The following is a 72089-nucleotide window of genomic DNA, read 5'->3' on the forward strand; positions in this document are numbered from 1 at the left end:
CTAATGCTCAGCACAGGGTCAGTGGTTGGGTCCTAAGGAGTTTATAGCTTAGCCATTTATCATGCTTCCTCCAATAATGCCTAGCTCCTTATGTCTATATCAGGCCACCCATTCCTAATATGTTTAAACTAGGTCTTCCAACTCCTAACGATAATTTTATTTTAGGTCCTCGTTACTCTTCTCTGATAATGGGCATGGGCCAGGTTACCCTGATAAACCTCAAAATGAGGAGATAGAGTATTTGTTTCTTCCTTTCCAGGTGGTCAGAGCTCCATACTCAAATTGTCCAGCTACTTCATTAGGGATTAACTTTGTTTACCTTGGGTTTCAGAGGATGGTATGATACCAAAAGGATGGGTAAACTGTATACTTGACATTTCCATAACAAAGGGGGCAACTGGAGTGACTCTTGGCAGGCTAAAAATAAAATCATCTTTTTTCAACTAAAAACAAAAAATCCATGACCAAATAGTAATACAGGATGTGGTCATTGTAGAATATGTCAAGGGGCTAGCCAGTTAGCTCAGTTGGTTAGAGAGCAGCCTTGTAACACTAAAGTCAAAGGTTCGGATCCCTATACCGGCTAGATGCCACCCAAAACAAAAAACAACAACAAAAAAATATGTTGAATGTTCAGAATATTACAAAGAAGAATTTTGAAGTCACCCATAATCCAATCCATAGATAATCTCTGTTAATGTTGGATATAGTTCATCTTAATTTACCTTCCCAACTCCCTCTTGTACTACTCTCCCATACCCATTCTTGACATAGCAATTTGGACAAGTTGCTTCTCGCTGACGACTCCATACTTTACTTCTCTGCTCATTGTATTTCCTTGTCCTGGAATGCTTTCCTCGCTATTTCTGCCTGTTGAAATCTACTTCTTTCAAGGCCCAGATAGAATGTCACCTCCCTGTTTAAGGTGCTCTGATCTCATCCACTGGTGGAAGCTCCACCTACCCTGACCTGTCACATCTGTACTTCTCTTGAGCCATTTTTATTATGCCTTTGAATTATACTAATTTTTGCAGTAGTCTCAACTCCCTGACTAAATTGCAAGTTTGAGAGTAATTCCTACTTGAGAGTAAGAATTTTGTTTTACTCAACTTTTCATCCCCCATGTCAACCAGTGAAATGCCTTCCTTACAAATAGTACATACTCAGCAAATATTTATTGAAATATAGAGGTATGCATCAGCAATAGAAAGATCAATTGAGTTAGCCTAGTCAAATTCTTTAACTTTACTAAAATCAAAATGATAAGTATCAAGTGCCGATTACAAGTAAGACTCCAGGTATTTACTATTTCAAACTTTTCTTAAATTTCTTTTGTAAAAGTTCAGTTGCACAAAAATCATAAAGAATGATATAATAAATACTCATGTGTGCACCATTTATATTAAGACATCAAACATTACCAATATAATTAAAACCCTCTGAACACAACTTGAACACATCTTTTCCCCTCTCTACTACAGTCAGTCAAATTCTGAATGTGGGGATTACTATTTCGAAGCATTTATTTTTATTTTAACCATATTATACATGTATTTATAATGTGTGTTTGCTGAATTATTTAAGAATATTCAATTCTACTAAAGAAAATAAGAGAAATAAATACATATGGAGAAAAATGAAACTAAGAGTCAAAGCAAATAGCTTATGAGACAGGCAAAATTTGTAAAACATGTTAAATTAAGTTAGTAACCTGTAAGACATGGTAGATACATATAAAGCAGAGCATTTGTGTAATGAACATAATTAGAAAGGGATGGAAAGAGCAAGAAACACCTAATAGTCATGAGCACTAAATATGCATGAGGTTTGAATCATCAAATTTTCATGATGCACTGAAGATAGCTAAGGGATATGAAGCATTCGCTATTTGCATTGTCTTAATTTGGTCAACCATTGGCTCCTCACATCCTCTGCACAAAGAATGTAAATAAAATTCATAGCTGCTCACTAGGCTAATTGGTGAGTTACAGCTATCAGCCAGATGTACTTGCTCCCAAGACTGTAGAGCAAGTGTGTGTTCCAACCCCAGGCATCTATTGTGTGTTGAGCTGTTTTGCTCACATCTAAACTCTAATCCTTGCAAGTATACCCTCAGTGAGGAAGGCTGATGACATGAGGAAGAGATAAGACTGAGGATCCAGGCAATGTCATCTTTCCACTCTGCTTACATCATACCTTAAATGTGTTAACATACTCCATTTGTTTCACCTTGCTTCTTGTGTGTTTTAATTTGATTTAATGAGTCACGTGATTTGAGTATCTTGTTTTGGGCTGTGAGCCTTTCTTTTCTGTGATCTCTTGGATACTTGTCTGTCAGTGTACTTAACAGGCTACCATTGCATAAGGTAATTTCCCACAGAACAATAGTATTTACAAGTTTTTAACCTGGGTATAAATATATTCTACACATTCACCTTCAACTTGATTTTCTATTTAACATGATATTTGTGAGATTCTTCCATAAGACATATGTAGATCTATTTCACTCATTTTCACAACTATATCCATTGTATGAATACTTAAAGTTTATTCATGAATGCTTCTGTTGCTCTATTCCTATAATGTAAGTTGTTTCCAATTTTTTACTATTGAAATCAATGCTGCTATGAATATTCTTATACATATCTCCTTGGGCACATTCTGAGAATATATCTAAGAGTGCAATTTCTGGGTCAAAGAGTATGCATACCTTTAATGACTAAATATTGCCAAATTACTCTTCAAAGTGATTGTACCAATTTATGCTCTTACTATAAGTGCATGAGTTCCTATGTTCTGCATCCTAGTCAATACTCTGTGTTGTCAGACTTTAACATTTTTAGTGATTTGATGAATGGATGCACTCTGCTCACAAAGAAGTAATGATCATACCAATTGAAAAATCTTATAGCATTTCCTTAGTACTTTAATTATGAGCAAAAAGTCTGTGCAAATTTTTTATGTCAGATTTTTGGACTTTCTCATTCTCTAAGGCCAAGTAAGGTTTCACCCTTTCTATTTTCAACACTGTCAGCACTGAAGGAAAAATAACTTTGCAACAAAATTTGGCATATTTTTTCCACAGGGATTAGGGCTTGGAAAAATACCATGTTGGATGTTTTATGTCACAAAAATATCCCTCTGATTATACAGGAGCACCAGAGGGAGAACTTAGCTGTATCCATGCAAATCAGTCATTAGTAAGCACATGTCGTAATGATGGGGGTGTCAGTAGCAGAAAGACCACTGCTCACGGGCTGAGAATGAGCTCACTGAAAAAATTTTGGAAAACTGGTCCCTGCCCTGGAAGTCTACCCCTAGGGCTTATTCCATGCCTTAAATTTGACTTATATGTACTGGGGTCAAAACTTTTCATATTTAAGAAATCTCCAAAACAAACAAACAAACAAAACCAAACCCACATCTCAAAAAATATATTTAATACTTATAAAGTTATTAGCACTTTGTCACATCTCTTTCAAAGGCACAAAAGGAATGAGAGACGGAATCCACAGTGCACACAGGGCATAAGAGGGAGGCCATCCTCCACTTCTTCCTGGCCCTTATCTAGCACATTCAGACAGGCAAATCTTTCTTCTAACATCTTGCGTAAATCTCTTGGGTGGCTCCCCAACAGCCTTAGCAGTGTTCTCAAAGTGTGGTTTAGGAGTCCCTTCTGGCTTCAGGTCCCCTACGGTAATTGTTCTAAAAATGCAGATTCCTAAGTCCCAGCCTAGACCTACTCATCAGTATGTCTGAGGGTGAGGTCCAGGAATCTGTGTTTTTAACAAGTAACTCAACTTGATTTTTTTTTACAATTGAGAAGTGTAGCACGCAGTAAGAAAAGTATGGAAAATATAAATGTGCAGTTCAAAACATTATTACAAAGTGAACATCCATATAACCATGACCCAGAACAAGAGAGTCTTGCCAGCACTTCAGAAGCCCTCCTTGTGCCCCTCCCAATTACTTCCCTCTTCCCTTAACTGCATCTACTATTCCAATGTCTGAGATTTCCAGCTTGATTCTAGCACTCACCGATGATGACTACAGCTAACGATAAAGTCCACACTGCTTAGCGTGTCAGATGAGCCCCTGCTTAATTCGGTCTCTGCAACCTCATCTTCTGCCTCTGCCCTCTTCACATCTCATTCTCAAGTCATTTGGAACCAGTTATGTTTCATTTTATAATAATTCCCCTAATTCCCCGCTCAGACACATGCTGCTCAGACACATACTGCCTGCTTCTGTACTTGTTGAGGAGTGCCCATACTTCCTGAGTTTATTTAATTCATCCTTCAAGACCTGTCCTCATGACTTTCACCCTTCTGCTCCACCCAAGACAGAACTGTCACTCTTTGTGTGACTAAAAACATCTTATAATGTGTGCAACTGCTCGTTTACATGTCTAATCCCCTTCCTAGACCAGGAAATAGGGCAGAGATTAAAAAAAAAAATCTCATGTGCATATAGGCTTAGTGGGTGTCCATCAGTTGGTGCTTAATTGTTGAACAAGTCAATAATCTCCAAGTATGAACGTCTTAGGAAAAACAGCTCACTGCAACCTTAACACCTCCAGGTATACTTGGATCATGTTCTTCTTTATCAAGAAACAAACTCAGACATCAGGAGCACATGGGGTGCCTGAGAGAGGGGCGAAGGCAAGTGAAGGAAGAGGGATGAAACACTGCAGAAGAGGGAGGTGGGGAGCTAGTGTTGTTGCCTCAAGCTCTGCCAGAGCCCTGCAGAGTAAGGAGCAATCTGAATGCTCCAGGAAGCACTGAGCCCTCCCTTCTTTCTCAGAGAGGTCTCTGGGTTGCCAGCCCACTGTGCCACGTGAGATGCCTGGACTGTTGACTTCTTTACAGCATCTTTTCCTGTCTCTAATTGTCCTCACACTGCCCACCTGCTTCTCTGAGTTTCCATTCTTGCTTGCAAAATGCCACCTTACAAATAAGTAACCTGTCTATTTCTTGACCTTAGCACCGAAACTCCTACCCATCCATAGTATGTGTGAGTAGGAGTGGAGGGGGATAATGAGCCACACAGAGGGGCCTTGTGTAACTGCTGGGTGCTCAGGGGATCTGGATCCTAAGCATCTGGGCAGCCTGCCACGGGAAACTTCACAGCAATGGCTGTAGTCTTGATGCGAATAAACCTCAACTGTTGGGCAAACTGAGGGATCAGAAGGACAGCAATGATGAAAATGGCTCAAAATCTATAGAAGCCAGAAAAGATACTATAAAGCAAAATTAAAATCTATTAAAAAGTCGTCAATAAATTCAGATCCCTTCTATTGTATAAGTCTGAAAGAGAGAGATTGATGGTGGTTTGATCGCTGGGATGGGGTGTGGGTGCAGCTTTGGGTCTGGAGGTGATCAAGGATGGTCTACAGCCAGCACTCTTGATAGATGGCTGTATTTGAAGAGAAGGAAAAGCTGAGCCTACAAGCTGCAGTCTTAGAGAGAGTAGGCTCCACTGTTCTCCTGTAAAGAACCCCAACTGCTGTAGGATGGGTCTTGAGCACTACTGGACCAGTACTGCACCTGCTGGACCCAGTTTTCTGTAGCTAAACAAGGGCAGCGAGAAACACTGATTGTCTGCCCACATGCCAATTGTCATTGTTTGGGTGTGGAAGTCCAGCAAACGTCACTTTTTGAACTGCAAAAGCCTTGGCACTGCATAGGTCCCCAGGACAGGAGGATCCTCAACAAGATACAAATGGATACATGCTTGAATGATTAATCAGACAAAAAGAGACTGATTAGATTAAAGAAATTCAAGCAAATAATATACAGTTGGCCCTCCATATCTGCAGGTTTCGCATCTGCGGATTCAAACCAGTGCAGATTGAAAATATTTGGAAATAAAACCCAGTAAAAAAATAACAATATAATAAAAAATAAAAAAACAATAGAGCATAACAACTTTTTACATAGCATTTACACTGTAAAAGACATAAGTAATCTAGAGATGATTTAAAGTATACTGGAGGATGTGCCTAGGTTATATGCAACATGCGACTTTATACTAGGTACTTGAGCATCAGAGGATTTTGATAACCACAGGAGGTCCTGGAACCGATTCCCAGTGGATATCAAGTGATGACTGTATATATATATATATATATATATATCTGACACATGGTAGACTCTAAAGACATAGTTATACTGCAGGGCTGATTACATACTAAGTGCTTAATACATAATTGTTGGATAAGCTCCTGATTTTTGTTATCCTCTTCAAACAAGTGGATGAATATAGTACAATTTTGTTTTCATTTTCATTTTATTGTAAACTGCTTTTGAAGCAGGATCTTTCTTTCTTTTTTTTTAAAAGATGACTGGTACGGGGATCTTAACCCTTAGCTTGGTGTTGTCAGCACCACGCTCAGCCAGTGAGATAACCGGCCATCCCTGTATAGGATCCAAACCCGCGGCCTTGGCGTTATCAGCACTGCACTCTCCCAAGTGAGCCACAGGCCGGCCCTTGAAGCAGGATCTTTCTTAAAAATAACATTAAATCCCCCCCCCCCCAACTTTCAAAGTAATTCATGTTTATTGTTGAAATTTTCAAAAATTGAAAAAAAGAATGTCATGGTTTGAATGTCCCCCCAAGCTCATGTTGGATCTTAACCATCAATATGGTGGTGGAAGGTGGGGCTTTTTAAAAGGTGGTTGGATCATGAGGACTGTGCCCTTGTTAATGGATTGATCTATTCATGGAGTAATGGGGTTGATGGTTTAATGGGTTGTCATAGGCATGGTTCTGATGGCTTTATAAGAACAAGTGAGAAATTTAGTTTCACTTGCTTGTGCCATTTCTTGCCAAGTGATACCACGGGACCCTATAGAGAGTTCCCACCCAGAAGAAGGCCCTCACCAGGTATGTTCCCTGGATCCAGGCCCTCACAGGTATGTTCCCTGGATCCTGGACTTTGCAGGCTCCAAAACTGTAAGAAAAAAACATGTTTATGAATCACCCATTTTTGGGTATTCAATTATAAGCAACAGAAACAGACTAATATAAAGCATAAAGAAGAAAATAGAAATTATCTATAATATCATCACCAAGAGATAGCTACTGCTAAAATTTAGTAATTTTCTTTCCATGTTTATTTAGGTAGAAAGAGCATAGATTCTTTTCTTTTCTATTTTTCCCTGTAATTGTATATTATGAGCATTTCCTAATATTACTAAATACTAATTGAATATATCCTATCATGTAGTTGTGATATAACTTATTTAACCAATTCATTATTTTGGATGTTTTTGTTTTTCAAGTTTATAAATAATGTTGTGATAAATATCCTCTTCTTAAATATTTATAAACTTAGGATAATAGCCTAGAAGTGAATCTGTTGCTTCAAATAGTACAAACGAACACTTTAAAATTTTTTATTCAATTTGCCAAACTACACTTGTAAAAGTTGTTTGCCTTTTACCAGCAATTAAGAGCCTCTAACCTCAACAACACTGGATGATTTGGAACATTTTACTTAAGGAATATACTTTACAGTTGGAAAAACCCCTCACTCTGCCACCATTCTAGAGATTGTTGTTGCAGTAGGAAATGAAAAAAATACAGCAACAGATAGAAAATGAAGAAATCAAAGTCCTTAGAACTTTTGATTACCACATATTAGTGCCAATCCCTGTGAAGTCGATGAGTCAGGATGTGTAAGTCTTGGAAAACACAACAATACGATTCAAACTGTAAAGATGTAACTTTGCAATTATATGTGAACAGAACCATGTTTAATTTACCTTTATTTCAGTTGTTAAAAATCTCTTATTGTAGAATAAATGCATTGTGCATTGTCCTTTCAAAGTGTCTGCTTCTAGAAGGCAGTCAGTGCTGAGTAATCTGTTGTGACAATTAGCCCGACTCATCAGTATTATCACGTTCAGTTTCTCTGTAGTTGGTTGGGTGATAAGGCAGCTCAGGATGGTATCTGAACCAGCATGGTGAAAGCATGGAGGAATAGTTTTTTAACCCATTCTGCTTTTCTTTTCCTGACATATACCTATACCTGATACACATACCACCTCTCCCAATCCAACTAAAAGATAAGAGAAGTGAAGACAGCAGATTGATTGTTGTTTCTCTGTCCGCTTCCCTGTAGATCTGTGTCAACTATTCCATCCCATCACTCCCATCTGTCCTGGTTTAAGAGCATGATTTTGTGGCTAGCTTTGTGAGGGAGATCTCTTCTCTGCCGCTTCTCTTTCTTCAGGGGAGTCATGTACTTCGTCCTTTTTCTTTGGTTTTTTTACTTCTCCCAGAATACATATATCCACTTTAGACACCTCACAAGTACACAAATATCTTCCACTTCTATCCACTCTCCTCACTTTCTTCCAATTCTTACCCATTTTCTTCAAGAAAGGCTCTCTTCCTTTACAGGCTCTTCCTATTTCCTTGCTTCTTTCATGAGCTAGAAAAAGCTTCACATCTTGGCTAACAAGTCACACACCTTTGTTAAGCAAACAAAATCTTCCATTCACCCTTCTGTGGAGTCCTTAAAAGAGGTACTGCAGCTGGTGGTTTCTTTCCTGCAGAACATAGACCTAGAGAAAGAGACAAGCTGAGAGACAGCTGTGAGAGTGAGCACATACTTGATGTCAATCTTAGCAAATCCAGGGCAAAAGCCCTTTCTTGTTCGTGAGAAACAGGAAAGCCAAGAATCAAGTGCACAAATAAAAGATGGTCTGAATAAATTCCAGAGATGGTGAGCAGAACCTTTTTTACCCACTCTCCACCCTGGCTTGTGCAGTTAGACAAGAATTATTAATGGTCAGGAATGAGTCAACCGTAAACAGTGTCACTGAGACCTGAAGCAACATTATTACCAAACGGTAAACTGTACAAGTCCTGCACAGTGGACTCTGGGAGAAAAGGGAAGGGGGTGAGAAGAGAAGAGAAAGAGAAGCTGAGTTGCAACCACTGTTGCCAAAGAGAGGGGACAGAGGAGAAACAAAAACAAGGCACTAGTTCATAAAAAATGTCCAGAAATTCTCTTTAGAAAAGTCTTTCTAAAAGTTTCCATTTACATTCTTTTCTGGCTTAAACATAAACTTTAAAAATAAAACTATAATTACTCTTTGTTCAATTAAATGATTGGTTGTACTTACTGCCTGCTATTATAATTTTCTGCTCTTTATATTAGCAATGTATAGTATAGATTTCCTTATCTTTAGAACTCAACTGGATTAGATGACTTCTAACTAGTTCTCCAAAGTCTATTAAGTAATATTTTCACTTGCATTTTATAAGCTTTTGTAGCCCATTCTGGGACTCTAACCATCTCATTTTTTTTCTTCTAACAGGGATTACATTATAAGTTCAAAATAACCAACTTATAAATAAACTATTGGAAACTAAACTAGTTATATGTTGAATTTCTAAAAAGTATTTGAAAATACTTTGAATATACAAAGGTGAAACAAGGTGAACTTTACAGTCCTTTACCTCTTAAAAGTCTATAGTATCTTGTAATAAAATGCAATGCATGAAGATTTGCTTATTTTTTTAGAAGAGCAGCTATTTTTAAAGTCGTGGCTCTTGAAATTATCAATTATTATATATTCCTATTAACTTACCTTTAAGAAACTTGTTTATAACCTCCATATATTTAGAAGTATTCAAATTTCCATACATTTAAAATCTATTTAATCTACAATACACTTCCAAAGTTTTAAATTTCATGTTGCAAAGTAAGGGAAATTTTAATTATATTTCTGGTAATATGAATATTGTACATGACTCAGTTAATTGTAGGGCCACCACCACACAGAGTGGAAAATTCGTTAAGTACAGAATTGTTCTGAGGCAATAATAGAAGAACACAAGGATAGAATTATATGGTATCTTAGACCTTGTAGGTCATAAGCCATAATATTATTCCTTCTCGCCTCTAAGAACATTTTAAATCTATTATGCTTTCTTTTGTTTTGAATCACTGAAGCATTTTAAGTTAAGAAATCTTTCTGAGAGTAATAAAGTAATGCTCTTTTAGTGAAATTTTCACTCAAATGTCAGAACCACTACTAAATTTCTACATTTTTAAATAAAAACTATTTTAGTTTTGCAATGTGGAATTTTTTTTTTCACAAGTTCCTGGCTTCTTGCCAAGATGGCGGAATAGATGGTCCCCAGTGTCGCTCTCTCCCATAAATCAACCAATTTACAACTATTAAAAAAGCAATGACAGTCAAGCTGGGGCCACTAGAGCTCAGGAGAAAACGAGGAGAGACCTATGGAGACATGAAGGCGGGAGATGCCATAATGAGAGAAAGAAAGGGTCCCTCCCACCATTTTGAACCCTGGCTGCTTCAAGGCTGGCCTTGGTGAGTGCATGTGCTCTTCATATGAAGTTGCCTGGAGGTGGAAGGGGAGAAGAGGGTCTTGGTGGCTCCCATGCCAGCAAGACCACTAACAGGGTTCCCGTGGACCCACATAGGAGTGAGGAGCCACAGACAACTGAAAAAAGGAGCCACTCAAAGGCTGGTGAGTCATCGCAAGGGACCTGCGCACAGCCTGTCCCATGGGAGATATTTGGAATGTGGGTGGTGGGGGAGACGGGCTTGCCAGGGTAACACTGGTGCACGGCATAGACAGCTGATCTGCCCTCCAGTCAGCACAGGACCACTCAATGGAGTCTGGTAAGGAAATTAGAACAGCAGAGGGTGCAGTTTCCTGAAAAGACTCAGGCCCAGACCAGAGTTTCCATGCAACAGAGTTTCCATGGGTATACCAGACTTCACAATACCCAGAAGTACATACAAGGTCAACCATTAAAACCTGAGCTGCACAAAAAGCTTTCCCCAGGGAATCAGCAGCAATGAAGCAATTTAGCTCAAACACAGGGCTCAAGTGCTGGTCCCCACAGGAAGTTCCCCCATTTTAGAAGTAAGCAAATGACAACAAATTAGTTCCAGTGCAGAGTTTAAGTGGTGGGAATAGCAAATAATCCAACACAGAACTGAAAGAAAAAACAAAATACTCACAGATCAGAGACAAAGTTTGAAATTAACCAGTAAAGGTCCAACACCACCAAAGAACACCTATAAAAAACCTAGAAGGACCGGAAGACCCCTGGGCTCCCAAGCCAGGGAGGGGGTAGGGTTGAGAGCCTCAGCCACACCCCTCTGACATCTGCAACCAGCCCAATATCGAGCACCAAGCGGCTGCAGGAATTGCCCCAGGCTTCTGAGCCAGGGTGGCAGGGGATCGAGGGCCTCAGCCATGCACCCCCCAACATCTGCAACCAACCCAATGGTGACCACTGAGCTGCTGTAGGAAGCACCCTAGGCTCCTGAGCTGGGATGGTGGGGGGCTGATGGCCTCAGCCACACCCCCTGACCCAACATCTGCAACCAGCCCAGCTGTGGCCACCAAGCTGCTGCAGGAAGAGCCCCAGGCTCCCAAGCTGGGGCAGTGGGGGACTGAGGGCCTCAGCCACACACCCCTGACTTTGGCCTCCAGCACAGCCACAACCCAGCTGCTGCTGGAAGCCCTCTGGTCTCCCCTGCTGGAATAAGGAGGTGCCATGGGCCTCAATCATGCCCCCTCCTTCTTCCTCTTCCCACCCTATTTCCTTCCTCCTCCTCCTCTCTTTCTCCTCCCCAACCACTCTGCAACAACATCTCAGAATGAGGTGTGGAGCCAGGGAAAGCCGAACCCAGCCACAACTAGGCAAGCTGCTGCCACTGTCCCAGGGCCCCATCAGGGGCCTGAGGTGTGGAGCCGGGGGAAGCCAAACCTAGCTGCAACCAGGTAAAGAACACACCAAAAACACCATTTTTACATGGGTAGCCCTCCAAAGCCACCACAATTGCCATGGCTGCTACAAAAGTGACTAGTCTCTATAGCAGCAGTCACAGCCACCATGCAGATGGCACACCAGACTCTCAACTTCATTGACACAAGGAGAGGCACCAATGGAGACCAAAAAAATAAAAATAAAAAGGAAGAGGTCCTTTCTCTCCACAGAGCACACTCCAGAGTGATAGAAGAAGCATCTGATTTACGATAATAGGGGAGGACTTGATCACACCTGTCTCAGTACTGGACAGATCATCTAGGCAACAAACCAACAGAGGAACAGTCAATCTATCAGATGGAAAGAACAAATCTATGGTTACTAGAGGGGGGACAGGGAAGTATTTACTTAGTATTTTTCTTTTAAACATTCAAGTTTTCTTTACTCAAATCTATTTAAAAGAAATTTTGAGATCATTATTCTAAATGGATAATGAATCTCACTTGCTTCAATAGAAGATAATCCTAAAAACAAATACAAGGAAAACAATGCTATTCAATTCTAGCTATATACTGAGGCCTGTCAAAAGCTCTGACCTGAAGCCTGTTCTCTCACTGTAAAAAACTAAATTCAGTGGGTTTTAGAGGGATTAGAGACATACTGGCACCAACTTAGATTTCCTCCTTCGGAATGACTGAAAGAGAAGAGAAAAGGGAATAACTTGCTCAGTATGTGATTTACTGCAATTTAATGCCACCATCTATTTCCATCAGAAATCATCTCAGCATGCTTCCCATGCTTTGTGAAGGCCATTAGAAGATGAAGTGAAGGAGCACTGTTCATTTACTATTGATCATTCTTGTATTCAAAGGTGTGTTATATGCACTGATTATAATTTTTCAATGGCACACATTATATTCTATTTTCTATCGATTTCAACTCCCATTCAGAAACATAAAAAATTATTCTTTATCTCTAATATTTAAACTCAAGAGAGAAAATCTGGTTTTCCAAGATGGGAAATTCATACCAGATTTGGCTGTACACCATGGCACACTCCACAGCATTGGTTAAAATCAGGAACAGACCTGTAAAATAAGCTTCTCCCAAATCTACCCCTATCAAGTAAAAACAAAAACTAAATAATCTGGAACAAGGCTTTCAACTTTTTAAAAAAGTGTTTTCAAAATTTAACACTGTACAAGTGGTATTTATTTAAGCCATTAGAGGTAGCTGTATATTTTTTTTGCTTTTATAGATAAGGAATTGAGCCTGGGATGATATTTGCAAGAGATGTTCCTAAGACTAAGCACAAATGAATAACAGATGAAAAACAGAATTTGATATATTCCTCAGGCCACTTTCCAAATGGTGTTAAAATTCAGAATTTATTAACCCTTCATAATTTATTAAAAAGAAATTTGTGCCTGAAAATCTAATATGAATTACTTCAGCAACATTGTAAAATTACTTTGCAATTTACACATTCCTTTTAAACATATCCTTACTCTCAGTATTTTTTATTGGAAATATTATATATTTAATCAGAAGAGATCATACATTTTAGATACTTCTATTAGGAAATTTAATTCACACTAAGAACATTTACAAAATATAAAAACTTCTTCTTACTAGTCAGTTCATATTTTCCATTTCATTCAGTTATTCAGCAAATATTTATTAACTGACTAGTATGAGTCAGCCACTGTTCTAGGCAATGGATATACAGCAGTGAAAAAAAGACCACAACAGACAAAAACTTTCACCCTTTTGGAAATTACATTTCAGTATCCTTTAGGCTCTTATTGAAATATTGCATATTTCCATTTTTAAGAAAATTTTTATTTTATTGTGATTTGGGTTGGAAGAGGTGTTATGAAAAGAATGCCATTCTCTCATTCCTTAGTAATTAGAAGTTTGTATAGTCATCTTTGAGAGTGTATGAAAACACAATAAAAACAGTAAAAAGAAACGCAAAACATTTTCCTTTGCTTGTGAGACTTTGTTCTCATTTTCACTATTTTATAGAAAAGCCCTGGGGGCAGGGAACCATGACTTACTTGTCTTTGTGTCCTCAGTATGCAATCCCCCCAAACTAGCACATAAATGGTGCTAACAAGCAGTACTGGGTAAATGAATAACTTAAGTATACAGGTACTTGCTCACAGTAAAATCAGACCAGAAGAAACCAAAACTCTTGCATGGATTTTTAACAAAAGATATATATATATATACAACGTGGTCTGAAAGGGAACTACTTGTGCTACCACCTTCTTGTACACCTGTCTGGGATTGCCTCCAAGAAAACTCTAAAATCTCTACCAGAGGGCCATCAAAGAATAATCACACACCATAATTGTTACCCAGGACGGAACGTACATCTCATCTCTTCACTTTCCGTTAACAAATCACCAGAGTCTAGGAGTGGGGGAAGACTGTGCGTGCTGGGGAGGGAGGGTGTGTGTGTGGAGTGTGGGGGGTGGTGTTTAGGGATGGTATGGGTGACAAAAAGTGGTAAGGTGAAAAATAAGAATCAATGCTTCTTTATCTCAGTTGTCTCAGATAAAGGTGAATGCCTCAATTACTTTTGAGCCAACCATATTGACTACAGGGCTGTCCCACAGATATACAGAATTGGATGACTAAAATCTTAAAATCTTATCTTTCCTTAATTTTCCTTCCTCCTACCACCTCCCCCAGCACCATAGGGCGTTTAAGGCAAAGCAAAATGGGCCAAAAATGCCATTCTTAATGTGGGAAGAATATGCTATCTAAATGTGCCCGGAAAACAAACAAGGAGAGATTTCAGTGTTTAACTATAGAAACAACCAGTTAGAAGTCAGAAGAAAAAGCGTCTGCACTGACACATTTCCTTTTCAGCATCATGTTCAGCCAGACAAATACAAGCTTAGGAAGACGATTTTATGTCATTTCTTCCAACTCTGGAAACAATTCTGCCGCAAGGCTCAATAGTCCAGGTAAAGCTATTCATTTCGTGACTCGTGGATCACTGATTGTACATCTTTATGGAAGAAAGTTCTTTTTCTCTCGGCTGTTCAGAACCAACAATGTTCGCAAAACATTAGGATTCCAGAGAGGAATTAGAAAAGAAGAATTTTGCAGATTTCGTTGTCCGAACATTCATTAACCTCCACCGTTCCCAACCAAGAAGCTGCCTGAACAGTCTTTATTTTACTATAACAACCTAAGTTAGTTTTCTCTTTAGCAGAACGGGATCCACAGACGCAAAAAACGTGACAATGAGAGGCTAACAGAAACTTATAGCAGTGATTTCTTCAGTTGAGTAATTTGAGGAAGTAAGCATGCTTATTCATTTGAAATATGAACTCAACTACTCCAGACAGAATCTGTCACTAACACTGAAGAAAGAGATTTAACTTTATATATATATATATATATACACATTCCACTGTGGCATCACTCACTCCTATAACGTTTTTGCAAAAAAAAAAAAAAAAAAAGGCTCAGTACTTTAATAAGGTTTTTTTCTTCCAATATTATCATCATCCCATCCACTGCTGCAACATAAAGATGTGGTTTGAAGAATTTCCCATCTCAAAGAATGCCTTGTATCCCCATCGGCAAAGTAGGCACACTCTGGGAGGTCAGCCAGGATGTGGGACTGGCCTCCTATAAAACTGGATTTTTGTAAGTACGTTAAAGCGGGATTCTACCTGCACTTGCAGTAGTTTTAAATTCACTAAAGCTCTCTACCCTTCAAAAACACAATCCTACAATTCGGAGAATTCTTTCACTTTTCCATTAATGACAAAGAAAGGAAAAATAGATTTTAAAACAGATTTTCAAAAAATTTTGGCAACAGTTTAAGTACATTTTTGGAGGTAGTTTAATATTCTCTTTGGTTAGAAAAGTATACGCAAAGTCAAAAATTCTATATTGGGCCTTGGGAACGCTATTTCGACATACTCCAAGACTGCAGTAGAGCCGTCGTTTTCCTACACCACGGAAATAGAAAACATAAACCAGAAAAACAACAGGTAGGTTGTCAGGAGGTCGAGAAGGATAGAATTAAGTTACCCTGCAAGCAAGACAGTTGTCAGAGCCGCACTTCGGGTTTGTTGGTTCCCGTTCCTCCCCTCCCCCCACCGTCCCTACGCGAGAGCGCTGGTGTCCCCACCAGCAAGATGGGCGAGGCAGAGATTCTCTCTGAGCCGCGGGTTCTTCCAGCGCCGCGCACCTGCCGCCCCTCCTCCTCCGCGCGGTCGCAGCCAACTTCCCGCAAGACGCCTCGGCCCCCTGGGCAGGGGAGCACCTGGCCGACCCGCCTCGTCCCCCTCCGCCCCGAGCCTGGCGTCCAGATTAGTGGGCCAGCCGCGCTATTTTTTTAAGTCGGCCTCCCGGGGGATGTTGGATTTGGCGGGGTGTGCTCTTTGAAATACTATATTGGGAACCTCACACATTAAAAAAAGATTTTTTTAAAATTGCGAACCTTCCCGGTTCACCCCGCCGCCGAAGAGCAGGCCCGAGGCGGCGTCCCCTCCCGCAGCCCCTGTTTCCCCGCTGGCCTCAGAGGACTCGAGGGAGCCGCCCCCTCCCGGGCGCCCACTTGGTTGCTCCCAGCTGCCGTGTGAATGGGCCGCCCTCCGGATTCCGCGGAGGCGGCGGCGGGAAGAGGCCGAGCCCTAGCCCCGGTGGCCGCCCCCGCCTCCGCTCCGCGGCAGCCCACGCCGGGATCTGCGTCACTCGGCCGCGCGTGGGCGGGAGCCGGAGCGGCGAATGTAGCAAGAGCGGAATCTCCCAATGTGACAGCGCGGGGGGGAGGGGGGTGGCGGTGGCGGCGGAGGCGGGCGGGGGAGGGGGGAGGGTGCAGCGCGCTGGGGGAGGGGTGGGGAGAGTCGAGCAGGGGAGGGCGCGGCGGGGGAGGTGCCGCCGCCGCCCGCGCGCCTGAGCTCGGAGGAGCCGCCGCCGCCGCCGCCACCGCGGCCGAGCGAGCGCCGTCGGGGCGGGCGGGCGGGCGGGCGGGAAGAACCGGCGGGCCCGAGCTGGGGGGAGCAGGGAGAGTGCGCCCACCACCGTCCCTTCCCCCCTCGATGGGAGCGGGGGCGTCCCGGCCGCCGCAGCCGCCTGAGGAGGGAGAGCCGGGGGCCGTCACTTCAGAGTTGGGGCTCAGCAGTCCTCCGGGGAGAGCGCGCCAAGACCGCTGCAGCCGTTGGCCGAGTACGTACCAGAGCGGACGTTCGCCGCTCCGGGTCTGCCAAGTGCGGGACGCGTTCGCGGCCGTGCAACCCCGGGCGAACTTGGGGCGGCTGAGTGGCCGGCCCGCGCGGGCACTTGGGGGGCGGGCGTCCTGGGGAAGCGGGCCCTGTGGGCGCCGCCGGAAGGAGAGGGCGGCCTCGGGCTCTTGTGGGCGATTCTCGGAGCAGTTCAGTGTGCAGGGGCCGCGGGAAGGGGGGGCAGCGCGGCAGCGGCCCTGACTTGTGCGTCTTCCCTCCGAGAGCGGACTGCCGAGTCCATGCTCCTCATCCTCGGGTGGTGTGCGTTGTGGGTGCGCGCCCCGGCCCCAGAGTTTTGCACCCACTTTCGCCAGGGGCAGAGTCTTTCTGTTCGTTTACTTTATAAAAGTGCTGCACTTACCATCTTAATTTTCCTCCTGAATGTTCTCCCCTACTGAATGTAGTTTTCTTTTTAAAAGCGGGAAGAGAGTTTTGCTTAGAAGTGGTGTACAGAAACTTGGCACCGAGGTGCAGGGAAGCGAGAGACTCATTGTGCCTCTAAGGCCGAGTGAGGAATTTGCACACACATGTGGGACGCAAGCAGCCTTGGATGCAGAGGTGTGTGACCTTATCATGAAGAAACATTGAAAGTGCAATCAGATATTTGTGGTCTGCAATCTCAGCGTTCACAAAGCTTGAGCTATGAAACGATACTTCTAGTAAGCCTAAAGGTTGCAGGATTTTGGGGAAAAGGATAGTTAGGTTGGAATATGGGTTTATAGATTCTGCAACTTTTGCAGCAGGTGATCAGGAGGCTTCGTAGACATGCATATACTTATCCCTCGCTCCCTGAGATTTGGGCGGCATGGTGAATTTTGGGGTGGCTGTTAATTTAAAATTTCATCCGAAAGAGACGATTTGGTCTAACTGATTACCGATTGGTTTGCCAGTGACGTGTCTGCCAACTAAAGGAGTGCAAAGATCAGAAGCTGAGAGAATAACTCTTAGATCTTGTTTAGAAATATTTTGGCAGTTTTAATAGATAATATTAGATTGCACAGGAGCAGAGGAACCGAATTTAAAATAGATTAGTCACGTAGGAAATGCTTAGCTGTTTTGTTAGAAAAGTGTGCACGCAGTGAATTACTGTCTTAGATTTTCACTTCTTTAATTTTTTTTCCCTGTACAACATAACCAATTATGATATTTCATAATTTATGTGTGGGTTTTAAGAAGAGATATTGGAAGAGAGGATGCATAGGGTCTACTTTCTCTGTTTTGGGTGGAGGCTGATATTCTAAAGACTTGAAGGAGCTGTTTCTGATCTAATCTATGTGTTAGTAAAAGTGGCAGTCAGATTCAAGGGTATCTCTCCTTTTTTCTTCCATATTTATATCATTTGAGACATTTAATACAGTTCTTTTACTAAGTTTAAAAGAGGATTTTGTTTTTATAGGTAGTAACGTGCAAATAAGGGTTCTCTTGAGAATTTGTAATGGCTGGCAGAGCCAGCCCTCCTTATCCATGTTTTGGATAAATTAGATATTGGAAAATTAGGTCTTGAAAGAAAATAATTTCAAGGAATCTTTGGATATTTTCTTGTTTTAATTTTGTTGTTTTTACCATCTTTCATTAAAGTTAATATGCCTTCCCAGTATTAGAAATATTTTGTTTTTCCTGGCTCTGGTGGTCTCTTGTTATATGTGAATGTACCAATAATAATGATAATAATAATAAAAACGTTGAGGCACTGCAGATTTTTATTTCATTTTACCTGCTAATTGTGGATATATTTCAAATGACAGAAATCCTTAGAAATGCTATAGCTGATACAAGGAAATTTAGTGAGCTTGTATATCTAATAAATTGATATATCTTTTTTTTTTTATTGAACATAATTTAAGATTTTTTTAGTGTTTTTATTAGTTTGCCTTTACTTTGGGAGGTATACTATTAAGGATGTACAATCAAATTACTGTGCTTTAAAGCTACTTGAAATAATTCCTTTCTGTATGGTTATGCCACCAACTAGATACATCATTAGGTTCATTTGTTTCATTTTACTTTTGTTTTTAGAGATTGCTTTTGTGTTTAATTCTGGTTTCTCATATGTAAAATATTTACAGGGTTTATTTTTTAATTTTTTAATTTTTTTAATTATTTTATTTTATTTTGTCGATATACATTGTGGCTGATTATTGCTCCCCATCACCAAAACCTCCCTCCCTATAAATTGATATATCTAATAAATACTTTATATCGTCTTATTTCAAAATTACTTAATTTAATAATTCAATGATTTAATAATTCAATTATTAATACAATTGAATAATCTCAGCTAAACAAAATAAATTTTTTCTCTTTTTTTGTGACTAATAGATAACATCCACTGTCATGGGAAAGTTAACAGATTTTCATTCTTGTTATTTAGAGAATGAGTTAAAGCATTAGATATTTTCCTTTAATCACACTTTGAGAACATATTGGCTTATTAGTAAAGATTTTGGGGGCTTACACTGTGGATGCTTTGAAAAGAGAAATTATAAAGTGGGTGAGAACTTTGAAGAATGTGTTACTTGAATTTTAAATATGTAAAGTGAAAGATGGTTGGATGTCAGGTTTTTATGTCTGTTGACCTAGACTCTGTCCTAAGAGTTAGGCCTCATCTTTCCCATTACGATAAGCCTGTAGTTTTTTGTTGGTGCTGTTCATTGCATTTTTGGAAATGAAAGCTCAGTAAAATTTACCTTTAAATGTAAAGCTGTGTTCTGCATATCACAGAACCATGACATATTTTGTGTTACTTTCATGGAAATAACCATTTTATATTTTGAACAGTTTAAGATCATACTAATGTATAATCAACTTGTCTATGCATATTTCATTACAGAATTTATGAAATATATTGCAAGATGAATAATACTCACTTGAGCTTAATATGAGTTTGCTGGCCCCTTTGCATTGGATTTATTTTTATCTTATCTGCTTCTTTCATTCTTATGAGTAGTAGAATGAGACTAGTACAGTTATTATATTAAATGCAAATTTCCTTTCTGATCTGACATGTTCAATAACTTGCACAATAATAGAATATACTCCCTTAAACTTAATAATGGAATAAGTGGGAAATTTGAGAAGTTGATGCTGGGGAAAAGTACTAATCCTCGTGAGAATTCTCACAGGTAAAATATACCATTAAGTTTTCAAATAGTTTGCCATTTCTCAAAACTATGTATTTGGAGGGGCTGCACATTAATTTGCATGATATGTTAATTTAATTTGAGAAACTTCTGAAGAAGGTGATAAAATTTAACTGTATTGCGTATATACTCTGCTCAGGGAACACGGAATGTTTGTTGAATGACTTGACAGCTGAGTGAAGAATTTCTAGTTATATGAAATGCTGGTATTGGTATTATTAAATTAATCATAGTTATTATTGAATAGCAAAATAAATCTGATTTACTTTTTTCTAATTTTGATAAACTTACACATAAAAACATTTTTGTTAAAATGTTAAGGGGTCTCTAAAAATTTTTTTTCCAGCTTCATTCAGAATTCAGAAAAGAATCAATAGGGGAGAACATTTTGAGTTTCCCATATTACCATTAATTCATTAGAGGCTGTATGTTTAATTCATAGCATTGACAGTAGTAAGATCCAAAAGTGTCTTGACTTAAGATGTATTTTTGCATGCCCACTAATAAGTGTGCCTAGGTAAATCATTTGGAATGTGAAACACATAGGAGTTAATACAACCTTGCAATCTTAAGTAATCAATGAAATGTAACAACGAAATGTAACATTTAATCATTTTAGCTTAGTTCTGAGTTCTAGGACTTGGTTAAAAGTGAGAAGAATTCATTTTCTAGAGGCTCATCTTTCCTTAAGCCTAATTCTGGCTTTTATAAACCTATTAAGTTTCAACCTTTAGTCTACCCATTACATCCTTCTCCAGGCCCTTGTACCTTCAAGCTACTCTCTCCTAAACTTTGCAGTACTTCAGAGGCTTTAAGTGTAGTCTGTGTCCTCAAATTTCTTATTTTCTTTGTCCCCATTCCCCATCTCAATCCTTCATTCCCCTAGTGTGCAACAGGTCTCATCTAGATGTTGAGGAAAACAATCTGGTGGAACTAATTCACCTTAATCTGTAAATGACTCATGAGCTCTTAACCCTTCCCAAGGTTTTTCACATTTTTTGTAAGTCTATAAGAGATTGCTATTAACTGAGATAATTTTAATGTGAAAATTTTAGGTTGTGCTTGGGGGAAGAGATTTATAGTCCTCTGTGTAGTCAGGCCTTAGTGAGATTTTGCCCTTGGTTTCTCCCCACTCCTGGAAGAGTCGCTCTTCCTTAGAATGCCATAGATTTCATAAAAGTGTGTACACACTTTATATATGTGTGTATATATGTATATTGCTCTATACGTGTGTGTGTAGTGGTGATTCCTATAGCATGGAGGGGAGAAGATTCAAGAATAGTGGTTAAGAATCCATTTGGATATAATGAACATTATAAGATAGGTACTTGTTATTTGGAGATAACTTATACTGCCTTTAATTTATAGGAACAGAGGGGAAAAAAGACCTAGGATCTCTCATGACTGATCTTGAATTCTTAAAATGCTGGTATTGGAGCTGGACTCACACATAATGTATATTATAACACTTAACACATGTAGTTCCTGTATTTGGGGAGAGCACCCTCTGATCTCATGAAAAAATGGCCATGTCATTGGAGTCCATTATATATAGCCTTTTGAGAAGGAGGAAGCATTGAGGATGAGAGAATGGAGAGGATTGTAGATAAAGTAACAGGATGCAACAGGATGTGCAGTTATTAGATTGGCAATTTACACAGAAGGTATTCCTTTTGTAATACAAAGGCGGCTGCCAATCAGATCCTTAATCAAACTTTGGGTTTCATTCAACAGCAACCTTTATAGAGATGTTATTCTGCATAGAACACTTTGCTAAGAATAAAGGGGGATAAAAGATTAATGAGGCCTAATTCCTACTCTCAGGGTGCTCATAACCTAACAGTAACTTGTTCTACAGAGCCAGGTAAGTTGATGTAATTGTTGTATAGCATTTACCACAGTGTTTAAGTGTCTGCATCTTGTCTGTCTCCTCCCCCTTAACTGATTTTCCATAAAGGACCATCTTTCCTCTTTATTCTCAGAACTGGGTCAGTGCATGGCATATTTGAATAAATGAAAAAAAGAGAGAGAAAGTATTGTGAGGTTCAGAGAAGGGAGGGGATACCTGCAGCCACTGGGTGTGGGAAAGGCTTTATGGAAAAGGCTGTGGGCAGTTGACTGGATAAGAAAAATGTGGTGTGTACACACACACACACACGCACACGCACACACACACACACACACACACAGTGAAATACTACTTAGCCATAAAGAAGATTGCAATTCTGCCATTTGCAGCAATATAGGTGAACTTGGAGAAAATTACATTAAATGAAATAAGCCAGGTACAGAAAGAAATAATGCATGTCCTCATTCATAAGTAGGAGCTAAAAAATAAATTTAAAAGAATGAAAAAGAAAAAAAGAAACAACAATCACAGTAATACACTGAAGTTTCAGGAGAGAACTGAACTGTGGTTATTATAGGTGGGAAAGGGGGAGGAAAAATGGGTTGGTGAGAAATTGGTTAAGGGTCACAAAGAATGATTACTTTTTATAAGATGAGTATACTAATTGTCCTTATTTGATCATCACATATTGTACACAGGTATTGATATTCAATGCTGAACCCCACGAATACGTATAGTCAATTATGTTTCAATTTTAAAAAAAGGCTATGGAGTCGAGAGGGAGGATGCCTGGCATAGGGGCAGTAAGTGGTACATTGAAGAATACCCAGTGTGTCTGTTTAGCTTGAACAAAGGGGCATATTTAGGAATAGAGAGAAGGCTGGAAAGGTAGGTTTGGGTCTGGGGTACCTATATGAGTAGTTTGGATTTCTTTATGCAGTAGAGAAATTTGCACAGGTGTGTAAAGACCCACACCTGAACTTTAGGAAGATAAAGTTGGCATTGCAGTGTGGGATGTACTGCAGGTGAGGAAGCTGTTTTCAAAGTTAAGGCAAGAACCAATGAAAACTAGAATTAGCTATTTTTGAGGTGAGAAAGGAAAAGGGTGGTGGTGTGGCCTAAGGACGTGTAGATTTGGGGAAGGAAGAGAAAAAACAAACATGGTGTCCACACTTTTATTAATCTAGGAGACCTGAAGAGTAGTGGTGCAACTAAAAGAACTCAGAGTGTTGGAAGAGTAGATTTGGGAATCTGGAAGATGGGAGGACAGTGAGGTCATATACTTGCTTCTGAATATGTCAGAGTTGAGGTTTTCACAATCCCTAGAAGAATGATTTGGGCTGATGGTTCTCAAATTTTTCTGTTATGAGGATGACATTTTAAGTAAAAAAAATTGCAAATACTCATGATAATTTAATTTTAGTGTTTGTTTATTAAGGATACATATAATGACAAAAACAACAAATCCAGTTGCATTTTTAAATGAGTTTGTATTTTATTAAATCACAGAAGTGTTTATATACCTTCATTTGCAAAGTAGACATGTGTGAGAGGCATCTTTTTTACGCAGTATTTAGTAGTTACGGTGCATTTGGATTTGAGAACACTTTGCGGTAACTCCAGGGTCTCTTGGCCCATGAACCACTGGTCCAAACTTACAGATATAGATTTGGAGGTCATTTGTCTATGGTGATAATTGAAGCCTGGGAGTGGTTGAGATCATCAAGGGAGAATACGGACAGACGATAGAAAAGACATCTAATATGTAACTCTGGAGAATTCTTGCACTTAGAATATAGTGAGGGAAGTTGGGGAAAAGAAAATAATGCAGCATTCCCAAAGTCAGCTGAAGAGCATTTCAGGGAGTCATATCATGCATCAGAGAGGTTAAATGAGAGAGAGACCTGGGTGATAACTCTAGTTACATGAGAGTTTCGATAGAATAGTGGGACCAGAAAGCAGGCTGGATTGAGGCAAGTTTGAAGGAATGGTTCTTCTTTTCCCTAGTGACCATTAAAGGCCTCCGTCCTACCCTAAATCTTCACGTCCGAGCTTGGAGAATGTCAGGAAATTTTTGTTTCCCATAGTGAAGCAGAAATTGAACAGTAAAGTTTTCTGGACCAGGCTAGCTCCTTATTTCACTTAGTATAGTTTGAATCTGGCAGATGACTAATGCTACCCTGTAAGGAACCAAAGTGAGATTTTTTTTTTTTTTTTTTTTTTTGAGGTTTTGGAACAAATCATTACCATTTAAAATAGATCAGTAAATAGCAAACAGCAGCAAATGGTCTTAAAGTGTAATCCATTGTTTTTTAGTTCTTCCCTAACACTTGGGTTCTTTTTGTTGGACTGACGAAGGTGAGGGACATTTTAAGTTTGTGTAAGTGGAGGTTTGCTCTAGGCCTCAGGTTTGGCTTTTCAATGCAGCAGGAATGAGTAACTGGTTTCTCTTCAATGTGGAATTCATGAAAAGGTCAGACTCAGCATGTTTGTTCTAGAATATCTTGAATAGGCCAGGTAACCAGTTTTCAGCTGAGTAGATTTATTATATTATAAGCTACCTGTATTTAGTGTTGTGTTAGGACCCTTTTTATATTTACTTCAGAGAGATTCATGTAGAAGCTTTTTGACTTATTTGACCTTCATGTTGAAGTATGAAATCTGAAAACTGAAGATCTCATGTTAGTTTTCTTTTAAATCAAATCAAGTTAATGTATGAAGTGGTGGGTATTTAAATGATCACAGCAGGCTTTGGAAAGAAACTGAAACAGTCTCCTAAAGCACAAGCTTAGGGAGAACTCCTTTGCAACAGTAAGTGTGGGCCTTTTGATAGCCTCCTGGGACTCTGAATAGTTTACTTATTTATCTTTCATATGTTACCATGACTTTGGAAATGTACACTTGATCCTTTCAGTCCTTATGCAGATATTATATTCATAACTGCTTCTTTCTTACCAGTACTTAAGAGCTTTCTCTTAGGAACTAGGGAGTTTCCTTTTTTTCTGATGTAAAGATGAGAAAGGATAAAACTTGAAGATTATTATTTTCTAAACTCATTGTCTAGAAAGATTCTCAGACGAATACAACCTGTTTGGGGTTTTTAGTTCTCTGTATCTTAATTTTCTCTTTTATATTTGTCTAATTTTATACACACACACACACACACACACACACATTATTTTTATTATTATTATTGCTCATAAAAAGATTTAAAAACTCTGTTTTTCTAGATTTTCTTTTTTCAATTTTTGGTGGCTGGCTGGCACAGGGATCAAACCCTAGGTCTTGGTGTTATCAGCACCATACTCTAACCAGCTGAACTAACCAGCCAGCCCTAGGTTTTTCTGGTGTACTCTTTCCTTTCATAATCTTGGGAGTACATGTGGTGAGTTAATTGATCACTCCATAAACATTGCAAAGTTACAGTCTTCTTATAAAAAAGATGTATGTGTACATACATATTTATATATGTACATGCATTTTATCTCAGACACTTTCTAGAAGCCCATCTATTTGGTATAGTGTAGTTTAGACTTAAACTTGGGTCTGTAACTTCTGAGAGCTGTGTTTTTGTGGGTAAGTGTCCAACTGGATGATAGACTGCCCCTGGAGTGGAAGGACAAGACGATCCTCCTTTGGATGATTTAGAAGATGCAACAGTGTTTTTTATCCAGAGGACTGAGATGGCATGATCATAAGGTGGACCTAAAGAATCTGGATGATCACAGAATTCATAGGAGTTTGTGGAGCCCAGAGGATATACTAAATATATCCTCGAGGGATATTCTTGTACACGTTGCCAAATTTGCCAAGTCCTGGGACTCTCCTGAGATGTACCTCAGGGACCTGGGAAACTATAATTTTCAAAAGCACCCCAGGTGGCTTCCTGGATGTTAGCAGAAGGTACTGGATCATAATTTAATCTTTTTTTGTGTCTCTTGGGAAGTCATCAGGTCACCTGTCTATGCCCATACTAGCCCCTGTAAATAAAAAGTTATAAAATTTGAGGAGGTCACTAGTTGATCAGAACAGATTGTGGATGACACAGAAGTTCCAGGAGATGGGGCATTCTAGTAGTCAGTCCTTAGAATGGTAGGGAGACCCATTCTTCTTGGATGGGGTGACTGAGACTAGAATTTTGTATAGGATTATGGCTGATGGCATGAAACAGAAGTCCCAAGTTTGGTGACTTTTTGGCTTTCAGGGATGTTCATAACATTCCTCTGTTTCCATTATCGCCCAGTTAACTATTTCTCCATACTATTGAGTCGAGGGTGGGTCTTTCTGTTTTCCTCTGATGTATGTGTTCTTTTAGCTTTCCGTAATTTTCTCCATAGAGGACTGCAGGGGCCTTTTAATCTCAGGGTGCATTGATTACACATTTATTTGTTTCTCTTAAATGGAAGTACTTGGTCATCTCCTCTTTGGATGTGGGAGGTCTCCAGGCAACTATGAACAACTTTTAAAGGCTGCTAAGAGGTCAAGAAGTACTTTGCTGGATTTTGTTGTTTCTTTAAATACAAGCTTCTCTGTCTTGCTTGGGCTCTAAAAGTATGTTTCTTCCTTGTCTCCAACTCTCTGCTGCTTTTGGAAGCCTCACCCACCCTCCTTTCATCCTCCATTTCTATACCTGATACATACTTAGACAACAGTCCGGTTTTTTTTGCATTCAGGGCAATTCTTCGTAAGCATTCTACCCTGAGCCATGTTCAGGTGCCACATGTTTGAAAGGGAATTCTATCATCCTGATTTTTCTGTATTCCCAGTGCCTGTCACAACTCTAGACTCAGATATGTAGCCCCATGGTCACCTATAACTGTTTCTTTTCTTTCTGGAACTGTAGGAAGTGCCAATAAATGCTGTTTCCTCCTCTTCATCGCTTGCACCTAAATGATCAGCAAGTCTTGTCACTTATTTGTTTGAATTTTTGTTTCCTCTTTTATCGTGGTTCCTAAATAATACCACCTTCTATTTTCTCATCTCCAGTTCATACTGAATTCTATCTTCCTTTGTCTGCCAGACTAATCTTGTCAATTCTTTATAAAATGGGAATAAGTACACCCATCTCACAGCGCTATTGTAAGGTTTAGACATAATGTAAAGTTTTTATCATATTGCCTGGCACGAAATAAGTATTCAGCGAATGGTAGCCCACTGTACTTCTTACTTCTTGCTAAATTTTATTCTTCACTTTACCTCTGTGTCCACATCATGGAAGCAACAAGGAGCATAGCCAAAAATATGGGATATAGATCCCTGTTAGCTTTGGTGTTTGAGTCCCTAGACTCCTGCTTATTAGCTATTTTCTTCTTTAAAATGGAAACAATTATACTGACCTTTAGGTTTGTTAGGAGTGCAAAATGAGGTAAAGTACAGAGAGAGAATGCTTCCTTAACAGTCAATTGCTGTGCAAATGCTCGTTTTTGTTCTTCCTGTAGTGCATTCTCCTGTAATGTCTAACCTATTTAGTTTAAGAAGTTTGAAGCAAATATGATGAGTTTTTTCTTTCTTTTTGCAGGTTGAGCCCATCCACAGTAATGGCCGCAGCCTTACCCAGGACCCTGGGGGAGTTGCAGCTGTATAGAATATTACAAAAAGCCAATCTACTTTCTTATTTTGATGCCTTTATCCAACAAGGTGGTGATGATGTCCAGCAACTCTGTGAAGCTGGAGAAGAGGAATTTTTGGAAATCATGGCACTTGTGGGCATGGCTAGCAAGCCCCTTCATGTTAGAAGGCTACAGAAGGCTTTGAGGGACTGGGTTACAAACCCTGGCCTTTTCAATCAGCCACTGACTTCTCTTCCTGTCAGTAGCATACCCATCTATAAATTACCAGAGGGATCACCAACATGGCTGGGAATATCCTGCAGTAGTTATGAAAGGAATAGTAGTGCCCGGGAACCTCATTTGAAAATCCCCAAATGTGTTGCTACCACCTGTGTGCAGAGCTTGGGACAGGGCAAAGCAGATGTGGTGGGAAGCTTAGCTCTGCAGAGTGTTGGTGAATCCAGACTCTGGCAGGGTCACCATGCCACTGAGAGCGAGCACAGTCTCTCCCCAGCCGACCTTGGCTCTCCAGCTTCCCCAAAGGAAAGCAGTGAGGCGTTGGATGCTGCCGCTGCACTCTCTGTGGCTGAGTGTGTGGAGCGAATGGCCCCCACACTGCCGAAGAGTGACTTGAATGAAGTGAAAGAGCTCCTAAAAACCAACAAGAAGTTGGCCAAAATGATTGGTCACATCTTTGAGATGAGTGATGATGATCCACACAAAGAGGAGGAAATTCGAAAATACAGTGCAATATATGGTAGATTTGACTCAAAGAGGAAGGATGGGAAGCATCTCACACTTCATGAGGTAAAAAGCCCATGTTTTTCTCTCCTTGTATGTATGTGGCATGTTGCTATTCCTTAGAGATAAGTTTGGTAATAGTTTAGAGAAGTGGAGATATACCCCCTGAAAGCAGTATTAAAAACATACATGAAAATAATTCTTTCATGAAAACAGACCATATTTATTGTGTTAGTGGTATATTTGTGTTGAATTCAAACATGTTTGAGCTTTGGAATTACAGTATAAGGTGACTTTCAGAAAAACGTCAGAATTTAAGCAGTGAAAGCATAAAGTCTTTGCATTTGTTGAGCAGTTTGTTTTTTAACAGAAATAAAATAGGATTTTAGATATAACCATTCATTTAAAAAACATTTTTATAGACAGTTTTTAGAAAAAAATATTTTGTAAAAATAACCAGAACTTAAATCAATTTTCAGCCAGCATAGAAAACAAAATATTAGATGAATGTTGGAAGAATTATATCTTTGAACATTGTTTTAGTTTGACATTTGGCATTAAAAATTCTCATTTTATCCTTATAGCACTCTATTCAAAAGTAGTCTGCTTAAGAATGTGTGTAAGTGTGTATATATATAAAATTTCATATAAAATATATATTGCATGTACAGACTTTAGTGTGTATATGTATGTATATGTGTGTTATATGTGTGTTTATATATTGCCTGTACATACTTTTGTGTCCATATGTATGTATATGTGTGTTTATATGTTTATATATATATGAGAGCATATATAAACTTTTGCCTTACTCCCTTTCTTCTCTTGTCTATCTGGCCAACACATCATCTTTAAAATTCAGCTCAAGCATAAACTTAAGTCTTTTCTGATATCTTTTCCTCCAGGTAGAATGACCTTTCCTTTCCTTTTCATTTTTATCCCCACATATACTTTTGTAACAGTAACTTCAACACTTCAGGTTTCTTCAAGGCACAGATAATGTCTCATTCAACTTTTTATCCCAGAGTCTAACGCACCCAGTAAGTGCTTGGAAAATAAATGCATTTTCAAAAGTTAAAAAGTCTATTTCATAGCTAAATTTTTTTTATAGCCATATATCCTTTAGAAGAAAGAAATTCTCTGAAAAGTGTTCAGGTTGAATATAACATTTCACATTCAACATCAGCTTTCCCCCCCAGACTTGTAGTTGAACATGGAAAGGAATATATACTCATTGTAAAAGTATTCAGTCATTACAAAATGATGATGTAAAGGAATTCAATCTGTAAACTTTCAAATAGTTTTCTTTATGTATACAAATATGGGATCATATTTTGCACATTGTTCTCCAAATTTTTTTTTTTTTTTAATGTAACAATACACTTAGTACAATACGTTATTAGGTATTTTTTCAAGTCAGTACACATAGAGCCACTTTATTCATTGTGTTGTATTCCATAGTATGTATGTGCCATTATTTATCTTAACCATTTACTTTTTGAGTCATTTAGGTGGTTTTCAATTTTTTGATGCTACATATGGTGGTATGTGAACATTATTATACACACACACCTTTACAGACTTGTGCATGTTTTTCTGTAGAATGGATTACAACATGTAAAATTATGAGACTCAAGGAATACATAGATTTAATATTTCAGTAGATACTGCCAAATTACCTTCTAAAAAAGCTGCAACAATTTATACTTCCACCGTTGTTATGAAAGTGTTCATTTCTTCACACTCTTGTTAATAGTGCATTTTACATTCTTTTTCATCTTTGCCAGTCTAATAGAAGAAAAAATTTCATTACTCAAAAATACTTCCCTTAGAGAGGATAAGTATCTTTTCATATGTTTAACAGACATCCAGTTTTATGTTCATATCTTTTGTTTTAATGTTAGAGTTGTTTGTCTTACTTTTAAAAAAAATGATTGGTAAGAATTTTTTATATTTTAAGGGTATTAACCTTTTATCTTGTGTTTTAACACTTTAGCAGATTATCATTTGTCCTTTGACTTAGAGTATTTTACCATGTGGAAATTTAATTTTATATAATAATTATTGATCTTATCTTTTGTGGTGTCATCAGTCTAATTACCTATTCCTTCAGTATAGAGTTATTTTAATTACTGTAGCTTTATAGTATGTTTTGATATCTAGAAAGGCAAGTACCTTTTCATTAGTCTTGTTTCGCAACATTTTGCTTTTTAAGCTAATCTGCATTTCTCCTTCCAAATTAAAGGTTAAATACATTTGTCAAGTTACCCCAAAATTTCTATTGTTATTTTGATTAGAGATGCCTTAAATGTATAGGTTAATTTGGAAAAAATTAACATATTTATAATAATGAGACCTCCCATACAAGAATATATTGTATATGTTTACTTATTTAGATCTTTTACATTCCTTAGTAACTTCATATTTTTTTATTAACATAGGTTTTGAACATTTCTTGTTAGGTCAAATATATGTTAAATGTCTATATTACATGTTAACTTAAATTCTATTTATATAGGATAGATATGCAAATATATGATATAAAAGAAATATAATTGTAAATGAGTTGGTTTTTTTTCATTTTTTCAAATGGCTGTCACTGGGTGATTTTTGTATATTTGTCTTGTTTTCAGCATTTTCACCATCTGATCCTTTTAAGTAAATGATTTGAGATATGAATGCTGGAGCTTAAGCTTAGAGAATTGGTTATCAGTAAATCTGTGATTTGACCTATTTTGGGTGTATACTTTTGCAAATATTATGTATTCTTATTGCCATACAGTAACTACCTCACAGGAACTTGTAAGTAGATCTAGAAAGCACACTTAGCATTATAATTCAGATATACTTTGATGCTTTTTTATTGCCTATGAACCAATAGACAAATCCAAAAGGCTATATGGCTACCATGAATAGAAAAGGTGAAACATGTTGGCAGTTTTAGTTTCATGCTTTATACCTGGTTTTTATATAATTTTTTAAAAATGTAGCAGATGAAACAAAGTTGAGTTAAAAGATCTGTACTTTATCAAAGTAAAAATATTTTTAAAGACTACTTTATGGAACTCAATTGGCCTCACTTAAAAAAAAAAATCCTACCTTTAAAAAAATTCAAAAAGAATCATTTTACATTTGGCTTTTTTTAAGGGGCTCTTTGCTTCTTTAGATACATAGGTACAGATAGTATTTAACTAATGAGACCGTGTGGGTTTCCCAAAATAAGGGAACATTCAAAATGAGTGTCAGTAGGCTGAGATGTGGGGGTGGGGCTTTGAAAAATGTGGTTTGTGTTTTTGAAATTTCCAGACCATTCATTACTTGTAACTCGTAACTCAAGTATGTGAATCTGGTCTAATAATATAGTTTAGGATAGAAGTTTGTGAGTCAAGAAGCTTTCTTTAAACTAGTAGCCATCCAAGACCTTGGAGGAAATTACAAAATCTGGAGGGAATTGAAGTATTTTTTTAGGTATTATAATTTTGTATTTTTTTCACTTGACTATTTAAAATCGGAGAAGGATTTTTTTAGTTTTTCTAAATTCCTAAGATTAAAGATTGTTACTAGTTTCTCCTCAATTTCCAGATAAAGAAATACACTACTCATTCTTAATTCACTGTTGGCTTAATCTCACTATTCTGAGAGTTTTCTTCATGTGAACCCTGTGGATACTGTTTTTTTACTCTTTCAAGACATTAATCTTTCAAGACATAGAGCTATATGTAGATCACTAGTGGATGAAAATCAGGAAGTTATCTACACTTGAAAAAATTTTTTCCCCAACTCTCACAGTACATAAGATTCTTTTTCTTGTAAGCATTTTTATATTTGTTTCTGAATGTATATTGTACAGTAAAGAATTATGGAGTGAATTGTTGTTAAATACTTTTGTTTAAGGTATAGATTCAGTGGTAGTCTTAGAACCTGGCTAGGTATGGTCTGGTTTTAGGAATCAGACCAGGAAGAAAGTGTGAGGGGCTGAGCTTAGAATCACACAACTTGTTTATGTGGAGAGGTGCTAAGGGACCCAGAAACAGTATTAGAAAGAAGCAAGCAGAATGTTCCTTCTGTCCAAAGGTGTGTTAGCAGACAGTATGTGGTAAATGAGGCAAGCAGTGTGCCTCAGATCTTAAATCAGTGAATAGATGAGGAGAGATTGACTAAAAACTGGGAATAGCAAGGCAGTAGAGAATGTAGGAACTTGTAATATTCAGAAATATAAATAGGTAGACAATTTGGCATTACAAAATATTGATGAACAGATAGCAATTTCCAGCCAAAGAGCTCTAGAACTTAGGAAGGGGAAGAGGGAAATATAGTGAATGGATAAATCGTAGACCTAGTGGAAATTCTAGTGGAACTGGGGTGCTAAGCAGGTTACCAAGATACAGATCCTGGCCCATGGAATAAACAGTGATGCCAAGCTTAGGTCACTTTCCATTGTAGTGTTGAGAAGTCAAGATTGAGTGTTTCAGAGGAGTCCATTAATGTCAGCTTTGACAGAGGAGGAATGCTGAATCTGGGACCCCCATGAATCTGAACACATTATTAATAAGTTATGATGCTTTATTCTGAACTCTCAGCTTAGAATAGATAGATTTCAGCATCTGATACTTGAAATGTTGGACATTTCTTTCTGATGATTTTTAAAAATGGATTATAGGATTATTAAGGTAGTCCTTAAGTTCTTCTTGAGTCACTTTTGGTAAGTTTTATTTTTCTGAGAATATGTCCATTTCATGTAAGTTTTCAAACTTACTTGCACAAAGTTGTTTATAATTTTTAAGACCTAATATTGTTTGTACATTTATCTTTTTTTTTTTTTAAACTACCTGATCAACCTTGCCAGAGGTTTATCAGTTTTATTAATCTTTTTCAGAGGTCTGCAAACCAGGGTCTGTGGGCCCAGTCTGGCCCACCTCCTGTTTTGGTAAATAAACCCTTATTGGAACATAGCCATGCCTATTTGTTTATGTATTGTCTGTGGCTGCTTTTGAGCTACAGTGTCATAGTTGAGTAGTTATGACATAGACTGTTTGGTGTGTGAATCCTAAAATATTTACTCTCTGGCCTCTTATGGAAAAAGCTTGCCAATCCCTCATTTTTTTGAAGAAGGGATTTTTGGCCTAATTGATATTCTTGGTTGTGCTCTGTGTATGTTTACTTCTGCTTTATTATAGTTTATTTTATTGTTCATTTCTAACTTAAGTTGGATGCTTAGTTTGCTAATGTTCAGTCATTCTTTTTCTAATGCAAGTAGATAAAGCTATAAATTCTCACTATGTATTGATTTAGTGTTATTTCCAAAGTTTTGATGTGAAATTATTTTATTTTTCAATTCTGATTACTTTCCTTTTTGTTTATGATTTCTTTTCTGACCCATGAGTTATTTTGAAGTGTTTTCATTTCCAAATGTGAGGGATTCATTCCCCTAAGTTATTTTTCCTAATGATTTCTAATTGAATTTCATTGTGGTCTAGAGAACATGATTTGCATGTTGCCAGTTCTTTAAAATTTGTTGAGATATTAGTTATGGTCTAGTATATAGTCAATATTTTTTATGTGCTTGGAAACAGTATTGGTGGACTGTTCTGTATGTGTCTGTTTTAATAAGTTTATTAACCCTGTTATTCAAACCTTCTATATTCTTACTGTTTTTTTGTGTGTGCATGCTCTATCAATAAATAAGAGTTGTGTGTTTAAATCTTGTACTGTGATTCTGGAGTTATCTGTTTATCTTTGTATTATGCAGTGAACTTAGTAATCTTTATGCATTTTGCCTTAAAAACCTCTATTGTGTTAGATATTAATATAAATACATAAGCTTTATTTTTCTTAGTAATTGGGTTACATCATTTTTTCATCCTTTTACTTTCAGCCTTTATGAATCTATGTTTTATATGTCTCTTGTAAATACCAATAGTTGGATTTTAAAGAATCCAGTCTGACATTTTTTTCTTTTAACTAGAACATTTGGTGCATTTCAATTTATCGTGACTAATATTTTGGATTTATTTCCATTATTTTATTTGTATTCTGCCTGCGGCCCACCCCCCCGCCCTTGTATCTCAGGTTTATCATCTGGGATTAGTGTCTTTCTGCCTGAAGTGCATCATTTAGAATTTTCTTATTGAAGGCCTATTTGGTGACAGTCTCTCTGTCCTTCCTCACTCCACTGGAAAGTATCTTTATTTTGCTCCCATTTTTAATTACTATTTATTTGGAGTATTAAATTCTATATTATTAGTGGTTTTCCCTTAGTAATTAAAGATGTCATTTCAGTGGCTTTTGGCTTTTATTGTTATGTTTAGAAGTGAAATGTTATTCTGTTATTTACTGTCTGTTTTTTAAATCTTGTTTGTTTCCCAATTTCTTTCTCTTCTCCTTCTGATTCTCAATTTTTCTTGGTAATTTTTACTGTATTGCTCTGTAGTCATATTTTCAACTCCCTTTGTTTCTTTAAATGAAGTCTTTGAGGGTCTGATTCTGCTGCCTATTGTTTCTGCTGGTTTTAAATAATGATGCCTTGTTTCTTTGAATGTTTAATGATTTCTGTCTGTGAACTCATATTTCTTGGAACTTTAACCATGGGAATGTTTAGAGGTCTGGGAAGAAAGTGGATTCCCCTAGAGGATATTTGCTGTTTTTCTACCAGGCGTCTGGAGACATAATAACTCTGGGACTGTGTGAAAATAAAACAAATTCTCAGCCCACTTAGTATAGATTAGGGTTGAAGGTCTATGTGAGGGCTGATTTGGGATTATGAAATCACAAGAGTATCTTCTCTTCTCTCCCACTCAGTATCAAGGTATAAGACAGGTAATTTTCCTTGCATACCCATGGGGGTACAGGTGTATTTCCAATTCAGCCTTACATTGGGCGTGTAGTGCTTTGAGGTTTCAGCTTCATGGAGGAGGGGGTCTTAGACTCGTCACTTTTGGTAGACCCTGGGCTTTTCCTCTGTTCTCTTTCCACACTCCCCAGCCTCATGAGGCAATGAGGATTGATTTAGCGACTGTTCTTCCCTTACTCCTTTGTAATACTGCCTTCATTCATTTTGGCCTGAATAGTTCTTACTCTTTTACCAGCTAATTGAGCGTTTAAAATAATGTATCCTGCCCCCCAAAATGTTCAGCATTTTTTGTTGTTTTCTGTGAAGGAAGCCAATGTTGGTACCTAGCCCTCCTGAGTGATGGAAATATAAGTCCTGATTGCCTTTTGAGCCTCCTGTCACAAAGCACCCACCTAGTGTTTTTATGCTAACGATATTTAAAGTTACAATCATTTGTTAAAGGTTATACTTTTGATTACCTGTAAAGAAAGTTTTTCATAGAATCAGTTAACCATTCTTTTTGAGGATAAAGATAACTATAGTGAGTCCAGTTGTCAAGTCCAGTTATAAGTGATAGAAAGTTAACTTTAAGAAATCATTTACATGAAGATATGAATGGAATTTTGTATTTTTGGCCATGAAAAGAGGAAGTGGAGGAAATAAGTAAACCAGAAAGGGAGAATATCTTATTGCTTTATACTTTTAACAAAATTAGAATATTGGGATTTTAATAAAGCTAACATGATGCCGCAGTGAGTTACTACTCTTTTGCATTATTTCTGTCATTTTTCTTTTTTAAGTATACCATAATAGTTATTGATTTGTTAATTGTTAGCAACTGGGGGCATGAATTCTAGATAACACTGACAGAACACATGTTTTTGAGGGAGAGGCTTTGTGAATCAGCTTCTACAACTTGGGAGTGAGCTAGAGTTATTTCTCTTGCTTTAGTTTTCTACCAGAAAGGCTCCCTAAGGGCCTGAGAGTTCAATCTACTTTTTTGGTCGTTGGAGCTTGAATTCAGTGACAAAGAATGTGTTATGCTTTTCCTTGGTTTCTGGTAGAATGATGGAAGTGATACTAGAACATTGTTTTCAGTTTATGTTGAAAGTTATTTTCTGTGGTTTGAGCATAACCTGGTACCTCTGAAATGTTGCCAATTAAAAGATCTGACTGACAGTCAGAGGTTCTCCATAGTAATTTAGATTTATGAGTACAAAAAAGAAATAGCCAAACAAAAAGCAATTTGAGAAGGGTCTTCAAGGTACTTGTAGCTACTGCCATGCTGAAATTAAAGTTTATTTAGGAAATCATTCATTAAAGTATATTTCTCTTTTAGCTCTAATAACATTGTGCCTTTAAAAGCACTTAGGGGAGAAATTGATCTATTATTGAAGATTCTTTAGAAGGAGGGAAAAGGCCGAAAGTGAATTCTTCCTTCAATTATGTTTTCATATTCAGTTATGGGTTTAAAATAGGAGGCCTGGGCTTATTATTATAACCTTGTTGTCAATAGCCAAATTAATTGTCTCAGAGCAAACCAATATAAATTACAGTTGGAAATTTGGGGAACAGGATGTTGAATATCTGTATCACACCATGTACCATAACATGTTCTAGATGGATTAAGTACTTAAAATATAAAAATTAAAACTATTAGACTAAATTATAGCAGAACATTTAGGTATTATTAGGGTGGGAAGGTTGTTTCTGTACATGGCACCCAAGCAAAAACTATAAGGCTAATGACAAGCTGTTAAAAAAAAACCCACTGATGTGATGAAGAGTTAATGCTCTTAATACATAAGGAATTCCTAAAGCCCATAAGAAAATGAAACATTGTAATAGAAGAAACAGGAAAATACCATGAACAAGCAGATTTTAAAGTAAACCAAAAACATAAGAAAAAGGTTCAGTTTCATCATCAAAGAAATGCAAATTATAACCAAATGCATTTAAAATAAATCAAATTGGTAAAGCTTTTAAAAGATAAAAACCAGTGTTTGTCAAGAGTCTAGGAAATGGACCCTTCATATAATTGTTAGTAGCATCATGATTTATACCAACTTTTTTGAAGGGTAATTTGGTGGAATGTATAAACCTCTTAAAGTCTAGTATATTTTGTGCCCTTACAAGTCTATTTGTAGGAATTTATTCCAAAGAAATAATTGGGTATGTGTGCAAAGATGCACATTTAAGAATGTTCTTTGCAGCTTTGTGGTACATGGAAAACTGGAGGTAGTTTAATGTCCAGAATGAAGTTGGTTTAAATAATGTGTTGCTATTTTCTACAATGGGATATTGTATATACAGGTAGTAAAAATGATATTGTAAAGGATATTTAAATTCATTCATCAGTTAGATATTTATTGAGCATGCAACCCGTGACAGATGCTGATGTAAATAAGCCAAATCTCTGTCTTAATATATGGTAAAAATAAAAAATACAGTATACATAAGTGAAAAAAAGGAGATTACAGTCTGTATATGCATATACTTATATTTATATGTACACAGAAATATTGTAATAATGTATATTAAAATGTTAATATTCTGTGGAAGGATAGTATGCTGCATTTATTTTCTTCTTTTGTCTCTGTATTTTTAAAAATTTTAAATAAGAAAAATGATTATAAATAAAGGTGGGATGTCTGGGTAGGAAGAAAGGGTGAATACCTGATTTATGAAAGGAAAACAATAACTAGCACCACCAACAACTTTGTGCCAGGTGTGTCTTCTCATTTATTTTCTTGTCAGAGTCTCTTGAGGTATGATATTATCCCATTTTGCCTCTCAGAAAACTGAGGCTCTGAGAAGTTTTTGCATGTCCAGAATCACACAGATGGTAAGTGATAGAGCAGGACTCCTCTCAGGTCTGCCATCAGATCCCATTTTCTTTTTGCCATTGGTCATGCTTTGATTGAATAGGTTTCTTGCTTTTTAAAGAAGTCTGATATACCTCTTGGCTGTTCTGTAGATCTGTTTAAGTTGACAGAATTATGTGAAAAAACATTTTCCAGTTTATTAAATAATTACAAGTTTTAGGATAATATTTGCTATTTTAAATTTTAGTACGAGGTGTTTGGTCAACTAGCAACTAACTCTGTACTGGCAATATTTAACAATTATTGATAATGAAACTTTAGATAGATCTTAGAGATTAGTCTCCAGACCTTGATTTGCCAGTATAGCCCTAATTTATGATAACTCTATTTTTTCCTAAGTGACTTGATAAATGTTTAGCTAAAATCATTTAATTTTGATTACTTCCTAAGAATTTTCGTGTCAGTTCACACTAAAAAAACCTGTCAGGCCACATATACTCACTTTTAGTTAGGGAAATATTATCACCACATCATATAATCAAATCTTTTCTTTTTTTCATAAGAAAAATGAGATGCAGAATATTTTTTATTTATTTTTTCCTTGTTGTCCATAAACTCTTTTGCCTGACCAAACACAAAGAAAGCATATAAATAAATAAAACCAAGATGACAATTTTGATTAGTTAGGGCTCTTTGAGATGGTAGATGGGTTGATTTTCTTCTGGAATTCGGCATTAGAAATAATTAGTAATAAATACTGCCTGATTTTTATGAATTATGATTTCATTATGTAGTAATATGACATTTTGTATTCTTAAGTGAAACATTTTACATATTGGTGAAATAAAACATTTATAATTTTTAAAACTTTATTTTGGATATCCAGCTCACTGTTAATGAAGCAGCTGCTCAACTCTGTGTGAAGGATAATGCCTTGCTGACAAGAAGAGATGAGCTCTTTGCCCTGGCTAGGCAGGTTTCTCGAGAAGTCACCTATAAATATACTTACAGAACCACCAAGTAAGTGTATAACTCATTAGCACTATTTTTGCATTGCTTGATAAAAAAGTTGGAAACACCATCCACTGATAGAATAGAAACATTTCTGAAAAAGTAGATGTGTGAATAAGATTAAACAATGCAGTAACTTTTCAAAACATTGCTGAAGTGATTTTTGTTGTTTTAATTCCCTTTTGTCTTTCTCTCTTTTGAAAGACATAATGCTGTAGCATTATTCTGGTAATGGTTTTAGACATTCTTCTCTCTCATACACACTTTGGTTTTGAGTGTGATGATGGGATTTAGACAGCATTTACAGACTTATTTGTACACCCACTAACTATATGAACTTGTTGAACTCTGAGGAAACAAAATGGTAGCTTTTCTAAGGTGTTTGCAATTCAACGAGATTAGCTGAATATGTAAAAGACTCAGAATTTAAGGAACATTTGGAATATACTTTTATTACTAGAAAGTAGAATATGGAACATGAGTTTGTTGAAAAGCAGTGGTGGTTTCAAAAACTTAATGTAAACACCATATTGTTATCTTTCATCTTATCTTCACTTGAACCCTAAGCATTATAGCTTCATTTTCTGCCTTACCTTGGTACCTATGTATTTACAAACTGACAATAAGTAAAATTACATGGACTATGTGAACAAGGTAAGAATATACAGCAACATTAGTGTTATTTACAAGATTTTTTTTTTTGGAGTTGGATAATTGAGCTGATGCAGTGTTTTTTGGGGTTTTTTTTTTTTTTTTTTTTTTTTTCATCACTGTATTATACAACATTTTCTTTGTGAGTACTTGACTCCAATAATTTTCTTTAATTAAAGTAATACATGTGTGTGATTTAAGAAGTCATATAGTACATAAAACTTATAATGAAACTCAGCAGTTCCTATGCTCTACCCCCTTCCCACTTCTCAGTTCCATGTCCCAGAGGCAACTGCCTTCAATAGTTTTTAGCTGTTTCTTCTAGAATGTACATTTATGTTTCTTTTTTAAGTTAAATATATTTTAGGAGCCAAAACTATATAAAAAGGTTGTACAAAAAAGTTGTACTCTGATTCCTCCCGTTTCCCCTCCCTGCTGATATAGGTAGTTTTAATAGTTTTTTTTCATCTTTCTGTGTTTTTGTACATACACGCAAGTACAAATATCTACTCTCATTTTCACCTTTTTTTCAAAAAACCAAAGGTAGCATACACATCTAGAGTGTTTTATATTTTGCATAACATATCTTGGAGATTTTTCTATATTAGTACATATTTCAAAAAACTCATGGAAAGATTCATATCATCTTTTAATTCTGTTTTTCCACAAACATTTTGAAGTACCCTTGTATGCATCTTCCTCATTATTTTTTACAGTGGCATGGTATTGAGTTGTGTGGATATAGTATGTTCATTTGGTCTAGTCCCCTATTGATGGATATTTGAGTTGTTTCTAGTCTTTTGTCATTATAAATAATACCACAATAAATAACGTCATGCATATTATATTTTGTTGATTCTGAGATGTACTTTTTTCACATTTTAATATCTTTTATACTGAGGTATAACTTACAGTTGATGACATGGCATAGTTTAATTGGCAGTACTATTTCATAGTGGCACATGAAATAATTGTGTGTCGTAACAGTTGATGGAGTGCCGTTTCATATATGTGTTAGGTACCTCTGGGATAGATTTCCTGCAGAGAGATTTCTGGGTCCAGGTTAGATACATCTGTAGTTTTGGTAGAGAGACAAAAATAGATTTTAATCTCATGTAGCCTTAAGCATTCATTTTATCCTGAATTGTGCCTACTGAACCATAAAGGGATATCTTCCTTGATTTCTTTTTTTTTTCATTATGTGATTGATCATCATTAAATATTTATTGAGTGCTTTCTGTGTGGAGAGTTCTTCAGTTGTGGCCTTTTAAAATGTGTAGCTGTGTCTATAGATTCCCCTAATGTTAATTTGGAAATGATGAAAAAATCTTTTTCATTATTTTAATACTCAATATGAATATGTTGTTTCTGGTGTTGGAGTTTCAGGGTTATATGTTTTGGTGGAAGGTTGCAGATTGAGATGCCTTTGGAATAAAATTTGTTATCTTCTCAAGTTTTTCTCTTTCTCCCCTTCCCCTTAGGTCAAAATGTGGAGAAAGAGATGAATTATCCCCAAAGAGAATTAAAGTGGAGGTATGGTTACATATTTTCCTGTGCTAATAATGTTTGCTTCTGTTTTAAGATCAGTAAAAATATAGTAAAATCTTACTCGTTCAGACAAAAAAGGACAGTCCCCAAAACTATTGAAGAATGAATTGTAGAATTTTAAAAACAATATAGAATTTTGTTACTTTGAAATATCTGTAGTAATTTGAATTAGCTAACCAAGGAAATTCTTAATAGGAAACTATGACTAGATTGATGTCCAGTCAGTTTATCAAAGGTGGATTTGCAAGTTGATGTTTCTTACAGATTTAAAATTCTTTACTGATTAAACTATTTTTTATAATCTTATTTACATCATTAGTGATCTTATCAAATACATTCAGAGGAGCTAACTTTGTTTCTTTATATTAACTATTTGAGGGAAATGGCAATTTAGTAGGTAAAAATTACAGAGATTTTACGGTAACTAAAGCCTCTTTTAGAGGATGATAGTTGAGGTTGTTCTTCTGATTTTAGACTTGCAAGTGGTAAAATAGGAGTTGAGCAAGAAAAAAGTACTTTTCTTAGAGCTCTCAGAACTATAGAGTGTTTTCAGAACTACTGTTCCTTAATTTGGATTGAATACTTTTTCTAAAGTCTAGTCTACAGCAGAGTGGAAATTTGAAGTCAGGTGGCTCCTTCCGTTCTTCCTTTTTCTCTTGGGCAGAGGATCAGGGTTGGTGCTCTCAGCCATCTCATTATTTAATTTCAAGTTAAAGCAAATGAGCTATGCTTGACTACCCTAAATTTGCATCATCAAATTATACTTGCTAAGTATCTATTTGTATGACAGTAATCCTTTATTCATACAAAAACCAGAGTTGTTTTGCAAAAACATAAATCCTTTTCTTGGTTAAATCTTTCAATGGCTTTCTACTGTACCTAAAATAAATCTAAACTTTTAGTAAGGCGTCCAAGAGCCAACATGATCTGACTCCAGCTTGCACCTCTCACCTCATCTGATGCCACACTACCTCATTCTTACTGTGTCCCAGCTGCACTGACCAACTTTCTCTCCTGGAACATGCCAAATTCATTCATGCCTCAGCACTCACTGTGTGTTTCCTCTACTTCGTGTTGCAGTTCTCTAGATGGCTTCAGGTCACAGCTGAGTTTCCCCTGACTTCCCTGTCTCCCTTTCTAAAGGGGCACCCTAACCCCCAAAATCACACTTGGGCCTATTCTCCTGGTTTGTTTTGTTTATTTTTATAGCCCTTACTACTGTCTGAAACCATTATATATTTGTTTTTAATTTATTATTCGTCTTTCCCATTAGATGAGAATAGTGCTCTTATCTGTATATACACTACTTTATACTCAGTCTTTATAACTGTGCCTTGTACTTACTAGGCACTTAATAAAATCCGTTGGGTGAAATAATGAATGGTTGTGGATAAGCATCTTTGGCTTCTAAAAACTTTATCCTAAAGCACTGTTTCTCAAAGAAGAGAAATATTTTGTCCCCCCAAAAAGGACACATTAAAAAAATTGTGCTTATATTTGTAATTCACCTCACTGTTGGCTCTGGAGTAACACTTAAGATAGGTTGGGCTCAGATACCCATAAACAGATAACTCAGATACCAACAAAGAGGAAGTTTGTTGAAATTATCAAAATACACTGAAAGATTGTCTGACTAGTGAAACGGTTTTATCCTATTACATCCCAAGATAACAGGTAAGATAGGATCCCTGTGGATTTAGCTGTTAGTGACTCGCTGCACTGAAAGGAAGGCTGGTGAAGACAGAAACTACAGAGGCATGGGCCATTGTAGGACTTAAAGGAAAGACGGTTCAGAACCTACCCACTGGCCAGGAAAAGTAGTCAGCTGCTAGCTAGAAATTCGTCAATGTCTGTTTTCACCATTAGCCCTCAGTGTGCTCATGATTCAGGCTGCTCTCATATGGAAGCCCCACTTTGCCTCTAGCTTCAGAGATCACTGTTGAACATTGAAATTTGTGATCATGAATCTCTTGGACTTTTGAGCTTCAGTCATTTCCTGTTAGGCTTTATTGATAAGTCCTTGTGACCGTCCCTATGACCCTGATCTGAAATTAAAGCAAATGGTTTCTTATTAGAAGCCGAGAGTATTGCATTAGACATGACCCTTCTATTCCTTTACATATATTCTACTAGAGATAATTGAATTATAGTACTTTTTTTTGCCTTTTTTTTTGTTTTTATTACTACATTTTTTTCTATTATAATTCTATATGGTTTATTGTTTTATTAAAGTTCACAAAGCCACTTGAACAGTTCTAGATTTGGAATTAAGATATTCAGTGTTTCCTTTCCCTGTAACCCTTCCTAAATAACACAAGTGACTAGTCAGCCCCAAGCTTTGTTTAATTGCTTTTATAGACACCAAATTATTGATTTTGTTTCCAAGAAGTAAATAGGGATTTTAGGTTTGAATTTAGGACAGTGGTCATTTTTTTTGTTAGTTTGTTTTTAATTTTGTTTCGTTTTTTGTTTAGTTTTTTAAAAGCATTTGTGTATTGCAGGTCATCAATATATCTTCAAAATGTGTGTGTATACCTGCACATGTATATAGTGTAATCCTTTGCAGAATATATAGTATTGGTATAAATCCTTGTCTAAATTCTGTTGTGGTGTACTCTAAGTCAAATTTGAGATACCAGAACTGTTTGATTGGTTCTGGAAGCTGATGCTGAGGTAGTTAGTATTGGCTACATAAGGTTACCGTACTACTTGTATAAGACTTTTCATCAAGTGTTAGTGCTTTGTTTATGTCTATCTTCTATGTGACTACTGGAAAGAGGGAGAATTTCTAGCATGAGAAGAGATTAAAGGAGGCTTTATTGGGGAGGTATCATTTGGGCTGGGTTTTAAAAGAAGGGTAGGATTTCAGAAGGTAGAGATGCGGGGTGGGGTCAGGCTGGTATTATATAGATAGACTAGCATGGACAAAGACACAGAGATAAGAACATACTGCATGAGTTTAGAGAACAATAAATAGGCCAGTTTGTCTAGAGTATGTGAACGACACAAAGGACCTCATAATAAAACTGTGAAGATTTTAGAATTCTTTGAAAATACTTTTTCTCTTATTTCATGTGAATATTTCTGTTGTGGTTCTCAGCTTAATCTCTATTTAAAGAAAGTAATATTAACTTAAGCTTAGCCCTTTGTAAAACGTAATGGACTCCTAATTACAAGGCCCAAATTAAGGAGACAATTTTTTCTCTTTCATTTCATCTTTATTTTTCCCAAATTCTTTACATCAGCCAATAAGCATACCTGCCAAATTGCTGATTTTTTTTCCATCTTAAAAAGATAATTTTTACAATGAACACAAAAAGAGACGTGATGTGTTTACAAATAACAAAACAATAAAAATAACATCAAAATAATTTGCTTATGCCGTATATATGACAGAACATATTTAAGATGGCTTTGACAACTCATTAAAGTAGATGAGAAACAAAGAGCCAAAGTCCCTGACTCTCTTGTTTTCTCCTAAATTTTTTAAAATGTTAGTTAAAAGTGGATTCAGTTGGTATCCTTGCTTTTTCATTAAGAACACTTCAAGTTCCATGAACAAACTCTGTCATTGCCTCCAGTATTATAAGTAACCTCTTAGAAGGGAGGAAGGACATGTAAAGCTACTAGCCTCCAGGCAGGTGATGGCAGCTGACTAAATGGACTGTGACTGATCATATCTCATCTGTGAGTTTTCTTCATTCTCTGAAATTACTGGAGACTGGGCAGAGATGGGAGGTGACTGCATTCTTGACCCTGTGAGGTCCAGGGGTGCTAAGCAGTCAGAGATAACTGGATGAAAAAATGAGGCTTGTTAATAGAGCCCAGGAAGTCAGAAATTGGGGCTTGAAGAAGAAAGACCTAGAGGAAACATCTGCTAGCTGTTCCAGCAGGGTGTAGGGGTGGGAGAGTGAGGAGGTGGGGAGGCAGGAGGGTCAGAATACCCACCTACGCTGTTACTAAGCTTGTTGAAAAGAAAGCTAATCTGATTTGATGTAGACTCTTCCCCTGTGGACCAGAAAAACAGAAGCATCACAATCTGCTATTCATACAGAAAGTGTGAGTAGAAAGAAGGAAAATGCACATGTGGGGTTGAGAACATCTGCTGTAACAAGTCATTTAGAGACAGCTAAGCAGTGGCGTTAAAGCAGCTCGCTAGTGTTTGGCGGAAAGGATGAGGAGGAATGGGGGTGGAGACCAACGGGATGAGTGTAATTAGGTCATGAACAGCATTCCACCCTATAGCTTTCATTTTCTTAGTGCTTGGATCCGTAGTCTCATCAGCAAGGGAACACTGTGATTAATGGCAGCAGCCAGGAATATGCCATGGAGATAAATTGCTCACAGCAGGGTACAGCTGGTGCCTGGGAAAAAAGCTTAAGAGACATATAAAAAAAGTCCTGTACCAAACATTGGGAATGTTCTCACTTTTATTTCTAAGTCATATTTTGTGTATCTTAAACCTACTTTATATCATATGCTACTCAATGCTACTCAGTGCTGTAGTTTTCACATTCATGATGAACTGTCAACACTGTGGGAGAAAATAATGATTAATGTACTCAGTTGCAGAGAGATCACTGATTATTCCGATATTGTTATGTATTACTTACTACTTACTAATTTTATTTCTCTTTATTAATGATGAAACTTTTCACGTGTAGAGTTTGAAGTTCTCCCTTCCAGCTTTTCAATATTCTTGTGGTTGAATCATCTTGACATTGGTGACACCATATATTTCTATACTTTTTCCAGGATTTACCAGTTTATATTACTTCATTTAACACCCACAAATCTCCACTGGGTGGATAAAGCAGGTGGTGTAATCCTTATTTAGAAATGGGGAGCACTGAAAATAATGAAGTTAACTTTTTTGCCTGCAGTCACACAGCTGGTTCTTAACACAAAAAGACTAAATCACTCCTTTCTCCTTCTGCAACCTTCTTTAAAAACATTATTGAGATATTGGGGGCTCCTGGGGATTCTGGCTCAGCATCCTCCACTCAGTTTGCTAATTCTTCAATCTGTGGTTCCCCTCCTCCAGTTTTGTCCCAGGTTCCAAACTCAGCGCGCCTGCTTACCTAGCTTCTCTACATGGAGGTCTCACCAGCAGATAAGACTCAACATGTCCCCAACTGAATTGATCAACTTTCTAGCCCCTCCCTAGACCTCCTGGTCCTGAGTTCTTTAATCTAGTGAATGTCACCACCAGACTCTAAGTTGCCTAATCTCAGGAATTCATTTATTTCTCTGTTGCATCTGTTACTGTCCATGGCTAGGCCACCATTCTGTCTTCACCACAGCCCTCTAACTAGTCTCCCTACCACCATCCTTGACTGCCCGCCCCCATTCTCCCTTTTTCATTCAGATTGGGCTTTCTAAAATGCAGATTTGATCAGTCTCTTCCCTGAGACCCTTAATGGCTTCTCATTGCGGTTCAAGATAAAATCTAAAATTTTTAACATAGTTTACAAGGCCTCACAGAATCTGGCCCTCAGTTCCCAACTTCTTTGACCACTCCCTCTTTCTCAATGTATTCCCTGATTTAGCTATATTAAGTACTTTCTGGCTTCTAGAGTGTATCCTGTTCTTTTGCCTCCAGGCCTTTATACAAGCAGCTCTCTTTTCCTAGAGAACTCTCTTTCTTCAAGCCTCAGCCTAGACCTTACGCCCTCTGGGAAGGCTTCTCTGCCACAGCTCCCTCCCCTGTGCTCTGAATCTCTGTCCATTTCTCACTCAGACTGTATTTGTCAGGAGGGCGGCAGGCATGTCTTTGTTGTCTGCCATTGTATCCCCATGTTAAGTGTAGTGTATGAACCAGCTAGGTGAACAAGACCTTTACATTGAATGAATAAACACATTTTTCTAGATTTCCAGTGTTGTTTTCACTAAGGTAGTTCCCCACCAACATAAGCAGTATTCTCTGGCTGGTTTTATTGTTAAATGTCCAGATTCTGCTCATTCTCTAAGACGTCTATACTATGTAAATATCCCTAAAATTTAACCTTTTCCCCTTAAGTTCGAAAGTTTAATGAGGTAAACTATAGAAGACTTAGAGCAACAACATGAATAAAAGCAGTTATTTTTCAGGAGACTACAATATACCAGCCCCATGTTCTATATTTTACATACATTATCTCATTTAATCCTCACCACAAACACTGGGGTTCCCTCATTTTACAGCTATAGACATGACTTCAAAGCCTGTGCTCAGTCCATAAATTCCTACAGTTATCACCTTTTTGAAACAATAAATACCGGCATTTCTCTTATAGCTCTGTTTTTTATTAGCTGAGCTGGCTTTAATTCTGTCACTTGCACTGAGTTTAAAGCCCAATGTAAAACAATGAGGTCAATTTTCATTTTTTCCAATTTACAGTTGTAGAAAAGAAGGAATATTGTGTCATAAAAAACTGAAATGAAATATTGTCCATTAATGTCTTAATCATGACTATTCAGGTAGTAGGATTAAAGTCATTTTCTTTGCATTATTTTCTGAGTTTTGGGTAATATAGTTATTTTATTATTTACAAACTCTAAATATAAAGGACTTATTCTTTGACCCACAGGATGGGTTTCCAGATTTCCAGGATTCTGTGCAAACTCTCTTCCAGCAGGCTAGAGCCAAGAGTGAAGAACTTGCAGCTCTTAGCTCACAGGTAACAGAAACTACCAGTTATTATTTCATAATATCTGTATGTTAAAAACTAAATGACTGCTTCAACTAGCTTCAGTTTTAGTATCTGAGGATTGATTTTATTTCTAGTTGTTTTTAAAATTTCATCTGAGACACAGCTCTATCAACAAGATAGCAGTAACAGCTTGGTTTGATTTGGTTTATGAACAGAATCTGATATGGCTACACTTACTTATTCTTTATAGTTTTGTATGAAGTGAGACAGATTCTATACTCAATGTATTCCCTTACTCAAACTCAACAGAAAAACGCAAAAGAAACAAAAAAACTTAAAAGAAATAATCTGATATCAGGAAAACAGCCATGTTGACTGTGGCTGTGTGTAATACAACTCTGAGATAAAATAGTACTAGTTCTCAATAAAATATTAATAGTCAACTTTGTAATTTTTTTTTTTTTGGTGGCTGGCCAGTGCAGGGATCTGAACCCATGACCTTAGTGTTATAACACTGTACTGTAATCAACTGAGCTAACCAGTCAGACTTCAATTTTTGTTAAATCATTTAAATTTATGTATATTGAAGAACTGATAAATTAATATGTGGCTTTACCTAAAGCCACTTTTGCCATTAAGTTATTAACTGTGTATGTACACTGAAGTTAACATTTTAAAGAATCCTTCTGCAAATGCCTTTTAGAAAGCACTGTAAGTTTTTATTCCTGTTGAGCTTCTTCCTAGTGACTTGCTTTTGGTCATATTTAGTACTGCCAAGTTTTGTTTTTTTTTTTCATGTTAAGAGGATGAAAAATACATTTTCCTTCTTAGAAATGCTTATTAAATTTTATCAATTAATAGCAAGTTTAAATGAAATGAAGTTATGGTTACTTTTGGTCTGGTTTATGTGCATTCAGAAAAATAGTGTAAACGTTTATTTATTCTATGCATTAATACGTTCCACCTGTTGATATTTAATATTGTGAATCAGGACTTTTTGTAACCAATTTTGTATGGCAGCTTTCTTACTACTCATATAGCATGATAGTGATTCATAGCAGTGTATTTTGACTACTACCTCCTTTGCAGAGTATCACAAATATACTGCTTTGAATATCACTTATAAGTAATTTTGAGCAGCGCATGCAGAAGTAACTCATAAAACACATACAGAGATCAATTTATATATTAGCTAACTAATTGTGTATTTTAAAAACTTGTCTTTTCATGATTGGTTGGGAAATACTGCAGCTTTATTCCGTGGTAAATGTGAAGGTTCTTGTTGGTACTGTTTTTCTGCATAATTTGCATTGTTTAATTTTAGTGAGAGGTGTGTTTATCTTATTCTTCGAGACAGCTATTTTACACCTTTTCTCGCCCAAAGATACTGTTATCATATCAGAGTCTGTATAGTGCCAAATCCTAAAATAGAGATGCTAAAATTTCACCCTATGTGTTAGAAGTTTATAGCAGATGTTGCTGTTGCTCTTAAGTTTTTAAAAAAATCCTTTAAAGGACTTAGTACCTTGGAAAACAAAGCTAAGGTTAGTTGCTTTTGAGCTGAGATGGAATTCTTTTTCTGGGGTTTAGAAGAAAACTTTTTTCTTCTGTACAAAATCCAGCATTTTATGTTTTAACATGATGATATAGACATTTATGCATATTTATGGAACTTGTGTACCACATGAAGTGTGAACTAATTTTAATGAATACTAAATATATTTGCTGTAGTCTGAAATTGGCATCTTTAAACCATTAAAAAAATCTAGAATGTTTCAGTTACTGATTTTATTTTTGCTTTACTTACTAGCAGCCTGAAAAGGTGATGGCAAAGCAGATGGAGTTCCTTTGCACCCAAGCTGGCTATGAGAGACTGCAGCATACCGAGAGAAGACTGTCTACAGGACTTTACAGGCAAAGCTCAGAAGAGCACAGCCCTAATGGCTTAACTTCTGATAACTCAGACGGACAAGGTAATTTATGCCTTTGGAACCATTCCTATGTGCACTTCAAAGAGAAACTAAAAAAAACTGCTGATTTTTAAATCTTGATCATTTGGTAGGTTCTCTATCAAAATTAACTTTTAAATTGTCCCTTTTTCTAAAAAGGAAAGAATACATCCTTCAAATTTTAATTGTAAAATTTTTTACTTTATTATTTCTAAGCAATAGTTGGCACATGTGATTAACATGAACTTTGTAAAGGGTGGGTAGGAATGAGAGACGTAAACGGTACAGGTCATATTTCCCATAGAAAGATTCCATGGGAGATGTTTATTCTTCTTAAAAAGATCGAAACTTAATATTTTTTTATACCTCAAAAACAGATTTGTCTGGGGAATTTATAACATTTGGTTCTTATGAGAATATGGTAACTGCTTCTCAAGTATTATGACAGAGTCCAAGTCTTAGGTATAGAAAGCTGTGTGATTCCTAAGTATTTTTATCATTCTAAAAATAATTTTATTTTTTTCGTGCCCTCACATAAAGAAAATCCCAAGTCTTACTATTTATTCACTCATTCAACAGGCATTTTGTTTAGTATTTCCTAAATGCCAGGCAAGAGTCTAGGCACCAAAGATGCAGGGGTCAACAAACAGGTCAAGTTCCTCCTCGCTTGGAGCTTATACTCTAGTGGAGGCAGGTGTACAGGATATAAGTATATAAATATATCCTCTAGTTTCAAATAGTTATAAGTATTTGAAGAAAAACAATAATTTTGTAAGACCTTTTTATATACAGATACACCTCGACTTATGACGGGGTTACATTCTGATACAGCCACCCTAAGTCGAGAATATCGTAGGTCGAAATGCATTTACTATCCCAATAAACCCATCATAAAGTTAAAAAATTGTAAATCAGGAACCATCTGTATTACTGTTATACTTTTCTTTTCTTTTCTTTTTTTTAAAATTTTATTTTGTCGATATACAATGTGGTTGATTATTGTGGCCCATCACCGAAACCTCCCTCCCTCCTCCCTCTCCCCCTTCCCACCCAACAATGTCCTTTCTGTATGCTTGTCATGTCAACTTCAAGGACTGTTATACTTTTCTAGACAGTAGTTAGTACTGTCCAAAAATAAGATTTCTAATAATGTCTTTTTTTTTCTTTTCTTTTGGGCAGCTGGCTGGCATGGGGATCCAAATCATTGACTGTGGTGTTATCAGCACCATGCTCTCCCAAGTGAGCTAACCAGCCAGCCCAAAGAATACCATCTTAGCAAGCATTTTCTAACCATGGAATAAAATATTATACGTGTCAGTAGATCAGAGTACTAGAGGAGAGAGAGTTTTTCCTTTTTAAAATATTACAGAAACTTTTTAGTTGAGGTCTTGTTTAACTTCTCCAATCATCCTTAACAGTTAAGAAGCAAAGGATGTTACAAAAGATTTTATGACTCTAATTTATGATACCAGGATGATTCAGTGTGGGATGGCAGTTTGCTAATGTGATGGACTTCGGTATATAACAGAGAATGTGATTTGGTGTACAAGGCATTTTTAAATCATATCTGTGCTAATTCTTTTATTTTTTTCCCATGGATTTTACTGTAGGTTTTTTGGGTTTTTTAAAAAAATAATCTGTAATTGGCTTGATGCCATCTCTGTCTCTTTAGTGTTTATTATGTGGTTAATGACATGCCTTAGTAAAATGGTTAGGCTAGTAAGAAAATGCCTTACAGAAGAGATGTATTATATGCCAAAATTGGAATACTCACTGGAATTCTGTCTTTTGTTTAGTTCATGTTTAGCTCTTAAAAATGTCCTGGCAGAAGTGTAAACCTTGGGACTAGAATGAAATGACTTTCCATTTTCCTCCTAAGTTATTATTTTAAATGCTTTTTTCAATTATTATTTAAATTCTTCAGTTCCTGTTAACTGTTCTCACGCTTTTCCTAAGGAGTGTGAATGTTAAGGCAATTTGTGAAAACTTATTTTTAAGAAAAATCATGGTGTGTTTTTAATATTATTCATATGTATGTATGTTTTCTCTTCATTAGGAGAAAGACCTTTGAATCTCCGAATGCCTAATTTACAGAACAGACAACCCCATCATTTTGTGGATGGGGAGGTGAATAGAATTTACTCCAGTGAGGCAAAGTCCCAGCCATCAGGTGAGAATGTGGTATATGATTACAGAGTTTACCCTTGAATAAAGCATCTTTAAATTCTATTTCCCCTGGGAGGGTGGGGGGTTCAGGGGCCTCAGCCATGCACCCCAACTTCTGCATCCAGCCCTGACCTCCACCCTCACCTGTCCCCCTACCCCCCACACACTGCTCCGCAACAACATCTTAGAATGTAAAATAATAATAATAATAAATTTTTTTAAAAAAGATAATGCAGATCTTTACATGAACTTTTAAATATCTTCATATATGAAGGACACAAACATACACACACACACACACATATTATGCCTTTATAGCATATATATGGTGATGAATTTTTCCTTGTGGTTTGTTTATATGGTGAATTAATTATATTAATAAGTTTACTAATATTGACACCTTCTTAAAAAAAATTCTATTCTCCTGTTCCCACTGGCCACATCCCCCTTGTCATTACTAACAATGTTACTAATCAGTTTTTCTCCCCTCAGAAATGATACATTGCCATAATATTGGCTAGTTTTTTTGAGAACATAGTATTCCGGAGAATGAGAGGGAAAACTCATGAAGGTTGAGTTGATTTTGAATGGTAACTTTTATACAGAAGTTTAAACTGAATAATAGATGGCTGGTTTGAGTTATGTTGTTGCCTTTTCTGGCAGTGATGTAACAGGAAGTTGATGGACTACATATTTCTCATGCTAAGGAAACCTTGTGTACCAATATCTAAACTTTTCATGCAGGTGCATTTTGGGGATGATATTTATATTCCAGAAGTAAACTGAATTCAATAGAGGGATAAACAGTTCCTTATTAAATAGTTAGATGTTTACAGGTTTTTACCCAAGTAAAGTTGAGTTAGACAAAGTTAAAGTATTAGAGATCAACACCATTTGAAAGAATCTAGTATCATTCAATCTTTCAGTTAAAGTATCTTTAGGAATCACTTGATCAAAGTCACTGGTTTCGTAGATGAGGAAGCTGAGGCCAGATAAAATAAATGCCTCTAAATTTGTATTGTAAGTCATTGGGAAAAGTAGTTCAACAAGCATTAGAATTAAATCTGACTTTACATCTGTAGATAAAGTGAATTATGTATTTATTTACCGAGAGAGTTTATGTCCTTCAGTTTCAGTTCATGCTTCTAATAGCAGATACTAAAAAGGCCAAAATCCTAAATAATATTCTGTACTGTGACTTTTTTTTTTTTTTTTTGGGCATTTTATTTTTTTTTTATTTTTATTTATTTATTTATTTTATTTTTTTTAAATTTTATTTTGTCGATATACATTGTAGCTGATTAGTGCTCCCCATCACCAAAACTGTACTGTGACTTTAATGTGCTATTGCATATTTGATTCTAGCCACTTTAATGTCAAAGAGAGGTTGAGAAATTGAAATTATCCTCAAAAGATCACGTCCTGATCTCATGTTTTCCACCTGAGAAAGTAATCTATTCTTTAAAATTCTTAAGAAAAACGCTTTTCACCAATTTATATTCTTTTGAAGATTCTGTGTAAAAGAAATACTCTGATTACATTGATCATATGTGTCTCACTGTGGGAACACACTTGGTATCTCTATTCCATAGGGATATAATTGAGCTAGGGTATTATGTAGAACAGAATGAAGGAATGTCTAAAAAGCCTTTTTTCTTTTTCTTTTTTAATTGGGTAGAAATAATACAGTGTCCATATAGTGCAAACCTGAATCCAGATCTCAGCACTGTTACCTGACTGAGTAACCTGGAGTTACTTAATTACCATGTCCCTCAGTTGCTTTATCTTTAAAATAGAAATAATTTCTACCTCATAGGGTAGTTGTGAGGATTCAGCAAGGTAATGTATATGAATTATTTGGCTGCAGGAATAGTTTTGGGATTTGTTTTAAAACTTTGCTTGATTTTTGTAGTTCATTGATTTAAAATACCAACACACTTTGTGTTTCCATTTTTATGCAGAGAGCCTTGGGATTTTAAAAGACTACCCTCACTCAGCTTTTACCTTCGAAAAGAAAGTCATCAAAACAGAACCAGAAGACTCAAGATAGCTGTGATTCTCCCACTGTTCTTGGAAATGGCATCAAATTTAAGGATAATGCTCCATCGTAGAAATAAGCCTTAATAACCAATGTTGCCTCATTCAGCTCAAACAGATTTCATAGCCAAAGCATCAGGACTGGTACGTAGTCTGTAGAAACCAGGAGGACAAAACAACAGCCACAAAAGAGAAAATTGAGAGAGTGTTGCAATCTGTAACAAAAATATTGATTCATTCACATTCCTGTGTAAGTTGTTTTATGTGGAAGGGCTTACAAATTGATATTGTAAGCATTCATTATTTAAGAATGTACAATGTGTTTGTGTACTTTATAGAAGTAAAATCTAGATGTTGAGACCTGTATGGTCCAATAGATGTGGATACAGTTTATTTTACTTGAAATTTTGTTGTCTACTTTAAGTGTGTTTAGCATAAATATTATATGTCAGAATTTAGAATCTTTGCAGTCATAAAAATGATAGCTTAAGTAACATAGTTGTTGGCAAGGTTGCAATGATTATGGAAAAATGGGAAGCAAATACGCAATTTAAACTAAGGAAAATATTATGAATTTAATATCTGATAAAATATTGTTCAACAGGAAATGTGTAGCACTGATATGTTATTTTCAGTCATTTAATCAGTGCATAATTTACACGATAAATAGTGGAGGAAAGTTAAAAAGATGCAGAAAATATCGCTTACCTAGTTGACTTAGATGGTTTTAATAGCTACTTAAGATTTAACAAGATAGGAAGCTATTACTTGGATAGAGAACTTGAAACAAGTGGACAGATGTATAAAAAAGCCTCAATTTAAACATTGGTATTTTGGAATGTGTTAAATAGATGAAGATTTAAGGTATAGTGAGTTAACCTTACGTGGGATAAAGATATGGTGACTGTTAGCAAAGGCTATATTAGATAGGTGTTGTTTTATATTCAGAAATTCTTCTCCGTGTACAGGAATCAGAGAGACTGGATGGCTTTCACTAGGATGTCTTCCTACCCAACATTGCGTCACAAGTGTGGACAATCACTGCATCCACATTTGCAGGAATATACCTATGGAAGTTTAGTTGACACCTATATTATTTATTTTACAATTTCATTTTTCTGCACCTTTCAGATTTCTGAATACAGCTTTTTAAAAAAATTCATTTTGACCAGAATTCATGTTTTTAATTCCCTCTATTTAATTAATGGACTGTGTGAATATAAATATATATGGGGGTGTACTTAAATGTACTTGTGTGCTAATGAGAATTTCACATGGGAATCCATAGTGGTAAAAAAACAAAAACAACATCTGCCAAAATACTTTTTTTTTTTTGTTGGTTTAAGAGAAGATATTTGACAGCTTTACCGACTTCCTACAGATTTATCTAACCCAGATATTGCCAAGAAGTGTGTATTGACCTGGAATATGTGTTTTTTTGTTTTCAGTTCTGCTCTAAATCATTACTGTGTAAAAAATATTAAGTCATAATCTGTTACACTAAAATTTGTCATCCAAATGTTAGATGAAATGTCTGCACTGTAGTCTCAGATCACTGTCACATATATAATTGCTTTTTCATTTTGATTTGTAGAAGAGCTTTACAGTAGAAACACCAGTAAGCAACTTTTATACTATGAAAAGACTTTTTCCCTTCCTAAATGTTTTAGTCATACCATAGTGTTTTGCCCACTGAAGAAGCTTCTTATGGACTTTGCAACTTTGTTGCTAGCTTGAGGTTGACTATTGTGGTTGTATTGTTCACTGTGTGTAGATATAGTATGAGTACGATTTAAATAGACTGTTCAGTTTTTAATATTAGCCATAGCACTGGTTAGTATCTCAGTAGTTTCATGAAACGTTTCCTGTATTCTAATCTATTTTGAGAAATTTTTTTTTAATTGTGTCTTACAGTTGAAGTCTGTAGATTTTAATAAGCAACAATTTTTAAAGATGCAGTCAATAATCTTCCAACTAATATTTATCCATCTTTTGTGGACCCACAAATTGCATCTTTAAATCCATAAATGTTCCCTTAAGTATCATACTTTTCTGGTCCTTCAAGCTTAGTGATAGAGGGAAAAGCACAAGAAAAATTTCAGTAGAATACAGTTTTTATTTTGTAAACACTAATGTATTAAACTTGCTATACATTAAAGCAAATAATATATATTTTTATTTGAATTGTATATATGAATTGGATGTTATAACTAGTTGGTGTTTTCATTGTGTTAGAGGTATTTTCACTGAACAAGGTCAATTGGTTACCTCAGTATTACAGCTAATGTAGTCCAAGGGACCATTTCTTCCCAAGTCTGTTTTACTTTATTGTGTGATGTCTGTGTTTTTGTGACCCTTAAAGCTGTTGGTGAGGTGGGATGAGTGCACTTGCTTCCTGTGGCAATAAAGATTTTCTGTGCCTCACACATTTATGTTTAATAGCACTTTCTGCAAAGCATTTTCTGCAGTGGGTAATACTCCTATTAGTCTACTTTGCCTCTCCTATCTTATTTGGGCTGGGTTTCAGTGCTAGTGGACAGGAACTTATGTCTTAAGTTATGACTAAATGTTAATGGCAGCTACCTTCATTTCTAAAAAGGTATTTGGTACACGAGTAGTCAGTTTACTCTGGTCTGTCAGAGAGGTCAGTTTGTATCATTCTCATTTAGGAGAAGTTTATAAAGACATTTTTAAAACTCCACCATTTCTAACCAACTAACTGATCAATAAAAGGAGGAATGTTAAGATCTAACATTTATAATACAGTCATGTGCCACATAACGATGTTTCGGTCAATGACTGACCGCATATACAATGGTGGTTTCCTAAGGTTATGATGGAGCTGAAAAATTCCTATCACCTAGGGACATCGTAGTGCAACACGTTACTCATGTATTTGTGGCGATGCTGGCTAGAAGCAATTAGGGTATAACTTACAGTCTAGGTGTGCAGAAAGCTATATCACTTAGGTTTGTGTAAGTACATTCTATGATGTTCACACCACAATGAAATTGCCTAAGGATGCATTTCTCAGAATGTATCCCCATTGTTAAGCAGGGTGTGACTGTATATTACAAATACTGTAAAATGTTAATGTGATTTGGCCTCAGTATTACAGGCTAATTATATGAAATTGAGCTAACCTGTAGTAAACTAGCATCAGCCTTACAACAAAGTTTAATTTATGAGTTCTGTAGATTAATTAATGAAGAGTTTCACTGTGTCAGGTGCTAGAGTGAAGACCACAGAAGAAGTATAGGATATGATCCTTGCCCTTTGGGAACTCAAAACCTAGTTGAATGGGAAGTAAGCACTCATGTAAAATTCAAACTTTAGCATGTTACAGACTTGGGATGAAGAAGGAGCTGACATGTAAGTGCATCCTGTACATGTAGGCCTTGTGGTAGTAGGCACTCTGCGGGTGAAAGAAAGCACGTTTAGTGAGTGAGATTCAAAAGAGATCTGCCAGGACTGAGATAGTTAACATTAAGTGGTGAGATGTGATATAAAGCCATAGTGGTAGTAATGCATTTCACTTTAAGGTCTATTTTTTTTTTTTGGATGAATTATTGCAGTTTTATTTTGAAGCTGATGCCAGTTACATCTGCTTGCCAGGATAATAATTAATTTGACAATTCTGCCGAATCTATCAAAAGGTAGGGAGAAAAGTGCTCTTTCCTCTGTCTTAGTAAAACCACTTGGGTAAAAGCTTTAGGATTTGGTGGTTATGAGGCTGCTAGCACTTAGTGTACCTTTATAATTATAGTTGACAGTATTTAAGGCTTAAAACCTAAATAAGTATACAGGGAATTTCCTACTGTGGTCTGCTCACTTGGCTACTCAAATAGTTAAGTATTACTGACACAATATACATTCTGCTTGTGACTACACTTAATATAATGCATTGAGTCTTCAAAAGAAAAGCAGCCAAGATATTAACCTAATGAAACCAGGATGTCTGTCCTTTTTAGGAAATGAATTCAATTAGTAAAATAGTTGAATTTAGAATTGAGCAAACATTTTGTGTTTGTAACACGTTGAAGGATATGACCATGTTATTATGGTCCAGCTGTGTATGTGTGGTATTTCAGGGAATCCAATCTTTATTTGTTATTATCTGTGGATGTCATAAATGAGATTCTCAAAAGTGGGCTTCCAAAGTTAATAAAAGAATGATCTAATGTCCTGACATTTATTTTTATTGTTAATACAATTTAATCTAAAAAATCATGCTGTTAACTATTTCCTAGTGACCCTGTAGAATGATTTTTATTTTGCATTGAAGTGACCAAAAGTTAAATGCTGAGACTAGGGTTTTTCTTACTTTCTGAGTATGCAACAGTTAAATCTTTAAAACTTCTTTGGCTTCTGTTTCTACTGACCTATGAAATTTTTTTAAAAAATCACCTCAAAGGTGTTTTTATTTTTTGTGCAGAAAAGGCTAATCTGAAATTTGTTTTTCAAGTTCATAATCAGCTTACTAAAGTTAGAATCCAAAAACTTGTGCTTAAGGTTTTAAATTCAACTTACAAATCTTTTTCTATCTTATAAATTCAGCAAATTTTAACAATTACTTTTAAAGGAACTGTGAATAATGACTGGTTCCATTTACAAAATTCATTAATTAAGCTCCTTTATTCTTTCACATTCTTCCCATCTGTTAGGGCCACCCAATTCTTAAGTATTAAAACAATATCCTGTTGAATTCAGGTCACCAGGCTGTGTCTGGGACTATTTGGTCACAATTTCCAAAGTTATTCTGACAGCTAAGTTATTTTCTTCTAAAGTATTGCTCCATAATGTTAAAAGTCTAGTTTCTACCAGTTCCTCAATTAAAGGAAATTTTTGTAACATTTTTGTAGCAATTGGATAAAACAAATAAGGAACATTGAAAATAAATCACATGAATACTGTTTTTATTTCAACAACCAATGAAGTGCTTAGTTACCATCATTTCTCCATTTTTTAAATTTTAAAACGTTTAATTGACAGATAAAAATATATATTCAAGTGTACAACATGATGGTTTGGTATATGTACACATTGTATACTGATTACCATAGTCAAAGTAAGACATTATAGTGAGAAATTGCCTCCTAATTTTGGTTCTTTATATTTAAAATACTTTAATCAGTTTACTTACTGTCATTAAACTTTCAGTAAGATGTTTTAAAATGTTTTGCTACACAGAACATGGTTCTACATTATAAATTGAGAAAATGGGGGGGGGCTGAGAAGAAGACATAACAATTACATTTCCTTGAAGTTGATAGGACAAGCGAACAGAAAGGACATTGTTGGGAGGGAGGGGGGAGAGGGAAGAAGGAGGGAGGTTTCGGTAATGGGCCACAATAATCAAGCACATTGTATATTGACAAAATAAAATAAAAAGCCAAGTAGGAACAGAAAAATAAATAGAGAGAGAGAGAGAGAGAGAGAGAGAGAGAGAAAAGTTACCTGGAGACCTACATTTCTAAGTAACAGAATTTTCTATTTAATTTTTTACTTTACAATTGCCTTCTATTTAAGTTTTTCATTGTAATTTCTTAAAATAACTTGCTTCTTCACAATCTCAGAGAAGTAGTATTGGTTGAATGCTGCCATCAAAACATAATGTTGCAAAATGCAGATTAAGAACATAACATTGGTTCAAGGTGTTCGTGTCACACAAATGTTAAAATGATCAACCTAAGTAATTTTCTCATCAATTTAGTAAGAGAGGCAAATTTTGTGAATTTCCTGGCAATCCAAACAATTTGGTAACCAACCCAGGCTAATTTTGCTGTGGGTGAGAACCAGTGACTGGTACAAATTAGATTGTGCTTCATATTTACACATTTTGAAACCTTATGAGTCATCTTTGCATTAAAAGTTTGCACCTCATAAATTTATGTTTAAAGTGCCGTGTTCAACACCCACACACAATCTTAAGCAAGCAAGGCCAGCTACAGTGTCACAGATACTCTATACTGGCAGGTCACTTAGGCTAGCATATGTAGGAAGATATTTAAGTAGTGCATATGTAGGTGGAATCTTACCAGTAACTGGCTCAGCAGAGGCATTTTATAATTTTCTGAGACTACCTATCATCTTCAACTGTGAACTGTTAAACCAAACATCTGTGGTCTAGCACCATACCCTGCTATTATCTTTCCCAGAAAGTGATTTCTTTGATAGCATGTTCTCGTACTGTAGGGTCTCTTGAATCTCATCATTTTAGTTATGTTTCCAAAGACAATACATATTTTCCACCCTCAGTCCCTGACAACATAATGTGAGGATGTTTTCTAATAACAGTTAAAATACACTAGGTCATTCTTTTCCTTTCTGAATTCAACCAGTGTTTATCATCAGAACATGCCCATGTATTGATTGTGTAAATTTCTGCTGTGTACAATGGCTACCACTCAAATTGAACCACATCTTTCCTGATTTTTATTGATGAGAAGGCAACGAAACAGCTTGTATAATGAGATAAGGATATCACATATATAGCCAGGTACTTAAGTTCACTTCTTAGAGTATTAAAGGTGGTTTTCACTTTTTTTAAAAAATTAACATTCAAGGTGAAATAAAGTGGAGTTGACTTATTTAATTCAAAGAGGAGAACAATTTTAATATAATGTAATATTTAGAAGTGAGAAGAGAGAAGGATCCCATCTCCCAAGACTTTAAGCGTGCATATGATAGTTGGTTTACAGGAGAAATAAGTCCCTTTTTTCTATGGTCTCTTATTAGAAAGACAAGAGACTAATTCTGCCTTGCAAAACAAATCCTAAATCTAAAACTTAAGCTTATATTATTAATCTAGTAGTAATTACAATAGTAAATCAGATCCACCATTTCCTGGCACAGGCCAACTGCTTTGCATGTAATCCTCTGCAATTCCAGGAGGTAATTATCATCACCCCCATTTTGCTGATGAGAAAATGTACATCTCCAGAGATTAGGTAATATTTATTACAGAGCTAGTATAGTAAGTGGGAACTTGGGTCAATTTGTCTGATGCCAAAGTCCATGTGTACCATCTGAGCCAAGTGACCTGCACTGTGTGAACATTTTATACAGTAAGCACTTTAAAATACGGATAAAGCTTAAATATAAACGCATGTAGAAACAAATATGGCATATGTGAGCATTGATTAGCTTGTTAATTGTTAGTTATGGCGATTCTAGCAGATGCTTCCCAAAGGAAGTAAACATCAGGCCATTCCGAAGGCAGGTGTTGAAGCAGAGAAGTGAAAGGACGTTGTACTGCTTTGGGACTAGCATGTCTGAAAGACACAGGTGGGGGAGCGAAGAGTCACCAGGAAAATGAAATGGACTAGAGCAGAGAATTCAAATGGAAGAGATGGAACATCTAGAAAAGAGAATGTCTACTAAATCAAATCCTTTGAAACTCATATGAAGTTCTTATTTAATTTGAGAAGCAGTTAGAAGTTTTTGAGGAGGGGAATAAATCAGTCCAAAAATGTTAGGAACATAATGACAAAGTAATATAAATTGGCTCCTTAATATAAAGTGTTACAAGAAGCCCACAGAAGGCTTGATTCTGGCTACAACATGTGGTGGGAGAGAGTGACTATGATGCTGTTTCAGTTGTCAAACTGAATTGGAGTTGAGCAGTGAGAATAAGGACCAACCAAGGGGAACAAGAGTGAAGAATATGCAGTTATTCAATAATTCATTCAGCAAACACTAATTAAGCCACCTGTTTAAAATCTTCCAGGCACAGCGTTAGGAACTGCAGATACAAATATCATAAGGCATCATTTCTGACCTTGAGGGACACTCACTGTCTAGTAGAGGAAGACAGCGATAGTTGAAGATGAAGTGACAGGATTTGATTAATAGATTCAATGTCCAGCTCTTGGGAAAGGAACATATTGACCAACTGGATGAAAATTATCCATGGTTGTGACCCTAGGAGAGAGAGAGAATAGTAGCACCACCTTCCAAGAGAGAATTTAGGAAGGAAAGAGAGTTTGGTGTTTGGTAATATTTTATTTCAGATGGTTCAGTTTGAGGGTAGTCGGTATATGTGAGTCGGGCTGCCCTGTCGGCAGCAAAAAATATTGAACCAAAGAGGGTACAAGATCGGAGCTGGAATTGAGGATTTTTAGGAATTTGAAGTCATTTTCCTAGAGAGACTGCCAAGAGCAAAGGTTAGTTACAGATAAACCAATAATTCACAAGTAAACCTAAACCCCATGATTAAGGGTTGAGATGTGTTTTGTGTGTGTTGTTTAGGGAGCAGGGAGGAAGGAGGGATTCAGAGGAGACAAATTAACTAGGTTTCAAACCATGGTTTGTTTAACTTCATTTGCATCTCCAAATTTCACCCACAAATTATTTGTTAATTAATGGAAAAATTAATTTTACAGTTGTGAACTCTATTTTTCTGCACTGCGTGGAAAAATTCTAGAAACAATATCTTTACTTAAAGCTTGCAAGACTATCTTTATCGTTATGGTTGTGACCTAATTAATCCTTTTCACAATCCAGCAAGTTTGGCATTATCATCCTCATTTTGTGAAATGAAAAAACCACATCAAGGGATTTAGGAACTCATTGATTCCTAGAGAAAGAATTAGTTTCCAGGTGATAAGGGTTGTTTCTGCTCTGGTTTCTGTCTGTAATGATAAAGGTAAATAAGACTATGTTTAAAAAGTACAGTTTGCCTACAGCTCCTTTATGTGGGCCAATGTGAGGGTTCCAGTAAGACAGCTGTGCAAGGGTTGAGAAAGAAGCAGCATAGATACTGGTGGCTTGAGATAAATTCAAAATCAAATGTACATATTATACTTTACCTGCTTCTTAAATTGAGGGTTTTTTTTAAAAGATGGATAAATAATATGTTGTTTTGGTAAAATGTATTTTTAAAAACTCAAGGGTTTCTTAAATACAACAAAAAATTATCAACATTTTTTGGGCACACGTGAGGACCGGGTGACCATCAGAACAAATTAAGATGTGATTCTTGAGCTTGAAACATTCATAATCTAAAACAGGCAGTGTTATTCTGAACAAATGCAAAGAGTAGGAGAATTACAAACTGTTCCCACTACCCAGACCCATTCTCTGCCTTCATTCAAGGAAGACAGAAAATGGTGTGTCATAGGGAAATGGGTGTCATTGGGGGCCGTCCTGGAGACTGCCTTCCACAATGAGGGAGAAAATGAGCTCTGCTTGGGACACATTGAATTTGAGAGGCCTTCAGTTTATCTTACTGGAACTATTCAGGATTTACTTGGAAACAAAGTTAAGAGACCAGGAAAGCCTGGGGCTCAGGTCAAGAATGGGATCTTAAGATCTGGGAGTCATTGGAGTCTCTTAAATGGCAGTTGAAGCCATGGGAATGAGTGAGAATGCATAAAAATGAAAGAGAAGATGGTTAAAGATAGAGCCCTGAGAAAGATTAACTCGTGGGGAAGGTAGAATGACTAGAGCCACCAAAGATACTAAGAAAGAGCATTCAGAGAGATGGGGAACAACTGAGAGAGTAAACGTCCTGGAGGCCAAAGCAGGAAGCCACATAGTAGAGATGATAGGTAATGTCAAATTAGATGAGAGTCAAGTAGGATGAGAACAGGCTTTTGGAGTTGATTATTAAGGAGTCACTGATAACTTTAAAAGAGTGCTACCAAATAGTAATTGAGAAGAATAATTGATACAATTGCCTAATGTAATTTGCTAACATATAACATAAATAGAATATCATAATTAGTAGTGTAAAAGTAAATAGAGTATGATAATTAGTAATGGACTTGATATAAGGCATCTTTTATTCCAGACTAAGGTTTGCCTGTTTCTTGATAAACGTCACATCACTCCTTCCTTCACAGAAGGTTAGAATGACTCACTAAGAGCTATTTGGCACATCCAAGTTCACTTTACAAGCCAGCACACAGTCACTTAGAACCTTAAGCTCCTCAGTCCAGTCCCTGTCACAGTCTGTTTCTCAAAAAGTTGAAGAAGATTCCCATAGATCAACACCCAAACTTTATAGCAGAGCAGATTTGTGTAAAAGAAAACATTTGGGTTTTTAGTGTTTTCTTTGTTTTTCTACACATTACAGTAAAATGGCCTTTTAACTGCAAAATACTCATGATTCTTGACCCGTGATGCCAGGCCACCCTCATAGACATCTGGCTGTTTATAATAACCTGTGTTTCTTTGGCTTAAAACATTTCCTTTACTTTATCACCGCCTATCTGCAGTTGTCATGGCTTCAAAATATGTAGTAAAAGTTAAGGCATGAAGAGAATTTTTAGAGGACTTACAGCATCAATTCACCAATGAATATTTTTTAAAAGATTTGAAATATGATTAAACTAAAATGTACTTGTTTTTCTTATGCTAAGTGTAACTTTGAGTTATGATCAGAACACTCTAATAGCTAGAGTTCAGCCTAAGCATATTTTCCCTGATCTCACAAAAATGATGAATTTTGATGACTTTTAATTCCACGAAAGTAAACTTGCTACATCTGCTCTTAGCTTCTGCCACCAAAGATTGTGACTATCTACATGACCAAGCCTAAAAAGGAACATGTGCCCAACCACATATTCAGGGAAGATTAGACCTGCTCAAACTCAAAGAACATTGGAATTGGGAGTAAAGAGCTATCAAATTTAAAATTTTAGTAGCTGACAATCTGCTATTCTTGAGCAAGGTAATTAACTTTTACAAAGATTTCCGAGTTAAGGAAAGTAGATCGATGTTGGAGGTAGGTTACAGGGCCGATAGTTGGCCTCAGCCCACCCTGTCCTCTTACCAGGTTCTTGACTCCACCACAGGGAAGAATTCAAGGGCAGAGTCCCAGTAGAAAGTGAGAACAGGTTTAATAAAATAGATAAGAAATACGGGTTCCACAGAGAGAGTGCAGCCTAGCTCCAGAGACTGAGCAGGGCCCATGCTAGCCAATTATGTCATGACCAATGTTGGTCTAAAATGGCAGCAGGTGGACAGGAAGAACACCCAAAATGGTTGCGGAAAGTTTCACATTTTCCAAGAACCACAAAAGACCCCCCCCCGCCCCTTTTTCCCTCACGGCCACATCACCTTCCCCTGTGCACGATTGTCCCCACCTATAGGAAAGTCCTAGCTCAGCTTAAACCCTCGCTCGGTCCTCTCGTCCAATGACAATGAGATAGCTCAACCTATTAGGATATATAAGGCACTCCCTAGTTCTGCATGCGGCTGCTCCTGCTTTGAGAGGGCAGCCCACCCGCTTGCCCCTGAAGCCCTCCAATATACATTCTGGCTGAGTATCTGTCTCTCGGTATAATTCTTTGCAACTCTGGGCCATCCCTTTCAGCCCACACTAAGTTTAACACAAAAGTAAGTTCAGTAGAGACATCAAATCTAACCCAAAAGCAAGAAAAACATACTTAAAATTCAGTACTGAGTGCAGGCTGGCTCAAGAGAATGGGCAGCCACATGTTGAAAATAAGTTTGATAGAAAGTAAAGTATACACACTTCAGCCAGCTAAATGCAGGTTGCCTCCAGGAAAGTGAACAACAACCCCACCCTCTTCAGCTGGGATTCAGCTTTTATAGTTTATCTAATGAATATTCAATTAAGGGGGTGGCTCCCAGTTAGTAACATTTCATCTTGCACATGCTCAGTTGGTCTCTTCCTGGAGCGTGATCATTGGTCAGACCCTATCACATGCACCAGGCATATTCAAGAATATTTTGTGCTCTATTGAGCAGGCTCAGCCACTGGATTTGCATAAGTGAGCCCCTTGTGATCTCATCTTCCCTGTGTTGGTGCTGAATATAGGTCTAACTTTCCTCCAGGGGAGAGCCTAGAAGAGGGAGCCTGAGACCTCAGGGAGTGGCTGGAAAACCAGAAGCATGTCCTGAAACCCAAGCCCAGGGAAACTGAGCACCTCCTATATCAAGACCACTTGGCCTCATCCTTTGTAGTTTTCTGTATTTAACTTAAGAAAAGTGGCTTTTAAAATTTACTTCATTCTCTCAAAATCTCTCACGACATATCCATTTTGTTTGTTTGACTGCAGATGGGGCACCAGAATTCTAACCAGAGGTAGATGTTATCACAGGGACTATGATATGCACATACAGATGGAAGAATCTAAGGAAGCAAGCTTTCCTACTGAAGGAATGTAGAATGGTAGGATCCAGAGTGGACCCAGGCCTAGTTGTTAAATGACTTGTTCAAGGTCTCACAGCCAACAAGTGACAGAGCTGGGGTGAGACCCCCAGTCCCTATCACCCTAGGCTGGTGCTGTTGTGCATCACCCACCTTCCTCTCAGCTGGGTGAGATTTTTATTACTTAACAAAAACAAACAAGCAACGGCAACTAAACCCAAACATTTCACTATTAGAGGTTGGAGAAAATTCAGGAAACATGAATTTGAGTTGTGGCTCATCTACCATTTATCTGACTGCCACCAGCAAGTCACTTTATATCTCCATATCTACAGCTGCCTTACCCTTACCCAACGAAGTGCACTCTGGCAGTTCAAGCCATGTGCTACAGATCACAGGACTGGGGGTCAAGATACCTCCATTTCATGACTGGTTTTATCTTCAAGTGATGAGACTTGTATGCAAGTCATTAAAGCCTTTAGACTTTCAGTTTTCTCATTTGTGAGATATGAATCATAAGAGATGCTCTGCAAATCCCAGGGCTGTGGTGGGATCACAGCATCTAAAAGACATAAAGATGCTCTAAATTTGTCATGGCCTTTAAGGATGGTCTGATACTTTCTTACCTGATTCCATGCATATCCCAAAGAATTCACGATGTTAATCTCATAAATGTTTAAGTTATTGCTTATATTTACTGAGGAAAAAAATTCTTGGGGTTTGCAACTTTTCTCTTGCCATTAGTGAGTATGCTTTGCTTATGTTACAATCCCATTTAAAAGGGGCTTTTATTTGAGTACTTAGGAGGCACTGTCATGCAGCAAAAGAACATTGGGCAAGAGTCCAGATGCCTGGATTCCAATTCTTGGCTCTGTCATTGTCTGTATGTGTCACATCTTTGCTGTGCCTCAGTTTCCTTGTATGTTAAAGGGGGATTGGGCTTTCACTGGTTGTTAACTCTATGTCATGTGCCATATTGGTAATCTGATGAAGATAGTGATGATACTCTCTTTATAACAATGCACTTAGGACTCAACTTCTGCATAAATTTCAGTGGTTTCACAACCTCACCCAATATATGACTCACTCCAGGTTAAGAAGCGTAAGTTGATCTCCTCTAGCTTTAATCATCTAAGACAGCTACGACCAAGCTGTCTCTTCTATTTTGGACAAAGACAGCATTTCATTTTCAGTTATCTTTTTTATTCATTGAAGCTCAACCCAAACCCTACAGATATCAGGAGCTTTCTGGCACAGTACTAAGCACAAGGTCACTCCATGTCTAGTTGAAATTTGTGAGGAAAAGTATCTGATGGCCTCAATATTATTTAAAAATGGGAATTGCTGTCATCCCATGTCTTAAGCATAGATTATTTCAGGGCTCTCACATCTAGGCCTATAGAATGCTACTTTGTAGAACAAATTCATATATCTCTGTTCATATTAAAAAGTAAATTCAAGAAATCTAAATGCCCCTTCCTGCTCTGAAAAGATACAGGAAAAGTGGAGAAATACACTTAGGTTATGTTCTTTTTCTTTGCTATTACCTGTTTCGAGAATCAGGTGAATGAGTGACAGGCTACATACTCTATCAGTTATGTGATGACTGACCCCTTAGCCATAGGCAAGACTCTGTGGTTGGCTGGGATAGAGGCCATTCAAAGTTTAAGCACAAAGGGAAGTTTTCGGGAAGAATACAAAGGTATGTTAAGGAACCAAGGGCAGGAAGTATAGTATATATTCAGAAGGAACTGGAACGAAAGAAGCTGAGAAATCCAGGAGCAAAGTGATTCTCAGACTCTGAGAGTCTGAGTGGCTCCTCATTCCTCCTTCTCTCTGCTCATCTGTGTTGTCTCTCTCAGGCCAGCAATGTCAGCTTTGGGATATCACGGCTGCCCAGCTCCACCCAACAATGACTTTCTGTCCAGACCCCAACCAAGACTGACAGGAGTCTCTGAAGCCCAATTCCAAACTCCCTGCAGGGAGAATATGATTGTTCCTGTTTAAGGAAGGAACATGGTCCAATGAGCTGGGAGAAGTTGGGTCATATCACTGCCTGCTTAGAAGAAGCCATGGGAGCAAAATTCCAAGAAGGGGGCTTGTCCTGCTTCCCTAAAAAGAGAGTGTCAAGGCAGAGTGAAAATAGTAGGGAAGGAAATGACTTTCCTCCCTAGCATGTGGCAGACCTGGAATCACAGCAAGGGATTCAGAAGCATCAGGAGTGCCATGGTGGCTGGCTGAGCATGGAGCTCTGACTCTTGCTCCCACGGTCCAATCTTTTCCTGCTACTCTTCAACACACAAAGAGAGGAAGCCTTTGTCTGGACAAAATGTCCATAGCCTAGCAACTACCATTTAATCTGGATTTGGGGTGGTGGTATAGACTATTATCTTCATCATATCTCTTTCCAGATGGATACCAACTCTTAATACTTTAAGTTGCAACCACATTCTGACATCTTCATCAGACAAATGTCAACTACAGAGTTGCAAAAAATAATACAGACTTTCATAACAAACATTATGGACCATTAAACTGCCTATTAATGTTAATCTCTGGAGTGTTTTTTTAAAGACAGTTGGGAAAATGTAGCTTAGCTTTGAAACTATAAAACTGTATTAATTAGCACTGTTTTTTCTGGTTGCTAAAAGTATAAGCTCAGAGTTCCGGTCAAGATGGCAGAATAGGTGGTCCCCAGTGTCCCTCTCTCCCACAAATCAACCAATTTACAACTATAAAAATGTAACATCAGCCAAGCTAGGGCTGCTAGAGCTCAGGAGAAGAGGAGGAGAGACCAATGGAGTTTGTGAAGGCAGAAGAAACCACAATGAGAGAAAGAAAAAACTGCTCTGAGCATTTCGGGCTGTGGCCATTTTAAGGCTCGAGCTGCTGAGTGCATGGAGTGGGAGCCGGCAAAAGCTGCAGCTGTGCCCTTCAGACGGAGTTACTTGGAGGCAGCAGGGGAGAAGAGGGCCTTGGTGGACCCCAGGAAAACAAGACCACTAATAGGGTTCCTGTGGACCCATGCAGGAGCGAAGAGCCAGAACAGCTGAAAAAGGGGAGCCATTCAGAGGTCGGTGAGGCATCGCAAGGGAATGGTGCATGTCCCGTCCCATGGGAAGTGTTTGGAGCATGGGCAGTGGGGGAGACAGGCCCACCAGAACACTGGGACACATCAAGGACAGCCAATCTGCCCCCCAGTCAGCACAGGACAACTCAGAGGAGACTGGTTGGGAATGCAGAATTGCATGGGGTTCAGTTTGATGAAGAGACTCAGGCCCAGATCAGAGTCTCTACACAAGCCAGGTGCACCAAGTCCCTGGAGAGCTGAAAGTACCTATAAGGTCCACCATTGAACCCTGAGCTGCATGAAAGGCCTTGCCTAGGGAAACAGCAGCAAAGCAGAAATTTAGCTCAACCACACACTCAAGTACTGGTTCCCACAGGAAGTTTCCCCATTTTAGAAGTAAGCAAAGAACAAAAAATTAGCTCTGGCCCAGGCACACCACCAGCACTTTGGGGCCCACCAGGGGACATGAAGCATGGAGCCGGAGACTGGACACCCTGCCCACAACCAGGCACAATGCCAGCACCTTGGGGCCCTGCCCAGGGACCTGAGGCATGGAGCCAGGGACCAGACCCCCTCCCACAACCAGGCACACTGCACCAGTGCCTCAGGGCCTGTCAGGGGACCCGAGGCATGGATCTGAAGACCAGATGCCCTCCCACAACTGGGCACAATGCGCCAGTGCCTCAGGGCCTGCTGGGGACCCAAGGTCTGGAGCTGAGAACTGGACCCCCTCCCACAACCAGGCACACTGTGCCAGTGCCTCGGGTCCTGCCCGGGGAACCCAAGGTATGGAGCCAGGGACCAGACACTCCCCACAACCAGGCACACTGCCAGCACAGAGGAGCATGCCCAAAACATCACCTCCATGTGGGTGGCCTACCACAGCCACCACAATAACCATGGCTGCCACGAAAGTTGCTGGATGCCATAACCACCACGCAGATGGTCCACCAGCCACTGGAGTGCATTGACACAAGGAGAGTCACCAGCAGAGACAAAGAAAAGAAGAGGATGTCTCTCCCCACAAAGCCATTTCAGAGTGTGGGGAGCTGCCCACGTTACACCGTAATCGCCATTACAAGATGGCGCCGGCCGACACTGACAATCGGCAAAAACAAGTCTAGAGCGCATGTGCTGGGAATTTCCCCACCTCTAGTCTCTGCCTCTCCCATGGCGTCATCTGGGCTGATGCACGACCGCCAGTCAGAGAGGGACACGTCCTAGGCGAGGGACAGTTTTCTATAAAAGGGAACGGGTTTCTGTACTTGGGGTCTCCGCCCCGATAAGCTTGTGCTCTGCCTCTCAAGACGCATTAAAGCTTTACTGCAGAAGGATCCTGTGTGTGCCGCGTCGTTCTTGCTGGCGAGACGGTTGCGCGGGACATCTGGTGCTGAAACCCGGGAAACTTGTGACATCGTCAGCACCTTCGGAGACCCCCTGGTGACAGGGAGGATTCAGAACTGCAGGAGGGTAAGTTCAGAGAGGTGTGTCTGTTCTTGGTCTGGGGTGAATTCGGTTAGATTACAAGGTTTTAGACTCATCCCTTGGTGTGGTCAGACTGACGTAGATACGCAGCTGCACCTGAGACCCGTGTGAGCCTCTCGTACATAAGGGAGCGGTGTGTCTCACAGCGCCTCCTAAAGCAGGGCGCATTATGGGTTCCACGCAGTCTATGGTTACCGCGTTAGAGGCTGTGCTGAGACAACGTGAGATCAAAGTAGGGGGCCGTGTACTCAGAAATTTTGTGAAAGAGGTAGATCGTGTGGCGCCATGGTATGCCTGTTCCGGCTCCCTAACCTTGAGCTCTTGGAACAAATTGGGCAAAGACCTTGACCGCAAGTACGCAGAGGGAGACCTACGTCAGGGCACCAAGACCATTTGGAAGTTCATTAAGAATTGTTTGGAGGATGAAGGCTGTAAACCGGTAGTGACAGAAGGACAAAATATATTAGAGGAAGTCCAAGACAGCATGTCAGAAACTGAACGGAGTGAGAGGATGGGTACCCGCAAAAGGAGAGACGTCTCCAAAAAGGTAAACGGCCCTCCCGGTAAGTCTGCTGACAAGGGAGTGAAAAAGAAAAAGGGCCCTCCCGGCGAGTCTGCTAACGAGGGAGAAAGTCAGCGCCCAAGTGATTTTCAGGAAAGAAGGGACAGCCTCTATCCCCTGAGGGAGCTGGGAGCCCTAAACTTAGGGGATTCGGGCTCTGATTCCCTCGGTCTTAGTGATGAGTCAGAACTAGAGGAAGAAGCGGCTAGATATGAGGAAGAGAGATATCACCCTGATGAATATTGGAGAAGTGACGCAGAAAGGTTAACGCGGGCGCCGCCTCCCTATGCGTCACGCTCATCCGCCTTCTCGCTGATCCCTGAAAGGGTGAGGAAAAGACTGACCATGACCTTTCCGGTCTTTGAGACTTCCGAGGGAGGACGGGTCCATGCCCCTGTTGAGTTTACTCTGAGCCTGATAAGAGATTTCAATGGAAGGTCTTGCCTCAGGGCATGACAAAATGCTCAGTTGCAGCGCATTGATGAAACTAAGCCTTTTGATTTATGTGTTTTTAAAACTATCTTCTTCTGTGGCCCAGGCCCTGAACACACAAACTGCAATAAATTCTCAGTTAAGGGGAGGATTGATGGTGGTCAATCAAAGGGTAGATTTAGTCCAAGAACAAATAGAGGTTCTATGGCAAATTGCACAACTGGGATGTCAATGGAAATATTCAGGATTATGTGTAACTAGCATCCAATATGAAAATTATACCAGGGCAGCAAACTTGTCTCATCGCTTGTCTGAGTATCTTTTAGGAAACTGGACAGGAGACTGACGGCCTGATGCGGGACCTGCGCTCTGCCATCGTGGCTGTGAATTCGACAAGAGTGGATGCCTCTTTTGCAGCTGGATTGTCCTCCTGGATCACAACTGCTATGTCACATTTCAAGGAATGGGTGGGG

General features: G+C 37.7%; 1 protein-coding gene across 4 annotated transcripts; it reads left to right on the forward strand.

Annotated features, from left to right (window-relative positions):
• Nucleotides 1-16795: 16795 nt before the first annotated feature.
• NAB1 (NGFI-A binding protein 1) lies at nt 16796-56372 on the forward strand. 4 transcript variants are annotated; one of them, XM_063097187.1, is made up of 9 exons: nt 16796-16963; nt 27527-28364; nt 33175-33225; nt 38839-38972; nt 41096-41147; nt 47732-47821; nt 49605-49767; nt 51800-51913; nt 53871-56372. In XM_063097187.1, the coding sequence occupies exons 2-9, from the start codon at nt 27546-27548 to the stop codon at nt 53957-53959; spliced, it is 1512 nt and encodes a 503-aa protein (XP_062953257.1). In that variant the 5' UTR covers nt 16796-16963; nt 27527-27545; the 3' UTR covers nt 53960-56372. The 4 variants fall into 4 exon arrangements, with proteins under 4 accessions (XP_062953257.1, XP_062953248.1, XP_062953264.1 ...); XM_063097178.1 differs by lacking the exon at nt 16796-16963 and adding an exon at nt 17561-17577; XM_063097194.1 differs by lacking the exons at nt 16796-16963; nt 33175-33225 and adding an exon at nt 17561-17577.
• Nucleotides 56373-72089: the final 15717 nt, after the last annotated feature.

This window comes from Cynocephalus volans, chromosome 1 (genome assembly GCF_027409185.1).
Source record: "Cynocephalus volans isolate mCynVol1 chromosome 1, mCynVol1.pri, whole genome shotgun sequence".
NCBI lineage: Eukaryota > Metazoa > Chordata > Mammalia > Dermoptera > Cynocephalidae > Cynocephalus > Cynocephalus volans.

Bases quoted from the DNA above. Each gene is read 5' to 3' on its own strand.
- NAB1 (XM_063097178.1), top strand. The intron at 33,226-38,838 runs GTAAATAAACCC...TTGGATATCCAG, and splicing joins CTGGCCCACCTCCTGTTTTG to CTCACTGTTAATGAAGCAGC. The intron at 41,148-47,731 runs GTATGGTTACAT...TTTGACCCACAG, and splicing joins CAAAGAGAATTAAAGTGGAG to GATGGGTTTCCAGATTTCCA.